Source organism: Balaenoptera musculus, chromosome 13 (genome assembly GCF_009873245.2).
Source record: "Balaenoptera musculus isolate JJ_BM4_2016_0621 chromosome 13, mBalMus1.pri.v3, whole genome shotgun sequence".
Lineage (NCBI taxonomy): Eukaryota > Metazoa > Chordata > Mammalia > Artiodactyla > Balaenopteridae > Balaenoptera > Balaenoptera musculus.
The window spans coordinates 26,754,264-26,826,352 of record NC_045797.1 but is presented as its reverse complement, the minus strand read 5'-3'; the positions used below and the strand labels follow the sequence as shown (position 1 = coordinate 26,826,352).

The following is a 72,089-nucleotide window of genomic DNA, read 5'->3' as shown; positions in this document are numbered from 1 at the left end:
GGGTAGTCTTCTGTGGCTGATGCAGAGGTAATGGAGCCTGGTTCTCTGAGTGTGACAGATGCAGAGTTTCCAGATGTTTTACAGAGAGCTATTATAAGATTTGATTTTTCTTTTTTTCCCTCCCTTTTTGAAGCTCCTCGCACTGAGGACTGATAGTTATGGCTCCCTTGCCCCAGGAGCTGTCTCTTGTCTGGCTGTAGACAACCTCTTCCTCAGGCCCACACATTCACTCTGTTGGGATCTCATGGTCCCACCATGAAATTTTCCTTGGTGGAACCCAAAGCAACCCTAAGCTACTCCCCAAACCCAAGAGAATCCACATCTGGTCCCCTCCAAACATGCATTTTTGCTCCACAGCTACTGAAAATGTAGCCCAGTTCTAAGGTAGCCACCTATCTTCATTCAACCCCCAGGTAGACGGTTCAAAACAGCCTTTTCACCTTCTGCAGACAGAAACAGATGCATCTTTATTTCTAACAGATACCAGGCAACAAGGTCCAGCCCTCTGGAAGACGGACTTAAAGCCCTCTCACTTGGCCAAGCACACTGACAACACTCTCTGAAGAAATCTCTCAGCCTCTACGCCCACTACTCTTATTGGCCAGGAGAGGGTTGCTAATACAGCCAATCCTCTCTCACCGTCTCTCAGCACAACCTACAAAGGCAGTTGACCCAGTGTAAGTATAAAACATCTACAGTACTTTTGCAGGCCTTTAGGCCTCACTCAAAAGGAAGAAACATCTTATTGCATATACATATAACCATGTATAAGCAAAAAAAAAAAAAAAAGTTCTGGAAGGATTATACAAGAAATCATCCACAGTGATAAACTCTGGGGGTTAATTGGGGGACCAGGATGAGAGGGAAATTTACTTTTCATTGTATACCCTTCTATATTTTTAATCATTTTTATAATGGCATGTATTACTTTTAAAACTAAACAAAAATCTAGTTAATACATTTTAAAATACTAGAGAGATTTTTATACCTCAAGAACAAAGAAGACTTCATTGATACAATGGTAAGTAAAACACCAAACAATTACAAAATATATTAGAAAATATGATCTCATTTATAATAGCAACCAAAGAGATAAAATACAAGACAAGGGCAAAATCTGTCAGAAGTAAACTTTAAAATTCTACTGAAGAACATAATAGAATAATTGAATAAATGGAAAAACATATTCTGTTCTTGAAAGACTTAATAGTTTAAAGATGTCAATTCTCCCTAAATTAAACAATAAAAGTATACAATCTCAATAAAATCCCAATGGGTTTTGGAGGGATATAAGGGGGGGAGACTAGGCAAGTTGATTATAAAATTCATATAAAAAATAAAAATTAAAGATGGACTAGGAAAACTCTTTTAGGCCAACCAGAGAGCAGAACATTTTGTATTGTTCTGGTAATTAAAACCATTTGACAAACTTCTGAGCAAACACAACCATTGAAACACCACCAAAAAACAGTGACGTAATAAAAGTGTAAACCAAAAATCCAAAGAGAATGGGAGGAACAGAGGAAGCTATAAACTGGGTGCTTTATGGAGTAGAGGGGGATAAGAATGAGGAAGGGTTTTCCCCTATAGACCCTGGAAAACCTCAGGACACAGAGGAACAAAGTTCTAAGGAAGGTAAAGATGAGGCAAGGGGCTAAAAACATAGACATTATTTGAAATTCTATTTACGGGGAGATCCAAATCTCCTACATCCCTTCCCCAAGCCTGCCAAGGTAAATAATATCCCCCACTATCCCACCAGATACCATTGATTTCTTCTCTGGGAAAACAGAAATTGAAAAGTAAAATGACATTCAACCTAGCATCTAGCCTGTACCAAGCCAAACTATCAAGTCAACATGTGGCTGGAATAAAGACATTTTCAGAGATGTAATGACTCAGAGAACATACTGTTCTGAAGATGTAAGTGCATGTGATGTTGTAATTTATAATAATTTGTATATTTGGTCTTTGTCACCATTCCTGGCACAGAGCTCCTAAAGCCCTTAGAATTTCCTAAGTGTTAAGAACACTAGGAGCAGAGCCTGAACAAAGATTGTAGAGTAGAAGGACGTGCTCTCACTCCCTCTTGCGAGAACACCAGAATCACAACTAGCTGCTGGACAATCATCGACAGGAAGACACTGGAACTCACCAAAAAAGACACTCCACATCCAAAGACAAAGGAGAAGCCACAATGGGATGGTAGGAGGGGTGCAACCACAGTAAAATCAAATCCCATCACTGCTGGGTGGGTGACTCACAGACTGGAGAACACTTATACCACAGAAGTCCACCCACTGCAGTGAAGGTGCTGAGCCCCACGTCAGGCTTCCAAACCTGGGGGTCCGGCAAAGGGGGGAGGAATTCCTTGAGAAACAGACTTTGAAGGCTAGAGGGATTTGATTGCAGGACTTTGACAGGACTGGGGGAAACAGAGACTTCACTCTTGGAGGGCACACACAAAGTAGCGTGCGCATCGGGACCCAGGGGAAGGAGCAGTGACCCAGGGGAGACTGAAGCAGACATACCTGCTAGTGTTGGAGGGTCTCCTGCAGAGGAGGGGGGGGGTGGCTGTGGCTCACCGTGGGGACAAGGACATTGGCAGCAGAAGTTCTGGGAAGTACTCCTTGGCGTGAGCCCTCCCAGAGTCTGTCATTAGCCCAACAAAAGAGCCCAGGTAGGCTTCAGTGTTGGGTTGCCTCAGGCAAACAACCAACAGGGAGGGAACCCAGCCCAACCCATCAGCAGTCAAGCAGATTAAAGTTTTACTGAGCTCTGCCCACCAGAGCAACAGTCAGCTATACCCACCATCAGTCCCTCCCATTAGGAAGCTTGCACAAACCTCTTACATAGCCTCATCCACCAGAGGGCAGACAGCAGAAACAAGAAGAACTACAATCCTGCAGCCTGTGGAACAAAAACCACATTCACAGAAAGATAGACAAGATGAAAAGGCAGAGGGCTATGAACCAGAAGAAGGAACAAGATAAAACCCCAGAAAAACAACTAAATGAAGTGGAGATAGGCAACCTTCCAGAAAAAGAATTCAGAATAATGATAGTGAAGATGATCCAGGACCTCGGAGAAAGAATGGAGGCAAAGATTGAGAAGATGCAAGAAATGTTTAACAAAGAACTAGAAGAATTAAAGAACAAACAAACAGAGAAGAACAATACAATAACTGAAATGAAAACTACACTAGAAGGAATAAATAGCAGAATAACTGATGCAGAAAAATGGATAAGTGACCTGGAAGACAGAATGGTGGAATTCACTGCTGTGGAACAGATAAAGAAAAAAGAATGTAAAGAAATGAAGGCAGCCTAAGAGACCTCTGAGACAACATTAAACACAACAACATTCACATTATAGCGGTCTCAGAAGGAGAAGAGAGAGAGAAAGGACCAGAGAAAATATTTGAAGAGATTATAGTTGAAAACTTCCCTAACATGGGAAAGGAAATAGCCACCCAAGTCCAGGAAGCGCAGCAAGTCCCAAACAGGATAAACCCAAGGAGAAACACACAGAGACACATAGTAATCAAACTGGCAAAAATTAAAGACAAAGAAAAATTATTGAAAGCGGCAAGGTAAAAATGACAAATAACATACAAGGGAACTCCCATAAGGTTAACAGCTGATTTCTCAGCAGAAACTCTACAAGCCAGAAGGGAGTGGCATGATATACTTAAAGTGATGAAAGGGAAGAACGTACAACCAAGATTACTCTACCCTGCAAGGATCTCATTCAGATTCAATGGAGAAATCAGAAGCTTTACAGACAAGAAAAGGCTAAGAGAATTCATCACCACCAAACCAGCTCTACAACAAATTCTAAAGGAACTACTCTAAGTGGGAAACACAAGAGAAGAAAAGGACCTACAAAAACAAACCCAAAACAATTAAGAAAATGGGAATAGGAATATGTATATCGATAATTACCTTAAAGGTGAATGGATCAAATGCTCCAACCAAAACACAGGCTTCCTGAATGGATACAAAAACAAGACCAATGTATATGCTGTCTACAAGAGACCCACTTCAGACCTAGGGACACATACAGACTGAAAGTGAGGGGATGGAAAATGATATTCCATGCAAATGGAAATCAAAAGAAAGCTGGAGTAGCAATACTCATATCAGATAAAATAGACTTTAAAATAAAGACTGTTACAAGAGGCAAGGAAGGACACTACATAATGATCAAGGGATCAATCCAAGGAGAAGATATAACAATTATAAATATATATGCACCCAACATAGGAGCACCTCAATACGTAAGGCAACTGCTAACAGCTATAAAAGAGGAAATCGACAGTAACACAATAATAGTGGGGAACTTTAACACCTCACTTACACCATGGACAGATCATCCAAAATGAAAATAAATAAGGAAACAGAAGCTTTAAATGACACAATAGACCAGGTAGACTTAATTGATATGTATAGGATATTCCATCCAAAAACAGCAGATTACACTATCTTCTCAAGTGTGCACGGAACATTCTCCAGGATAGATCACATCTTGGGTCACAAATCAAGCCTCAGTAAATTTAAGAAAATTGAAATCATATCCAGCATCTTTTCTGACCACAACGCTATGAGATTAAAAATCAATTACAGGGAAAAAAACGTAAAAAACACAAACACATGGAGGCTAAACAATATGTTAATAAATAAGCAAGAGATCACTGAAGAAATCAAAGAGGAAATCAAAAAACACCTAGAGACAAATGACAATGAAAACACGATGATCCAAAACCTATGGGATGCAGCAAAAGCAGTTCTAAGAGGGAAGTTTATAGCTATACAAGCCTACCACAAGAAACAAGAAACATCTCAAGTAAACAATCTAACCTTACACCTAAAGGAACTAGAGAAAGAAGAACAAACAAAACCCAAAGTTAGCAGAAGGAAAGAAATCATAAAGATCAGAGCAGAAATAAATGAAATAGAAACAAAGAAAACAATAGCAAAGATCAATAAAACTAAAAGCTGGTTCTTTGAGAAGATAAACAAAATTGATAAACCATTAGCTAGACTCATCAAGAAAAAGAGGGAAAAGACTAAAATCAATAAAATCAGAAATGAAAAAAGAGAAGTTACAACAGACACCACAGAAATACAAAGCATCCTAAGAGACTACTACAAGCAACACTATGCCAATAAAATGGACAACCTGGAAGAAATGGACAAACTCCAAGACTGAACCAGGAAGAAATAGAAAATATGAACAGACCAATCACAAGTAATGAAATTGAAACTGTGATTAAAAATCTTCCAACAAACAAAAGTCCAGCACCAGATGGCTTCACAGGTGAATTCTATCAAACATTTAGAAAAGAGTTAACACCCATCCTTCTCAAACTCTTCCAAAAATTGCAGAGGAAGGAACACTCCCAAACTCATTCTATGAGGCCACCATCACCCTGATACCAAAACCAGACAAAGAAACTAAAAAAAAAGAAAATTACAGACCAATATCACTGATGAATATAGAGGCAAAAATCCTCAACAAAATACTGGCAAATAGAATCCAACAACACATTGAAAGGATCATACCATGATCAAGTGGGATTTATCCCACGGATGCAAGGATTCTTCAATATACGCAAATCAATCAATGTGAAACACCATATTAACAAACTGAAGACTAAAAACCACATGATCATCTCAATAGATGCAGAAAAAGCTTTTGACAAAATTCAACACTGATTTATGCTCAAAACTCTCCAGAAAGGGGGCAGAGAGGGAACCTACCTCAACATAATAAAGGCCATATATGACTAACCCACAGCAAACATCATTCTCAATGGTGAAAAATTGAAAGCATTTCCTCTAAGATCAGGAACAAGACAAGGATGTCCACTCTCACCACTATTATTCAACATAGTTTTGGAGTCCTAGCCACGGCAATCACAGAAGAAAAAGAAATAAAAGGAATACAAATTGGAAAAGAAGAAGTAAAACTGTCACTGTTTGCAGATGACATGATACTATACATAGAGAATCCTAAAGATGCTACCAGAAAACTACTAGAGCTAAACAATGAATTTGGTAAAGTTGCCAGATACAGAGTTAATGCACAGAAATCTCTGGCAGTCCTATACACTAATGATGAAAAATCTGAAAGAGAAATTAAGGAAACACTCCCATTTACCATTGCAACAAAACGAATAAAATACCTAGGAATAAACCTACCTAGGGAGATAAAAGACCTGTGTGCAGAAAACTATAAGACACTGATGAAAGAAACTAAAGATGATACCAACAGATGGAGAGATATACCATGTTCTTGGATTGGAAGAATCAGTATTGTGAAAATGATTATACTACCCAAAGCAATCTACAGATTCAATGCAATCCCTATTAAATTACCAATGACATTTTTTACAGAACTAGAACAAACAATCTTAAAATTTGTGGGGAGACATAAAAGACCCCGAATAGCCAAAGCTGTCTTGAGGGAAAAAAACGGAGCTGGAGGAATCAGACTCCCTGAATTCAGACCATACTACAAAGCTACAGTAATCAAGACAATATGGTACTGGCACAAAAACAGAAACAGAGATCAATGGTACAAGATAGAAAGCCCAGAGATAAACCCATGCACATATGGTCAACTAATCTATGACAAAGGAGGCAAGGATATACAATGGAGAAAAGACAGTCTCTTCAATAAGTGGTGCTGGGAAAACTGGACAGCTACATGTAAAATAATGAATTTAGAACACACCTTAACACCATACACAAAAATAAACTCAAAATGGATTGAGACCTAAATATAAGACCAGACACTTTTAAACTCTTAGAGGAAAACATAGGAAGAACACACTTTGACATAAATCACAGCAACATCTTTTTTGATCCACCTGCTAGAGAAATGGAAATAAAAACAAAAATAAACAAATGGGACCTAATGAAACTTAAAAGCTTTTGCACAGCAAAGGAAACCATAAACAAGACGAAAAGACAACCCTCAGAATGGGTGAAAATATTTGCAAACGCATCTACAGACAAAGGATTAATCTCCTAAATATATAAACAGTTCATGCAGCTCAATATTAAAGAAACAAACAACCCAATCCAAAAATGGGCAGAAGATCTAAATAGACATTTCTCCAAAGAAGACATACAGATGGCCAAGAAGCACATGAAAAGCTGCTCAACATCACTAATTATTAGAGAAATGCAAATCAAAACTACAATGAGGTATCACCTCACACCAGTTAGAATGGGCATCATCCGAAAATCTACAAACAACAAATGCTGAAGAGGGTGTGGAGAAAAGGGAACCCTCTTGCACTGTTGGTGGGCATGTAAATTGATACAGCCACTATGGAGAACAGTATGGAGGTTCCTTAAAAAACTAAAAGTAGAATTACCATATGATCCAGCAATCCCACTACTGGGCATATACCCAGAGAAAACCATAATTCAAAAAGACACATGCACCTCAATGTTCATTGCAGCACTATTTACAGTAGCCAGGTCATGGAAGCAGCCTAAATGCCCATTGACAGACGAATGAATAAAGAAAATGTGGTATATATATACAATGGAATATTACTCAGCCATAAAAAGGAACGAAATTGGGTCATTTGTTGAGACGTGGATGGATCTAGAGACTGTCATAGAGAGTGAAGTAAGTCAGAAAGAGAAAAGCAAATATCGTATATTAACGCATATATGTGGAACCTAGAAAAATGGTACAGATGAACCGGTTTGCAGGGCAGAAATTGAGACACAGATGTAGAGAACAAACGTATGGACACAAAGGGTGGAAAGCCATGGTGGGGGGGGTGTTGGTGTGATGAATTGGGCGATTGGGATTGACATGTATACACTGATGTGTAGAAAATTGATGACTAATAAGAACCTGCTGTATAAACAATAAATAAAAGAAAATGTAAAATTTTTTTTAAAAAAAAGAGCACTAGGAGCATCTTTTGTTCTAATATTTGGTCTTTCACCACAGTTCCTGAAATAGAGTTCCTAAATCCCTTGGAATTTCCTGGGTGATAGGAAATTTGTTCTAATAAGGTGCCTCTTGGTGTGCTCCTGGATGGGGGCTGGTCACTAGAAAGACCAAGCCATGATTAGATGCTTGGAGTTTTCAGTCCCACCCCTCCATTCTCCAGAGAAGGGAAAGGGGCTGGAAATGGAATTAATAATTGATCATTCCTGTATGAGGAAGCCTCCAAAAAATCCCAATAGTATGGGGTTCCGAGAGCTTCCATATTGGTGAGCACATCCCCAGCTCCACAGGGACAAAACTCCTGTGCTATGGATCCTCCCACACCTCACCCTATGTATCTCTTCATCTGGATGTCCATCTGTATCCTTTATCATACCCATTAATAAACTGGTAAACTTGTTTCCCTGAATTCTGTGAGCCACTCTAGCAAATTAATCGAATCTGAGGAGGGGGAAATGGAAACCTCAGATTTATAGCTGATAGGTCAGAAGCACTGGTAACAACCTGGACTTATGATTGGCATGTGAAGTGGGATGGCATCATGTGGGACTGGGTCCTTAACCTGTGGGATCTGACACTATCTTCAGGTAGATGGTGTCAGAATGGAGTTAAGTTGTAGGACACCCAGCTGGTGTCACAGAGAGTTGCTTGGTCGGGGAAAACCCCCACACATCTGGTGTCAGAAGTGTTGTGAGGGTGGTAAAAAGGAGGAAAGACTGAGGTTTTTCCTTAAACAGTGCCTCTCAAACTTTCCTGAGCAATGCAACCACTTGAGGATCTTATTAAACTGTACATTCTGATTCAGATCCTGGTGATATTGGTGTTGCTGCACCTTACTTTGAGCAGCAAGATACCACAGTAGCAGTTTTCATTATTTCTTTTAGTTTCTATCTTTTCTTTTCTTTTCTTTTTTTATTGGAGTATAGTTGCTTTACAATGTTGTGTTAGCTTCTATTGCACAGCAAAATGAATCAGCCATACATATACATATATCCCCTCCCTTTTGGATTCCCCTCCCATTTAGGACACCACAGTGAATTAAGTAGAGTTCCCTGTGTTATACATTATGTTCCCATCAGTTGTCTATTTTATCCCAGGGATGCAAGGATTTTTCAATATCCACAAATCAATCAGTGTGATACACCACATAACAAACAAGAATAAAAAACATATGATCATCTCAATAGATGCAGAAAAAGCTTTTGACAAAATTCAACACGCATTTATATAAAAACTCTCTGGAGAGTGGGCACAGAGGGAACATACCTCAACATAATAAAGGCCTTATATGACGAAGCTCCAGCTAACAACATACTCAACAATGAAAAACTGAAAGCATTTCCTCTAAGGTAAGGAACAAGATAAAGATGTCCACTCTCATCACTATTATTCAACATAGTTTTGAAAGTCCTAGCCACAGCAAACAGAGAAGGAAAAAAATAAAAGGAATTCAAATTAGGAAAGAAGTAAAATTGTCACTGTTTGCAGATGACATGATATTATACATAGAAAATCCTAAAGATGCCACCAGAAAACTACTAGAGCTCATTAATGAATTCGGTAAAGTTGCAGGATACAAAATTTATACACAGAAATTTGTTGCATTTCTATACACTATCAACAAAAGATCAGAAAGAGATATTCAAGAAACAATCCCATTTACCATTGCATCAATAAATAAATAAATAAAATACCTAAGAATAAACCTACCTAAGGAGACAAAAGACCTGTACTCCAAAAACTATAATACGCTGATGAAAGAATTCAAAGATGACACAAACAGGTGGAAAGATATACCATGATCTTGGATTAGAAGAATCAATATTGTCAAAATGACTATACTATCCAATTCAATCTACAGATTCAATGCAATCGCTATCAAATTACCAATGGCATTTTTTCACAGAACTAGAACAAATATATCTTAAAATTTATTGGAAACACAAAAGACCCTGAATAGCCAAAGCAATCTTGAGAAAGAAAAACAGCTGGAGGAATCAGGCTCCCAGGCTTCAGACTATACCACAAAGCTACAGTCATCAAAATAGTATGGTACTGGCACAAAACATAAATATAGATCAATGGAAGAGCATAGAAAGCCCAGAGATAAACCCATGCACCTATGACCAATTAATCTACAACAAAGTAGGCAAGACTATACAATGGAGGAAAGACAGTCCCTTCAATAAATGGTGCTGGGAAAACTAGACAGATACATGTTAAAAAATGAAATTAGAACACTCTTTAACACCATACACAAAAATAAACTCAAAATGGATTAAAGACCTAAATGTAAGACATAGGCAGAACACACTTTGACATAAATCGCAGAAGTACCTTTATTGATCCACCTCCTACAGTAATGGAAATAAAAACAAAAATAAACAAATGGGACCTAATTAAACTCAAAAGCTTTTGCACAGCCAAGGAAACCATAAACAAAACAAAAAGACAACCCACAGAATGTGAGAAAATATTTGCAAACGATGTGACTAACAAGGGATTAGTCTCCAAAATTTACAAACAGCCCATGTGGCTTAATATCAAAGAAACAAACAACCCAATCAAAAAATGGGCAGAAGAACTAAAGAGACATTTCTCCAAGAAGACATACAGATGGCCAAGAGGCACATGAAAAGATGCTCAACATCACTAATCATTAGAGAGATGCAAATCAAAACTACAATGAGATATCACCTCACACCAGTCAGAATGGCCTTCATCAAAAAATCTGCAAACAATAAATGCTTCAGGGGGTGTGGAGAAAATAGAACCCTCCTACACTGTTGGTGGGAATGTAAATTGGTACCGCCACTATGGAGAACAGTGTGAGGATCCTTAAAAAACTAAAAATAGAGCTACCATATGATCCTGCAATCCCACTCTTGGGCATATATCTGGAGAGAAACATGGTTCAAAAGGATATATGGGGCTTCCCTGGTGGCACAGTGGTTGAGAATCTGCCTGCCAATGCAGGGGACACGGGTTCGAGCCCTGGTCTGGGAAGATCCCACATGCCACGGAGCAACTGGGCCCGTGAGCCACAATTACTGAGCCTGCGCGTCTGGAGCCTGTGCTCCGCAACAAGAGAGGCCGCGATGGTGAGAGGCCCGCGCACCGCGATGAAGAGTGGTCCCCACTTGCCGCAACTAGAGAAAGCCCTCGCACAGAAATGAAGACTCAACACAGTCATAAATAAATAAATAAATAAATAAAAGACCGTGAATTTCTTTAAAAAAAAAAAAAAAAGGATATATGTACCCCATTGTTCATTGCAGCACTGTTTACAATAGCCAAGACATGGAAGTAATGTAAATATCCACTGACAGATGAATGGATAAAGAAGATGTGGTACATATATACAAAGTGTCTATATTGTAAATATAAAAATAAAGAATGAAATAATGCCATTTGCGACAACATGGATGGACCTGGAGATTATCATACTAATTGAAGTAAGTCAGACAGAGAAAGACAAATATCATATGATATCACTTGTTGCAGATTCTAATAAAAAATGATACAAATGAACTTATTTACAAAATGGAAAAAGACTCACAGACTTAGAGAACAAACTTACAGTTACCAGAAGGGAAGGGTGGAGGTGAGGGATAGATTGGGAGTTCTGGATCAACATGTACACACTGCTATATTTAACACAAAATGCCTTTCCCTGAAAAAAAAAAGAAAAAAACTATGGAAGTAAATAGCAAAGAGAAAAACTAGAATAGCTGAACATGGTTGTCTCTGAGGATTATGACTGGGACAGGAGTGGGAAAGGCATGGCTGATTCTCATTATAAGCCTATTAGTACCGTGCCAGTCATTCTCTCTGCTCTACATGCACACTGTCCTTCTCCCATCTGCTTGTTATCCTTCTCTGTCCTACTCTGAGCCCCAGGAGGCTGACCTTGATGTTTCTTTGCCCCTGGGTTCTGGTTGAATCAGCCATTAGGAGGCACTGCAGAGATAAAAGTGTGGAAGGAGGGAGGGATTTCCTGCATTGTGGTAATCTCCCTGAGCTGCGGGGTGTTTCTGGGCAGGGCATTCATTTCCCATCCAAGCTCCAGCTCTCACCAGCTCTTGTGCAATGTCCCCTCCCCTTGCTCCTTCAGGCCCAGGAACGGGAACAGCTTCTCAATGTCCCTTGCTGGGAATCTTAATCCCACCCTCACCTCTGAAAATTGCCCCTTTACTAAAGTCTCTTGAACTTCTTGAGTGCCTTAGTTTTCTGCCAGGACCCTGACAGATATTGATACAAATACTATATTGTGTGACTTTTTAAAATTTTGTACATGCCCAAATTATATTCTAAAAAAAAAGTAATGGCCCATTTTCTTTAAAAATGTCAAAATCATGAATAACAAAACCTAAAGACCTGATACAGATTAAAGAAGACCGAAAAAAAGACATGAAAACTAGATAAAAGGAATGACCCTGGATTGCATCTCAATAAGAAAAAAATTATGAAAATTCAATTATTGAGACAGACAATTGACAGAATTTGAATAAATCCATACATTACATTAGATTGTAACAAGGTTAGATTTCCTGGTTTTTATCACTGTCTCATGGTTAAGTAAGTGAATGCCCTTGTTCTTAGAAAAAAGTTACTGAAGTATTTAGGAGTTAAGGGGCATCATGTCTGCAATTTACTCTTAAAAAGTTCAGAATAAAAATTATATAATAATAATATATATAATAAAAGGTGATAAATAGAGAAAATGAATCTAGGTGAAGGTGATATGGGAGTCTTTTGTATTAGTCTTCCACCTTAAGTTTGAAATTATTTCAAAATGTAAAGTTTAAAAAACATTATATGAGTTATTTTGACAAAAGACTCAAGTAATTTGGTACTGGTACATAATAGGTCAATGGAACAGAACAGAGGATCCATAAATACATATATCCCAGCATGTATGGAATTTAATACATTAAAAGGGTGGCATTTTGGGAATTCCCTGGTGGTCCAGGGGTTAGGACTCAGCGCTTTCACTGCCGGGGTGTGGGTTTGATCCCTGATCAGAGAACTAAGATCCTGGAAGCTGCATGGCACAGCCAAAAAAAGCGGGGGGGGGGGGGTAGCATTTCATACATAAAATAGGTAAACAACAAGGAGGTCCTGTACAGCACAGGGAACTATATTCAATATCCTGTAATAACCATAATGGAAAAGAATATGAAAAAGAATATATATATATATATATATATATATATATGTATAACTCAATCACTTTGCTGTACACAGAAACTAACACAATATTGTAAATCAACTATACCTCAATTTTTTTTAAAAGGGTGGCATTTCAAAACATCATGTGCTGAGGGTAGGGGTGGGGATGAATGTTTTAAATGGCATATGAATAACTAAGTAGCCATCCAGAAAAGAAGTATCATTGGCTCCCTACATCACTCTATAGGCAAAAATAAGTTCCAGATGGATCAAAAGCTTAAGCATTAAAAGAAAACAAAAAAATACTAGAAAAAGAAAAACCATGAGAGGAGGAGACTTAGTAGGGGCCACATCTATAGGAGTCAAAATCTCCAGACAACTGCACATCCAGTCCCTCTGCAGCTGGCTGCCATCTCTTAACCAGCCTTGGCCAATCCTCTGACTGGGCCTTTGTATAGAGAATTAATGGTGCAAAGACAGGAAAGGTGTGGGTGGTGGCAGCATGGCAGCATTTGTTGGCCAGGGGTAGTGGTGGCACCAGCAAGCAGCACTGACAGAGGCTGAGGGAAGGGGGCAACTGAGGAGTCCCTGCTCAGAGGACAGCAGAGGTGTCCTCACTAGACCTATCCTTTGGGGGAATCTAGCTGTGCTTCTGGTTGTCCAGCTTCCCGTTCTTCCCACCCACTTTCCAAGCCTGCTTCTTCAGGCTACTGCTGATCCTATGAGCTACTTGACATTAAATTCCTTTTCTGTTTAAAATCAACCATTGTTCGTTTCTCTTGCTTACCACTTAGAATGTTAACTATACATACACATACACGCATACTCACACACATTCATTTTTACAAAAATGGTATGCGTATGCATAGATAGATAGATACATAGATACACAGATACATAGATAGATACATGGATAGATAGATCAGTCACATATATGCCACTATATGGCTTCTTTTTTCCCTTTTCTGCTTAAAATTATACATCTATAGGGGGATAGCTTCAAGATAGTAGAGGAGTAAGACGTGGAGATCACCCTCCTCCCCACAAATACATCAAAAATACATCTACATGTGGAACAGCTCCTACAGAGCACCTACTCAACGCTGGCAGAAGATCTCAGATTTCCCAAAAGGCAAGAAACTCCCCCACGTACCTGGGCAGGGCAAAAGAAAAAAGAAAAAACAGAGATAAGAGAATAGAGATGGGACCTGCACCTCAGGGAGGGAGCTGTGAAGCAGGAAACGTTTCCACACACTAGGAAGCCCCTTCAAAGGCAGAGATAGGGTGGTGGTGGGGGGGAATCTTTGGAGCCATGGAGGAGAGCACAGCAACAGGGGTGCAGCGGGCAAAGTGGAGAGATTCTCGCACAGAGGATCAGTGGCAACCACCTCTCACCAGCCTGAGAGGCTTGTCTGCTCACCTGCTGGGATGTGTGGGGGATGGGAGCTGAGGCTCAAGCTTCAGAGGTCAGATCCCAGGGAGAGGACTGGGGTTGGCTGCGTGAACACAGCCTGAAGGGGGCTAGTGTGCCACAGCTAGCTAGGAGGGAGTCTGGGAAAATGTCTGGAACTGCCTAAGAGGCAAGAGACCATTGTTTCAGAGTGTGCAAGGACAGGGGATTCAGAGCACTGCCTAAACGAGCTAGAGAGATGGGCGCGAGCCACGGCTATCAGCGAAGACACGAGAGACGGGCATGAGACGCTAAGGCTGCTGCTGCAGCCACCAAGAAGCCTGTGTGCAAGCACAGGTCACTATCCACACCTCTCCTCCCAGGAGCCTGTGCAGCCCACCACTCCCAGGGTCCCGATATCCAGGGACAACATCCCCAGAAGAACACACATCATGCCTCAGGCGGTTACAATGACACGCTGGCCTCTGCTGCTGCAGGGCCACCCCACATTCCATACCCCTCCCTCTCCCTGGCCTGAGTGAGCCAGAGCCCCCTGATCAGCTGCTACTTTAACCCCGTCCTGTCTTGGAGGGGTACAGATGGCCTCAGGTGACCTACACGCAGAGGCGGGGCCAAATCCAAAGCTGAACCCAAGGAGCTGTGCGAACAAAGAAGAGAAAGGGAAATCTCTCCATGCATCCTCAGAAGCAGCACATTAAATCTCCACAATCAAATTGATGTACCCTTCATCTGTGGAATACCTGAATAGACAATGAATCATCCCAAGATTGAGGCAATTGACTTTGGGATCAACTGTAGACTTGGGGTTTGCTTTCTGCATCTAATTTGTTTCTGGTTTTATGTTTATCTTAGTTTAGTATTTAGAGTTTATTATCATTGGTAGATTTGTTTATTGATTTCATTGCTCTCTTCCTTTTTAAAAATATATATATATATTTTTTCCTTTTTCTCCCTTTGTGGGTGTGTATATGCATGCTTCTTTCTGTGATTTTGTCTGTATAGTTTTGCTTTTACCATTTGTCCTACACTTCTGTCTGTCCTTTTTTTTTTTTTTTTTTTTGTATAGTTTTTAGCACTTATTATCATTGTTGGATTTGTTTTTTGGTTTGGTTGCTCTCTTCTTTCTTTTTTACTTTTTTTATTACTTCTTAGTTTTTGTTATTTTTAATAATTTATTTCTTATTTTAATAACTTTATTTTCTTTCTTTCTTTCTTTCTTTCTTTCTTTCTTTCTTTCTTTCTTTCTTTCTTTCTTTCTTTCTTTCTCCATTTCCTTCTGAGCCGTGTGGCTGACAGGGTATTCATGCTCCAGCCAGGTGTCAGGCCTGTACCTCTGAGGTGAGAGAGCCGAGTTCAGGACATTGGTCCACCAGAGACCTCCTGGCTCCACATAATATCAAATGATGAAAGCTCTCACAGAGATCTCCATCTCAACACTAATACCCAGCTCCACTCAACGATCAGCAAGCTACAGTGCTGGACACCCTATGCCAAACAACTAGAAAGACAGGAACACAACCCCACCCATTAGCAGAGAGGCTGCCTCAAAACATAATAAGGTCACAGACACACCAAAACCCACCAACAGACGTGGTCCTGCCCACCAGAAATACAAGATCCAGCCTCATCCACCAGAACACAGGCACCAGTCCACTCCACCAGGAAGCCTACACAACCCATTGAACCAACCTTAGCCACTGGGGCAGACACCATAAACAACGGGAACTATGAACCTGCAGCCTGCAAGAAGCAGACCCCAAACACAGTAAGTTAAGTGAAATGAGAAGACAGAGAAACACACAGCAGATGAAGGAGCAAGGTAAAAATTCACCAGACCAAACAAACAAAGAGGAAATAGGGAGTCTACCTGAAAAGGAATTCAGAGTAATGATAATAAAGATGTTCCAAAATCTTGGAAATAGAATGGAGAAAATACAAGAAACGTTTAACAAGGACCTAGAAGAACTAAAGAGCAAACAAACAATGATCAACATCACAATAAATGAAATTAAATATTCTCTAGAAGGAATCAATAGCAGAATAACTGAGGTAGAAGAAGGGATAAGTGACCTGGAAGATAAAATAGTGGAAAAAACTATTGCAGAGAAGAATAAAGAAAAATGAATGAAAAGAATTGAGGACAGTCTCAGAGACGGCTGGGACAACATGAAATGCACCAACATTCAAATTATAGGGGTCCCAGAAGAAGAAGAGAAAAAGAAAGGGACTGAGAAAATATTAGAAGAGATTATAGTTGAAAACTTCCCTAATACGGGAAAGGAAAGAGTCAATCAAGTCCAGGAAGCACAGAGAGTCCCATACAGGATAAATCCTAGGAGAAACACGCCAAGACACATATTAATCAAACTATGAAAAATTAAATACAAAGAAAAAATATTAAAAGTAGTAAGGGAAAAACAAAAGATAACATACAAGGGAATCCCCATAAGATTAACAACTAATCTTTCAGCAGAAACACTGCAAGCCAGGAGGGAGTGGCAGGACATATTTAAAGTGATGAAAGGGAAAAAGCTACAAACATGATTACTCTATCTAACAAGGATCTCATTCAGATTCAACAGATATTAAACCCTTTACAGACAAGCAAAAGCTAAGAGAATTCAACACCACCAAACTAGCTTTACAATAAATCCTTAAGGAACGTCTCGAGGCAGGAAACACAGGGAAGTAAATGACCTACAATAACAAACCCAAAACAATTAAGAAAATGGTAATAGGAACATACACATCGATAACTACCTTAAATGTAAATGGATTAAATGTTCCAGCTGAAAGACATAGACTGGCTAAATGGATACAAAAACAAGATTCATATATATGCTGTCTACAAGAGACCCACTTTGGACCTAGGGACACATAGAGACGGAAACTGAGGGAATGGAAAAAGATATTCCATGCAAATGGAAATCAAAAGAAACCTGGAGTAGCAATTCTCATATCAGACCAAACAGACTTTAAAATACAGACTATTACAAGAGACAAAGAAGGACACTACATAATGATCAAGGGATCAATCCAAGAAGAAGATATAACAATTGTAAATATTTATGCACTCAACATAGGAGCACCTCAATACATAAGGCAAATGCTAACAGCCATAAAAGGGGAAATTGACAGTAACACAATCAGAGTAGGGGACTTTAACACCCCACTTTCACCAATGGACAGATCATCCAAACTGAAAATAAATAAGGAAACACAAGCTTTAAAAGATACATTAAACAAGATGACTTAATTGATATTTATAGGACATTCCATCCAAAAACAACAGAATACACTTTCTTCTCAAGTGCTCATGGAACATTCTCCAGGATAGTTCATATCTTGGGTCACGAATCAAGCCTTGGTAAATTTAAGAAATTTGAAATCTTATCAGGTATCTTTTCTGACCACAATGCTATGAGACTAGATATCAATTACAGGAAAAAATCTGTAAAAAGCACAAATACATGGAGGCTAAACAATACACTACTAAATAACCAAGAGATCACTGAGGAAATCAAAAGATACGTAGAAACAAATGATAATAAAAACACGACGACCCAAAACCTATGGGATGCAGCAAAAGCAGTTCTAAGAGGGCAGTTTATAGCAATACAATCCTACCTCAAGAAACAAGAAACTTCTCAAATAAACAATCTAACCATACACCTCAAGCATTTAGAGAAAGAAGAACAAACAAAAATCCCAAAGTTAGCAGAAGGAAAGAAATCATAGGGATCAGATCAGAAAGAAATGAAAAGAAATGAAGGAAACAATAGTAAAGATCAACAAAACTAAAAGCTGGTTCTTTTTTTTTTTTTTTTAAAGGTTAGGGATCCTTTTTTTTTTATTAACTAATTTATTTATTTTTGGCTGCATTGGGTCTTCGTTTCTGTGCGAGGGCTTTCTCTAGTTGCAGCAAGCGGGGGCCACTCTTCATCACACTGCGCAGGCCTCTCACTATCGCAGCCTCTCTTGTTGTGGAGCATGGGCTCCAGACGTGCAGGCTCAGTAGTTTTGGCTCACAGGCCTAGTTGCTCCACGGCATGTGGGATCTTCCCAGACCAGGGCTCGAACCCGTGTCTCCTGCATTGGCAGGCAGATTCTCAACCACTGCGCCACCAGGGAAGCCCCCAAAAAGCTGGTTCTTTGAGAAGATAAACAAAATTGATAAACCATTGGCCAAACTCATCAAGAAAAATTGGGAGAAGACTCAAAGCAATAGAATTAGAAATGAAAAAGGAGAAGTAACAATGACACTGCAGAAATACAAAGGATCATGAGAGATTACTACTAGCAACTATATGCCAATAAAATGGACAACCTGGAAGAAATGGACATATTCTTCAAAAAGCACAACCTCCCAAGACTGAACCAGGAAAAAGTAGAAAATATAAACCGACCAATCACAAGCACTGAAATTGAAGCTGTGATTAAAAATCTTCCAACAAACAAAAGCCCAGGACCAGATGGATTCACAGGCGAATTCTATCAAACATTTAGAGAAGAGCTAACACCTATCCTTCTCAAACTCTTCCAAAATATAGCAGAGGGAGGAGCACTCCCAAACTCATTCTATGAGGCTACGATCACCCTGATACAAAAGCAGACAAAGATGTCACAGAAAAAAAGAAAACTACAAACAAATATCATTGATGAACATAGATGCAAAAATCCTTAACAAAATACTAGCAAGCAGAATCCAACAGCACATTAAAAGGATTATACACCATGATCAAGTGGGGTTTATCCCAGGAATGCAAGGATTCTTCAATATACACAAATCAATCAATGTGATAAACCATATTAACAAATTGAAGTAGAAAAACCATATGATCATCTCAATAGATGCAGAACAACCTTTTGACAATATTCAACTCCCATTTATGATAAAAAGCCTCCAGAAAGTAGGCATAGAGGGAATTTACCTCAACATAATAAAGGCCATATATGACAAACCCACAGCCAACCTCGTTCTCAATGGTGAAAAACTGAAACCATTTCCTCTAAGATGAGGAACAAGACAAGGTTGTCCACTCTCACCAATATTATTCAACAGAGTTTTGGAAGTTTTAGCCACAACAATCAGAGAAGAAAAAGAAATAAAAGGAATCCAAATCAGAAAAGAAGAAGTAAAACTATCACTGTTTGCAGATGATATGACATTACACTTAGAGAATCCCAACGATGCTACCAGAAAACTACTAGAGCTAACCAATGAATCTGGTAAAGTTGCAGGATACAAAATTAATGCACAGAATCTCTTGCATTCCTATACACTAATGATGAAAAATCTGAAAGAGAAATTCAGGAAACACTCCCATTTACCATTACAACCAAAAGAATAAAATACCTAGCAATAAACCTACCTAAGGAGACAAAAGACCTGTATGCAGAAAAATATAAGACACTGATGAAAGAAATTAAAGATGATACAAACAGATGAAAAGATATATCATGTTCTTGGATTGGAACAATCAACATTGTGAAAATGACTCTACTACCCAAAGCAATCTACATTCAATGCAATCCCTATCAAACTACCAATGGCATTTTTCACAGAACTAGAACAAAAAATTTCACAATTTGTATAGAAACACAAAAGACACTGAATAGCCAAAGCAATCTTGAGAAAGAAAAACAGAGCTGGAGGAATCAGGCTCCCTGACTTCAGACTGTACTACAAAGCTACAGTAATCAAGCAGTATGGTACTGGCACAAAAACAGAAACATAGATCAATGGAACAAGATAAAAGCCCAGAGATAAACCCACACACTTATGGTCACCTTATCTTTGATAAAGAAGGCAAGAATATACAATGGAGAAAAGACAGCCTCTTCAATAAGTGGTGCTGGGAAAACTGGACAGCTACATGTAAAAGAATGTAATTAGAACACTCCCTAACACCATACATAAAAATAAACTCAAAATGGATTAAACACCTAAATGTAAGGCCAAACACTATAAAACTCTTAAAGGAAAACATAGGCAGAACACTCTATGACATAAATCACAGCAAGATTGTTTTTGACCCACCTTCTAGAGAAATGGAAATAAAAACAAATAAATGGGACCTAACGAAACTTAAAAGTTTTTGCACAGCAAAGGAAACCATAAACAGGATGAAAAGACTACCCTCAGAATGGGAGAAAATATTTGTAAACGAAGCAACTAACAAAGGATTAATCTCCAAAATATACAAACAGCTCATGCAGCTCACTATCAAAGAAACAAGCAATCCAATCCAAAAATGGGCAGATCTAAATAGACATTTCTCCAAAGAAGATATACAGACTGCTAACAAACACATGAAAGAATTCTCAACATCAGTAATCATTAGAGAAATGCAAATCAAAACTACAATGAGGTATCACCTCACACCAGTCTGAATGGCCATCATTTAAAAAGCTACAAACAATAAGTTCTGGAGAGGTTGTGGAGAAAAGGGAACACTCTTGCACTGTTGGTGGGAATGTAAAGTGATCCAGCCACTCTGGAGAACAGTATGGAGGTTCCTTAAAAAACTAAAAATACGACCCAGCAATCCCACTACTGGGCTGGGCACATACCCTGAGAAAACCATAATTCAAAAAGTCATGTACCACAATGGTCATTGCAGCACTCTTTACAATAGCCAGGACATGGAAGCAACCTAAATGTCCATCGACAGATGAATGGATAAAGAAGATGTGGCACATATACACAATGTAATATTACTCAGCCATAAAAAGAAATGAAATTGAGTTATTTGTAGTGAGGTGGATCGACGTAGAGACTGTCATACAGAGCGAAGTAAGTCAGAAATAGAAAAACAAATACCGCTTGCTAACGCATGTATATGGAATCTAAAAAAAAAAAAGAAAAAAAGAAAAAATTGGTTCTGAAGAACATAGGGGCAGGAACAGGTATAAAGACATAGACGTAGAGAATGGACTTGAGGACACGGAGAGGGGGAAGGGTAAACTGGGGCGAAGTGAGAGAGTGGCATGGACATATATACACTACCAAATGTAAAATAGATAGCTAGCGGGAAGCAGCTACATAGCACAGGGAGATCAGCTCGGTGCTTTGTGTCCACCTAGAGGGGTGGGATAGAGGATGGGAGGGAGATGCAAGAGGGAGGAGATATGGGGATATATGTATATGTATAGCTGATTCACTTTGTTTTAAAGCAGAAACTAACACACCATTGTAAAGCAATTATAGTCCAATAAAGATGTTAAAAAAAATTATACATATATAAATCTGAAAAACGCATACAAAATGTCGGAAGGCTAACACAGCAAACTGCTAACAGTGGTTACTATGGGGACGGAGAGCTTAATGAAGGACCTTGACTCTAGGGAACTTCTACATTTTAATCTATCTTCTGTGTTATTTTAATTTTTTAAGTTATCATATATTCATGGACTACTTTTTAAAAATATAAATATTTTAACACAGTTTTTTTCAAACAAGTCTTTTACTTGTTTTACACCAGAGCCCAACTGGGGGTACCATGAAGCAGGCAGACCCTGTCCCCAGCCTCATGAAGCTGGCAGTCTCCTGGGAGACAGGGACAGGGAAACAAGCACTGGTTCAAGAGTGTGGTAAGCCCTGTGATGAGGAGAGAAAGGGCATGTGGGAGCACAGAGCGAGGGCACCTACCCTCACCTAGCAGATGGCCTGGAAATTTTCTCAAGCCTTAGACTTAAAAAAAGATTAGAAGTCAGGAGGCAAATGGGGGAGAGGAGAATGAGCAGAAAAGTACAACAGGCAGAGGGAACAGCATCTGCAAAGCCAGAGACCATGGCTCCCTAAGGAAATCCAGAGTGGCTAGAGTTCAAGGAGAGTGGGGAGGAGAAACAAGCATAGAGAGGCAGGCAAGGTCCCATCAGAAACCTTGTAAAGAAAGACCTTGTAAGGTCTTATTAAGCAGGTTGGACTTTATCCTAGAAGCAAATATGTATTCAGAGAGGGCCTGAAGCAGAAAGGCTGATGGACCCACCCTTTAGCATGATCAGTTAATCAGCATCTCCTCCTCCAGACTATATCAGCTGTGATGCATGGCATTCTTACTCTCATTGTCTTACAACTGCAAAGTTTTCTCATCTTTTAGAACACTGGGTGGTGTTTTCCTAGTGTCAACTGAAGGAAGACCATCCATCCATCTGTCCCCAGCTTATAACTCCTGGCTCTTATTGCCAACTTTAACAGACACTTTTCCCTAGGGCCAAATACACCATCATTCCTAAACTACTAGCTATATAATACGATGAAAATCAAACCCAGAAAAAAAAAAAGCCCTTTCTACAAGTTTAGTGTGGAAGAATCTCCTGGTGAAATCCATGGGCAGGTCTGTTTAGCCATTCTAGGCCCTGCGGGGCCCAGGCTGTGTTCTCGAACATTGGCACATACCACAATTAACACCTCAACCCGTCCTTGCCACAGACACTAATCTGTTGGCACCTGCTGGCACTGTCACTCTCCCCTTCCTGCCTCCCACTGCCACCTTCGCTTAAGGTTTCCTCTTATCTTGTGCCCAAACATCTGCTTTAAGGCCACAGTCTATCTCTTAAGCTCGGAGCTTGAGTGTTTCCCATGACAATGAGCTCTGTTGGGAATTTTCTCTCTGTTTCTGTAATGTCTGATATTTTTCTCTATTAGGACACATATTCTGACTTATCGACATTTTCACTTTTACAAACTGCGTTGTGAAATCACTGTTATTCATGTCACTCGTAATTAGGAACGAAAATTAGGAGAAAACCAATTTAGCTTCTTGCTTTTAGCATGACAAGAGAATAATCCAGAAATTATCCCTAAGATTTTCATTCAGCATTCACCTGGTATTTTACTATCTCAAAGCACCAAAGGCAAATAAGAAATGCTATCACCCACTGTTTTGAAATATAGTTTCACAGTTGTTTATTCAGAAATCACACATTTCTTTAAAACAAATTGAGGGTCTTCAGTAAATTCACTATCTTTGTGTAATTTTAGAAGCCAAACATTGATCTTTGCTTCATGACAATCTGGTGTGACATTCCTGAGATAGGACAGATGACTTCTACAACTCTCACTGCCCTGCTGCTCCCTGGTCAGTCTCTATTTTTTTGAAGTATAGTCGATTTAAATATTATATTAGTTTCAGGTATACAGCATAGTGATTCAGTATTTTTACAGATTATATACTCCATTAAAAGTTATTACAAAATAATGGCTATAATTCCCTGTGCTATACAATATACCCTTGTTGTTTACCTATTTTATACATAGTGGTTTGTATATGTTAGTCCCATATCCCTAATTTGCCCCTCCCCCTTCCCTATCCCCTCTGGTAACCACTAGTTTGTTTTCTATATCTGTGAGTCTGTTTCTATTTTGCATATACATTCATTTGTATTATTTTTTAGATTCCACATATAAGTAAAATCATACAGTATTTGTCTTTCTCTGTCTGACTTATTTCACTAAGCATAATATTCTATAAATGGCAGAATTTCATTCTTTTTCTATGGCTCAGTACACTGTTGGCGGGAATGTTCATTGGTGCAGCCACTATAGAAAACGGTATGGAGGTTCCTCAGAAACCTAAAAATAGAACTATCATATGACACAGAAATTCCACTTCTGGGTATATATCCAGAAAAAAACCCAAAAACAATAATTAGAAAACATACATGTACCCCAACGTTCATAGCAACACTATTTACAATTGCCAAGATATGGAAGCAACCCAAGTTGCTTCATTCAACAGGTGAATGGTCAGTCTCTATTTACCTTCTTCAGTAAGGTAGAGATGTGCTCATTATCAGCTCATCAAGAAAACACTGTGAACTGACAGGCATAGACATCTTTTTAAAAGCATGTCTTTCTCTGTTCACTGTACTAGACTCTATTTGGCAGTGGGGAGCAAAAGGAACATGTTGTCTGTCTTGGGTAAAAGCTCTCTAGCATCCCCAAAGAGGTCCTTCACAGTGACATTAATAATCTCAGTATGTCTCAGACTAAGAAACCTGGGGTTGTCAGCACATCAAAATGAACTTTTTCTCAGAAGCAAACTCTCATTAACCAAGCCCAATGTCTGATGTGCAGACATGTCTCCATTTATGTTGTTTCCCTTATGTGTGTTTGGCAGAGCCCTCATTTCTTATTTAGAGCTTTTATTATCATAGACAAGCCACATTCAGAATAGAAAGGGTTTCAATGCTCAGTAAGTATTACTGAAGGCTGACACTGAAGTTGACAAAAGCTGTAGTAGCAGTACCCAGTGTTGATTCAACACTGTTCCCAGCATGGTACTGAGGGCTTTACTAGTATTATCTCATTGTGACCCTCACAATAACCTTATGGAGTAGTGATTGTTATTATCACCGAGGCTTAGAAATGTTAATATACCCACAATCCCACACGTAAGAGTTGCTACAAAAATGAGATGCTGTGGATGAGACTTCTAGATGTCCACCAAAATCTGTCCATCACTTGACCATAACAATAGAGTTGTGGCTGGGCACATGGCCCCCTAGGCAGAAACTATTTCCTCACTGTCCTTGCAACTAGATGTGGCTACTTGACTAAGTATGGATAAATGAGATTTGAACTGAAGTAATGTATACAACTTCTTAGTCCTCTCCAACTTAAAAGATGAGTCCCTTGTCCTGCTAACACTTTCTTTCCCTTCCTGTGAATTGGAACTGGACTTGGAGATCACCCAGCTTTGATTTAGAGTTACTCTGTCAAATACAGTAACCACTAGACACCTGTGGCCATTTAAATTTAAATTAATTAAAATTAAGCAAAATTAAAAATTTAGTTCCTCAGCCACATTTCAACTGCTAGCCACATATGGCTGGTGACTGTCACTGTACACCACAGATGTAGAACATTTCCATCATCACAGAAAGTTCTACTGGGCAGTACTATACAGTTGGTAACCACAAAGCAATGAGATGGAAGGATCCTGGATTCCAAATGACCCCACAGAACAGAGCTGCCCTGCTAGTCTACACCAGTTGAATTGTAACATGGAGGAGAAATAAACTTCTACTTGATTTAAGCCAGTGTATTTTGGGGGATATTTGTTACAGCAAATTAGTTTTTACCCTAATACAGAAAACTAGGGGTGTCACTGCCAGGTAGTTCAGCACAACAGCCAGTGAGTGGTGGGTCTTTCTCACCCGCCCCATGGTTTCCACTGCCTAAAGACTGGACATTTGTGTTTTGGTTATTTTAGATCTGGTCCATGATGTCCCACAATTTTGACCTGTGCAGATCACCTTCTTCTCATTCTACAGCATCTCCTCTCTCTTCCTCTACCTGTTGGATGTTGTTACCATCTGATACATTGAAATATTTATAGAGCTCTATAAATATGGGCATAATGCAGCCTGCAGATTCTCCCAAATGTGACCAAAACACCTCAATTCTCTCCTGTATCATTTCCTATAGGAAGTTTACTTCTAATATGTGTGTATTCTGACTGTATGCAATTTTCCAATACATCCCTTGCTTGGCAAGTCAGTAATCTACAATGCAGAACAACTCTTACAAGTAGTGAAATACTCCCTATGAATAAGGCCGCCAATCCTCTTGTTTCCCTGTAATGACGCAACATGGACAGACAACTCATAGTTGGAAATGGCCCTATTCATTCATAAAGAGAAATCACTGTCACGGTGAATGGAAATAGAACACATTCCCATGATCAGCGCCTTCTCTCCCTGGGGCAGAGCTACCTGTGAAGCCAGGTCAGCACCAAATTGTTGCTTGGGGAATGTGGGCTCAGAACAAATGGAGCTCAATATACAATTCCAGTGGTTGAAGGCACCTGAATAGGACAGGCTGTCATGCCTGGTCAATGGGACCACAATACTCAGAGGCACTGCCTCAAGCTACCCTACCTAGTGGAGGATGGGGCCCACCAACATTTCTCTGGGACTCCTTCCTCACTTTCACGACTGAACAGTGCCCCCTACTGATTGACACATTCTTCTAGATATATTTGATCAGGCCTAGCTGAATCTGGGAGCAACTCAGCGTCTGAACTCAGCTTGACTTTGAGGTTCTACTTTCAGAGGGCAATCTTCCTACCCCTTATTTCCAAATTCTTGGGAAAAACACACCATAGCTCATACACTAGAGCATATTATCATAAGCAAAGGGCTTTGATCATGGGATTCTGAGCAGAGCCTCACACTTGTTTCCTCTGGACTGTATGAAATCTTAACAGCAGGCATAATACATTTCTGAGGTTCAGATAGCCTACAGTGAAACAGAAGTAAAAACTCTGGATAGTGCACTCGATATACCGCTTGGAGAGAGTTTGGGAGGCTTCCGGGCCAGAATCCATAGAAAAAATATAATTGTCATTTCTCAGAAAACACAGAGGAAATTCCTAAAATTGCCACAGCCTTAACCTGATTTGGCAGAAGAAATCACCTCCATCAAGGGGTGGTCTAAGTGTGGCCACCTTCACCAAAGGCTTGGGGATCCAGTCTCCCTCTGCTGGTTATGGCCCAGGAATGTAGGAGTCTCTAAATTCCTAGGCCACCTGCCAGCTTTATGCTAGCATTTCAGGACCACTTCTTACTATGAGAGTGACTGCTTTATTAATTATGAATCAGTTCAACAGACATGATGAAGGACCCATGCCCTGTCCTTAGGATTTACATTTTCCTGTAGACCAGAAGTCTGTGGATCAGTGCCAGGGAAAAAATTACTTGGAGAATTTGTTTTTAAAAAAGAGAGAGAGCAAGAGAGATTCTTGGAGCTCCAACCTTGAGGTTCTGATTCATTAGGTCTGGGGGGTGGTATGGTCCAGAAATTGGCATTTTTAACAAATGCTGCAGAAGAATCTGATACATAGTCAAGTTTTGGAACTAGTCTTCAGAACAGTAATTTCCAAACTGAATTCCCATCACTCTTGTGACACTCTGAAGGATACAGCCTTGGTTATGTGCAAGTCTTACCATGCCAGCACTAACTGTACCCATAAGCTCCCATTGAGAGAATACATTACAGTGTACATGAGAATGGTTTTAACTAGGAAGGGCCTTAAATTGACTCTAATAAATTTATTTTAAAGTCAACTATTGTTAGTAACAAGTCACTTGTGAATGTGTTGATAGCAACACATCTATATCATAGCTGTTCCACAGTGGGGTTTGAAGACACAGCATCAGTCACCTCTTCTGGAAGCAATGGGAGTTTTCGGGGTAGAAATCCTCAAGGTCTGGGAGATGACTGTCCTTGTCTTGGGTAGGGAGGTAGTTTATCTTAATTTCTTCTGGTTGGGATGTAACTTTCCTTTCTCACACTCATCACTTTTGAGTCTCTATTAATGCATCACTAAAATATTCATTTGGATTACAGAAATTTACTCCCGAGTGGTTCTCCTTCCACATTCCCATGTCCTGCAGGACCAGAATGGATCTATTCATCTCAGCACCTGTGCTGCACAAAAAAAATGTTTGGTGGACTGGACTTTTGGATGCCTTCTGTCTCTTTCATTTTCACTTAGTCTCTCATGGGATTGCAATGGTCTTTATTTTCCCAACATTTTATTTTGAAAAATTTTAAAAGGAAAAGTTGACTCACCACCAGATTATCTAATTGTTATATATAATCTGTTTTATCACATAATTCTTCATCTATCAATCCATCTTATTTCTGATCCATTTCAAAGTAAGTTGTAGATACCATTACATACTGCCTCTAAACACTTCAGTATGCACATCAACTAGAATACAAAATTTGTCTATGGGAATTTTTTAAGGTAAAATTTACATACAGTGAACTGCAATAATCTTAAATGTACCATTTGCTGAATGTTGACAAACACAAACCTCCATATGATCCACACACCTACAGAGATATAGAACATAGAAAATTCCCTCAAGCCTCTTCCCAGGCAATTCCCACCTCCATCCCTCAGAAACAACAATGCTCTTATTTTTTTCCACCATAGTTAATTTGACCTGTTCTAGAGCTTTATATAAATGGAATTATACAGTATTACTTTTTTGTGCAACACAGATAACACAAAATGTAATCTGGCTTCCAGAAAATTGGGATATTTTATCACTCTTAGGAAACCATTAGGCAGTACTGGGCCAAGCAACCTCAAGCCCAGCTCAGAGATTTTAATGGTTAGTTCCAACCCAGTATCAAAAAGCTCCTAGTTCTGGTCCCTCCTTACATCAATCTCCTCCTAGTTCTGGTCCCTCCTCACATCATAACAACATGCATCGCATAATATGCGATGCAGAGAAGAACAGAGATGAAAGCTTTAAAAAAATTTTTCCACCACCTAGAAATAACCATTAACATTAGGTAGAAAATCACCCTAGGCATATTTCCATGAGAGAAAGATGGGTAGGATGAGGGACACATACGTGATACAATCAAATCCCACACACACCAGGTGGGTGACCCACAAAGTGGAAAATAGTTATATCATAGTTTCTCCCATAGGCGTGAGAGTTCTGAGCCTCATGTCAGCCTTCCCAGTCTGGGGGTCTGGCACTGGGAGGAGGAGCCCCCAGAGCATTTGGCTTTGAGGGCCAGCGGGGCTTGATCACAGGAACTCCACTGGACTGGGGGAAACAGAAACACCACTCTTGGAGGGCATACTCAAGGTCTAGTGCCCACCAGGACGCAGGGGGAAAAGCAGTGACTTCATAGGAGCCTGGGCCAGACCTACCTGCTCGTCTTGGAGGGTCACCTGAGGAGGTGGGGGGCAACTGTGGTTCACTGCAGGGACAAGGACACTCGTGGCAGAGGTACTGGGGAGTACTCATGGGCATGAGCTGTCCTGGAGGCTGCCATTTTGACAAGGTCAAATGCACAAACATTTGCGTTATAGGAGTCCCAGAAGAAGAGGGAAAAAAAGGGCCTGAGAAAATATTTGAAGAGATAATAGCTGAAAACTTCCCTAATGTGGGAAAGGAAACAGTCACCAAAGTTCAGGAAGCACAGAGCCTCGTACAGGGTAAACCCAAGGAGGAACACACCAAGACAAATATTAATCAAATTGACAAAAATTAAAGACAAAGAGAAAATATTAAAAGCAACTAGGGAAAAGCAACAAATAGCATACAAGGGAATTCCCAGAAGCTTATCAGCTGATTTTTCAGCAGAAACTCTGCAGGCCAGAAGGGAGTGACACGATAAATTCAAAGTGATGAAAGGGAAAAACCTACAACCAAGAATACTCTACCCAGCAAGGCTCTCATTCAGATTCGAAGGAGAAATCAAAAGCTTTAGAGACAAGCAAAAGGTAAGAGAATTTAGCACCACCAAACCAGCTTTACAACAAATGCTAAAGGAACTTCTCTAAGTAAAGGGGTGGGGGGGAGAGGCCACAACTAGAAATAAGAAAATCACAAATGGGAAAGCCCACTGGTAAAGGCAAACATACAATAAAAGCAGGAAATCATCCACACACAAATATGATATCAAAACCAGCAACCATGATGAGAGGAGAGTACACAGGTAAGAAATGGGAATTGCATTTGAAATTAAGAGACTAGCAACTTAAACAACCTTGTACATATATAGACTGCTTTATCAAAACCTCATGGGAAATGCAAACCAAAAAACTACAATAGCTACACACACAAAAAAGAAAAAGCAACCCAAACACAACATTAAACATGGTCATCAAACCACAAGAAAAGAGAACAAAAGAGGAAGGGAAGAAAAAAGACCTACAAAAACAAACCCAAAACAATTAATAAAATGGCAATAAGAATATAAATATCAGTAATTACCTTAAATGTAAATGGATTAAATGCTCCAACCAAAAGACACAGATTGGCTGAATGGATACAAAAACAAGACCTGTATATATGCTATCTACCAGAGACCCACTTCAAATCTAGGCACACGTATAGAATGAAAGTGATAGGATGGAAAAAGTTATTCCATGCAAATGGAAATCAAAAGAAAGCTAGAGTAGCAATACTTGTATCAGAAAAAATAGACTTTAAAATAAAGAACGATACAAGAGACAAGGAAGGACACTACATAATGATCAAGGGATCAATCCAAGAAGAAGATATAACAATTATAAATATATATGCACTCAACATAGGAGCACCTCAGTACATAAGGCAAATGCTAACAGCTATAAAAGAGGAAATTGACAGTAACACAATAATTGTGGGGGACTATAACAACCTACTTTCATCCATGGACAGATCACCCAGAGAGAAAATCAATAAGGAAACAAAGGCCTTAAATGACACATTAGACCAGATGAACTTAATTGATATCCATAGAACATTCCATCCGAAAGCAGCAGAATACACTTTCTTTTCAAATGCACATGGAACATTCTCCAGGATAGATCATATCTTGGGCCATAAATCAAGCCTCGGTAAATTTAAGAAAATTGAAATCACATCAAGCATCTTTTCTGACCACAACGTATGAGATTGAAATCAACTACAAGAAAAAACTGCAAAAAATACAAACAAGGGAGGCTAAACAACATACTATTAAACAACTAATGGATCACTGAAGAAATCAAAGAGGAAATCAAAAAAATACCTAGAGACAAATGAAAAGAAAAACACGACTATCCAAAACCTATGAGATGCAGCAAAAGCAGTTCTAAGAGGGAAGTTTATAGCAATGCACGTGCTAGCAAGGATGCAGAACAACTGAAATTCTAAAACACTGCTGGTATAAATGCAAAATGGTACTGGTACTTTGGAAAACAGTTGGGCAGATTCTTTAAAAAGTAAACATATGTTTACAAGATCCAGCATTCCCACTCCTATGTATTTACCCAAGAGACATGAAAAGTTAATGTTCACACAAAAACCTACATGCAAATATTTACAGCACCTTTATTCATAATCACCAAAAACTGGCAAATATCCCTCAACTGGGGAATGGATAAACAAAATGTGGTACGTACATTCCATACAATGGAATACTACACAGAAATAAAAAGAAACAAACTACTGATACACACAACATAAATGAATCTCAAATGCATTATTAAGGAAGCCAGGCTCAAAAGTCTACAAACTGTATGATTCCATTTATGAAGGCAAACTATGTGGGCAATAAACAGATCAGTGGTTGCCAGGAGCTGGCACACTGGTTGGGTGGGAGAGGACTATAAAGAGGCAGCACGAGGGAATTTTTGTGGTGATGTAACTTTTCTAATCTTTGATTGAGATGGTCATTAAATGCATTTATCAAAACTCATAAAACTATATACTAAAAGGGGTGAATTTTGCTGAAAAAAAAAGGGCAGTTCATAAAAGAAAAACATGTCATATGGAAGAAACTTTAGAATAATCCACTCAACTGATAAGAGGGAAAACTCAGGAAGGGTAAGTGATTAACACAGTTTTATCTAAGGTAGTAGGAGTAGTGAGATGATAACCAAAGTCTCCTGACCCGTCCATGATCCCTTCTACTACAGCAATATTTTCCAATGCTGTTTTACCTTGACCCCCAGTAAGAAATACACCATTACCACAAAGTTGGCAGCTTAAACCAACACTCATTTATTATCTTACAGTTCTGCAGCTTAGAAGTCTGGCACAGTGTGACCATATTATCTGCTCAGGGTCTCACCAGGCCAAAGTGAAGGTGTCAGCTGGCCTGGGCTTTTTCTGGAGGCTCTAAGGGACAACCCATTTCCAAGACCAGGCAAGTTACCAGCAGAATTCAGTTCAATGCAGTTGTGGGACTGAGGTCATTTCCTTGCTGGCTGTCAGCCAGCAGTTGTTCTCATCTTCTAAAGGCTGCCACATTCCTTGGCTCATGACCCTCTCCATCTTCAAAGCCAGCAACAATAGATCATGTCCTTTTCATGCTTTGAATCTTTCTGATGTCCTCTTCTGCCACATCTCTATAACTTCTACCCTCAGCCAGGAGAAAGCTCTGCTTTTAAGAGTCCATGTGATTACTTTGGGGCTGGCCAGATAATCCAGGATAATCTATTTTAAAGTCTACTGATTAGTAACCTTAATTACATATGCAACATTCCCTCTTGCCATGTAACATATTCACAAGCATGACACCAGGGGCAAAGGTCATGGGGGCCAAAACTGTGCCCACCACATAGATTTCCCACAATGATGTAGTATACACACATATAAATGAAACAAAAATACTTACCTTTCACTCAGTTCAACACTCCACTGCTTTTAATATTTTATTTTAAAATGACAGTGGCAACAGTACATTGATTTCATGTCCTATTAATGGGCTGCAACCTCTAAGTTTTATCTTGAAAAAAGGCCTGCATTCCCTTTTAAATTGCAATCTGCAATAATAATACGAGGCCCATGGAAGGGCCTCAGGGGCCTGTGTAACCCCTGAAATTATATGCAAAGTTCTGGTACTAACTAATCATAAGAAAAGCAGACAAACCCATGTCGGGGACAGTCTGCTGGATACCTCCCCAGTGCTACTGAAGGCTATCATGGTCATGAAAAGAGAAAACAGACCAGAGGAGACTGGGAGACATGACAAGTAAATGCAATGTACTGGGTTGGATCTTAGAACAGAAAAAGGATATTAATGGGAAAACTGGAGAAATCCAAAAAGTCTGGAGTTTAGTAGTGATATAAACGTCAGTTTCTTAGGTTTGACAAATGTACCTGGCAACGTAAGATGTTAACAATGGGAAACTAGGTGAGGAGTATACAAGAACTCTGTACTATCTTTGCAGCTTTTCTGTAAATCAGTATTATTCTAAAAAAAAATTTACTTATAAAACATTACAAGATTGAGCATCTGCACATCCTTCTAGGGAGACTTATATACTTTATACCTTCTATTCATGATCCAAAAATATTTAAGTTCCACTGTCCAAGGCTTCCTGCTGCTTTCCTTAACCACTACTTTCTAAGTACTCTGCCTCCTTCCTCCTATGTCACCCACACCTTCTCTCAAAAAACAAGATTTAACTAGGACCTGGGGAAGGGAAGAATGGGGAATTATTTTCTAATGGGTTCAGTTTCAGTGTGGGAAGATGAAAAACGTTCTGGAGATGGATGATGGTGATAACAATGGGAATAAATGCCACAGAACTGTACACTTAAAAGTGGTTAAAATGGTTAAAGTGGTTAAAAAGTGGTTAAAATTTTATGTTATGTATATTTTACAATTTTAAAAATAAAGGAATGGGTACTGATACATGCTATAACATAGATAAACCTTACAAAACATTATCTTAAGCGAAAGAAGGCAGACACGAAATACCACCTATTATGTAATTCCCTTAACAATGCTCTAAAATTGACTATAGCAACAGTTTTACATAACTGTGCATATATTAAAAACTACTGAAATGTATACTTTAAGTGGGTAAATTGTATGGTAGGTGAAATATATCTCAATAAAGCTACTGAAATATTTTAACTGGTTTTAAATCTAGGATCACATTTATTTGACATCTGAAGACCTTAAGTGACATCCTATAAATTCTGGAGCCACACTCTGCTGATGTGCTAAAAAAATGAACAAATAAATGAAAGACTGGGGTTTACAATGGCTAGCAGGGAAGATCAGAAAAATCTGTGGCTAGGCATGGTGGCTCTCCAGTCATGAGGCAAAAACAAAGGCAAGGTTATAAAACACACTAGGTTGAGGTTGATCAGAAACTTTTATTTGGTCCTTATCATTTATTAAGCAACCTACAAAATCATTTTCTATATCTCTACCACAAGCAGCAGCAGCTGCATCCGGGCCAGAAATGGAAGACACAAGTAGTGGAAGACCTTATAAAGAAAAGCTAAGAGGTGAGATCTCTGCTTATCCAGGCTTAGGTGAAGGTAGAACAGGAAAAGTGTGTAAGTCCAGTATTCCAAAGACTCTTCGTCAAAGCTGAGACTTGCAGAGGCCCTAGCTGAAGGATGCAGGTACAGGCTCACAAAACTGCCCAGCTCAGCAATCAATCCAAAGTACCTAAAAACACAAAGAGCAATGTTGAAAGCAAGGTGTCTCAAGAGCTAGATGAATGTAGCAAACTGGGCAAAGTTAAGTGGCAGCTGCTTTGGTACTGGCAGTTCTTCTAAGACCAAAATACTCATTTTGGGGAATATCTATCAAAAGATCCTTTGGGAAGAACATGTCATTACAGAGGCTGGGCAGTTAAGTCTGGAGAGTTCAATTTAGAGGTGGGAAAAGGGCTAAGAAATTGTGTTGGTTAATGAGCATCTGTGGAGACTACAACAAAATAAATAAGTTCTCTAAGCAGAGTTTATAATCTTTGAAAAAGTTCCAGGTCAAGATGGGAAACTGGGGACTTCCCTGGTGGCGCAGTGGTTAAGAATCCTCCTGCCATTTTAAGGGACATGGGGTCGATCCTTGGTCTGGGAAGATCCCACGTGCCACAGAGCAAATAAGCCCGTGTGCCACAACTACTGAGCCTGCACTCTAGAACCTGCGAGCCACAACTACTGAGCCCACATGCCGCAACTACTGAAGCCCACATGCCTAGAGCCCGTGCTCCGCAACAAGAGAAGCCACCACCATGAGAAGCCTGAGCACCACAACGAAGAGCAGCCTCCACTCGCCGCAACTAGAGAAAGCCCGCACGCAGCAATGAAGACCCAATGCAGTCAAAAATAAAAAATTTTTTTTAATTTTAAAAAAAGATGGAAACTGAACCCTCAAGTTTGTATGCCCTCCCATGCAAGATTCCACTTGAAAGGAAAAAAATCTTTTAACAGGTATATAAATCTACAACAAAGAGATTTGGTTGAAACAAAAAACTGACAAAGAAATCTGACTGAAGTGTGTTTATAAATAGGGCAGAGGAAAATAAGCCTACAATAAACACAGAGGGGGGTGCAGCAGAGGTGGGAACCCATCTAACTAGAAAACTCATGGGGAGGATCTAGACTGACACCAAAAACGACAGAAAGAGATGCAAGGCTAACATGGGTAATGACTCGAGGGTCTACATGATAAACAGTTGACCCCATCTCCCCACAACCCTCCCTGTGTGCAGCACTACCAGAAAACAAGCATTGAAACTAAATCTAACTTGAAAACAAAATCAGCAGGCTCTCTTCTAAAGAACTAAATGAATTATCTGGAGAACTAGAGCAGCTTCTGAAAATTCCAGCTTCCCACAGTCAAGTTTTCTGCAATTCTGGCCTTTGGAGGCCCCCAACATAACATCTGGTCCCACCCGCTACTCACACTAAAGTAAAACTGCAAGGCAAAAACCACCCTCCATACACATACATACACAGGTTCCAAACAGCCTTCTTATTCCCTCATTCTAAAATAGAATAAAAATTACAAGGCATTTGAAGAAAGCCTATCCAGTAAAAGGAAAGATTAGAAAGAATAATTCAGGGAAAAGAACACATAAGAGGGGCTTCTTTGGTGGCGCAGTGGTTGAGAATCTGCCTGCCCATGCAGGGGACATGGGTTTGAGCCCTGGTCTGGGAGGATCCCACATGCCGCGGAGCAGCTAGGCCCGTGAGCCACAATTGCTGAGCCTGCACGTCTGGAGCCTGTGCCCCACAACAAGAGAGGCCACGATAGTGAGAGGCCCATGCACCGTGACGAAGAGTGGCCCCCACTTGCCGCAACTGGAGAAAGCCCTCGCACAGAAACGAAGACCCAACACAGCCATAAATAAATAAATAAATAATTAAAAATATATATCATAAAAAAAAAAGAACACATAAGAACAAAACAAAGCAAAAAACCTCAAAATTTTTTTAATAGCCTCTGCTTTTGATAATGGCAAATTTCTGCTGATACCAACTGATACAGCTGATTGAACTATTTTTAAAAAGAAAATCCTTCAGGCATTAAACAGGCCTCAAGAAAAGGCAAACCCAAAATCTAGAGAAGGCAAAAACACAAAGAAAACCCAGCCTCCAAAACTGCTTTTACCTCAGGGGAATCTGCCAATCCAAAAGAGAGCTGAGAAACTGTTGTGATTTGGGCTGAGCAAATGAAGGGTCAAATCTGAGAACCTGCCCAAGTGGAAAGGTTTGATAATTGCCCCCTTTCTAAAAGCTGGATTCCCAAAAGGCTACACCCTCAGAGTCAGGCTGAACTAGAATTAAATCAGTCCCCTCACAGACCTGCCATCACAGTTTATATCACCACAGTGATCAAGTAATCCTCAAGTCTTGGATTCAAAAAGGAGGTTCTGCACTGATACATGTCCATAGATGTCTTGCAGAAGCAAATGAAAATCTTTGAAGAAAAGTCTCATTATACTGGCCTCAAATAATTATCCAACAAATAATTTTTTCAAATATTAATACAATGACAAATATACCAAGATAACTAGGCAAATAAAAAAAGACCATGAGACAGTACCAACAGAAACAATAGACAGAAAAGTAAATAAATAAGCCAGGCTTAAAAGGCTTTGGATATTAGATTGGACACAGACTATAAACAATTGTACATACTATGTTTAGTGAAATAAAAGACAAGCTTCAAAACATCTGCAGCAAATACAAAGTGACAAAATAGATTTGAAAAATAACTAAATGGAATTTGCAGAAACTGAAAAATAAAACAAGAACTGAAACTAATAAATCAACAGGAAAGTTTAAAGGAGACAAGACCACTGAACAGAGAATTAATAAACTGGAAGGTCAGAAAAATTACATAGAATACATCATGGAGAGGCAAAATGATGGTTGACTTTTAGCATACATTTAATGTGAATCCCAGAGAGAAAGGAGAAAGAACAAGAGAAAGGAGAGAGAAAGAGACTTCTCCAGGACAGATGAAAGACATCAATCCATAGATTTAAAAAGCCTAAGCAGACTACATAAAAGGAAATTATACCTAGACAATGAGTGAAACTACAGAAAAAATAAAGAGAAAATCTTCAAAGCAGACAGAAAAAAGGGACAAATTTGCTTCAAAAGAGAGAAGAATGACTGTTTCAAGGTGCTAAAACAAAGTTCCACCTAGAATTCTATATTCAGCAAAATATCTTTCAATAAAGAAAGTAAATCAGCAAGCCAGAACAGGTAGAGAAAAAAAGTAAAATAAAGGCTTTTTTATACCAAAAAAGAAAAGCAGAGTTTGCTACCATCAGACCCCTTAGGATTTACTTCAGAAAGAAAGAAATGATCACAAACGGAGGAGCAGAAATATGAAAAGGAAAGATGACCAAAGACAGTATAAATATGTGGATAAATTTATATATCATTGCCTGTATAATATAGCAATAATATAATATAGCCTTATGTGGATTGACAAAGACAACACAAAATAGGTGACAATACCAGCATAAGTGGGGGATGAGGGACTTGTAAATTGAGCTAATGGATTCTAAGATCCCATTTTGTTGAGGATAAAGGGAAAGGTACTAACACTAGGCTCTGATAAATTAAGGATGCATGTAGTAACTGGTAGGGTAGCAAAAAAAAAGAGTATACAACTTCCAAATTGATAGAGGGAAAACTGAATAAATTATACTCAAAAAAAGGTAAAAAATGGAAAGAAAAAAATAAAACATAAAATAAGAAAGACAGATAGTAAGCACAAAATAAGACGGTACTTCTAACCCATATATATCATTAACTACATTAAATTAAATGCCCCACTTAAAGACAAAGAATATAAGCCTTAAAATAATTCACATCACACACATCAAAAATACATCCACATGTGGAGGAATTCTCACTGAAAACTACCTGGAGTCTGGCAGAACTCCTGTACAATCAAAGCTGTAAGAAAGATCCACACAGAGTCAGGTAGGAAGGGAAGAGAAGTGGTCAGGTCAGGACAGGCTTGGAGATCCTCCCTGGGTAGTGAGCAGTTTGAATCACAACATGGGCACCCCAGATCTGGGGTCCAACACAAGGAGGATGAGTCCTCTTAGCTGGTTTGAAATCCAGTGGGACTGACAGTGTGGCTGTAAGAAACCGAGTCTCCACTCGTGAAGAGTGCACACACGCTTGCTTACTCCCAAAATAAGGCAGAGGAAGCAGACTGAAACTGTGACCAACCAGTGCATGCCCCCAGCCCACACCAAGCACCCCCTCCAGCCCCCCTTAATCCACAGCACAGCTCCACACTAGGGCAAAGGCTGCCACAGCTGAGGAGAACACACAGTTGTGAGGGACGGAGCTGGCTTGAATCTGGCACAGCATCTGAATAGAGCAAGGGAACCCATGACTGGTGGTCACAGGGCAGCAAATCAGGAGTGGTCTGGAGTTCTGACTGGTGCTGGGACCACCCCAGCGCATACCCCAGTCCACGCCAAATGCCCACTCTGGCCCCTCTTGCTCCACAACAGTTCCCCACTAGGGCAAAGGCTGCCACTGCAGAGGAAAGTACAAACTGTGGAGGACAGAGTAGGCTCAAACTTGGCACAGCACCCAGACAGGGAAAGGGCACCATTACTAGCATTCACAGGGGCAGCAGATCACAAGCAGTCTGTAGCTCTGACTGGTGCCAGAACCATCCAAGTGCAGGCCCCAGCCTCCACTGGGTGCCCAATCCAGCCCCTCTGGTTCCAGCACTGCTCCCCTCGGAGCAAAGGTGCTGATGTGGGGAGGGGGGGAACAGCACACACTCAAAGTGAACAGAACCAACTCGGACCCTACTCTCAGGGTTTCTGCTCCAGCAATTTGGGACCTGACACCATTCCTGATAGGGCAGTGTTGGCAACTGAGGAGTGGAGAAGACCCAGCTTGCATCTGCCTCTGGCTCCAGCCCCTCCATGTCCAGCCCCACCTTCTACCAAGGTGATAGCTTCCAGCACACTCTGGGGTAAGCTGTGACTTGTGTTCACTTCAGATCCAGCTCTCCCATCAAAGCCACTGAGCACACACAGACTATATAGAGATGCTCCCACACAAGCACACCCCTTCAAGACCAGGATGGGTAACTGTTTCACCTAATTTCACAGAGACAGAGAAAGTTAAGCAAAATGAGAAGACAAAGGAATTTCTTTAAAATGAAAGAACAAGGAAAAAACCCTGAAAAAACAACTAATGAAACAGAAATAAGTAATTTACCAGATAAAAAGTTCAAAGCATTAGTAACAAGAATGCTAACTGAACTAGGGAAAAGAATAGATGAACTAGGGAAAAGAATAGATGAACAGTGAAAATTTTTACAAGGAACTAGAAAGTATAAGAAAGAACTAGTCAGAACTGAAATGAAAAACACCCCAGAAGGAATTAACAGAAGATTAGGTGATACAGAAGAATGCAAAAATGATCTGAAGATAGAATAATGGAAATCACCCAATCAGAACAGCAAAAAGAAAAACATTAAAAAATGAATATAGTATAAGGGACCTCTGGGACAACATCCAGCATACCAACATTCAAACTATAGGGGTCCCAGAAGAAGAGAGAGAGAGAGAGAGAGAGGGATCAAAAATGTATTTGATGAAATTATGGCTGAATACTTCCTGATCCTGAAGAAGGAAACAGATATCCAGATAAATAAAGCAGAAATGCTCAAGAGTCTTCTTTATGTGGAAAATAAAAGGCTACAACAGGAAGAAAGAATCTATAGGAAAGGAAAAATCTCACTTGTATAGGCAAATATATATTAAAAGGCTGTGGATCAACCTCTGAAATAAGCTAGTAAGAAGATTAAAAGACAAAAACCAGAGAATTCCCTGGTGGTCCAGTGGTTAGGACTCAGCGCTTTCAGTTCCGTGGGCCCAGGTTTAATCCCTGGTCAGAGAACTAAGTTCCCACAAGCCACATAGCACAGCCACAAAAAAAAAAAAAAAAAAAAAAAGGATAAAAAATTGTAAAATCAACTATAACTACAATAACAGTTAAGGAATAAACATAAAGATGTAAAATATGACATCAAAACAATAAAACATAGGGGAAAGGAGTGAAAAAATGTACATCTTTTAGAATGTGTTTGAACTTAAATGACTACCAGTTTAAAACTTGTAGTTATATATAGGTCAACATATATGAACCCCATGGTAACCACAAATCAAAATCCTATAACAGATAAACAAAAACTAGAGAGAAAGGAACACAAGCATAGCACTAAATAGAATCATCAAAGCACAAGGGAAGAAACTAAAAGCAGAAGAACAGGAAAGAACTACAAAAACCAGAAAACGATGAACAAAATGGCAGTAAGTACGTACCTATCAATAATGATCTTAAATGTCAATGGACTAAATGCTCCAATCATAAGCATAGGGTGGCTGACTGGATGAAAAAACAATACCTATCTATTATGCTGCTTACAAGAGACCCACCTCAAAGCTTCAGACATACACAGACTCAAAGTGTGGGGATGGAAAAAGATATATCATGCAAATGGAAATGACAAGAAAGCTGGGGTAGAAATAGTCCTCTCAGACAAAATAGCCTTTAAAACAAAGTCTATAACAAAAGACAAAGAAGGGCATTATATAATGATAAAGGGATCAATACAAAGACAGGTTGTAACATTCAATAACATATGCACCTAATATAGGAGCACCTAGTACATAAAGCAAACAGTAACAGACATAAAGGGAGAAACTGAGAGTAATACAATAGTAGTAGGGGACTTTGACACCCCACTTACATCAATGGACAGATCATCCAGATACAAAGTCAATAAGGAAACTGTGGTCTTAAATGACATATTAGACCAGTTAACTTAAAAGATACCTACAGGATATTCCACCCAAAAACAACAGAATACACATTCTTTTCAAATGCACAAAGAATGTTCTCCAGGACAGATCACATGCCAGGTCACTAAACAAGTCTCAACAAATTTAACAGGTTAGAAATTATATCAAGCATTTTTTCCCAGCACAATGGTGTGAACAGAAATCAGTCACAGGAAGAAAAATGGGGAAAACACAACCATGCGGAGACTAAACATATGCTACTCAAAAACCAATGGGTCACTGAAGAAATCCAAGAGAAAATCAGAAACTACCTCAAGACAAATAAAAATGGAAACACAACTTTCCAAAATCTTTGGGATGCAGCAAAAGCAGTTCTAAGAGAAAAGTTTGGAGCAACAGAGGCCTACCTCGAGAAATGAGAAAAATCTCAAACAACATAACCTACCACCTAAAAGAATTAGAAAAAAAAGGTCAAAGCCAAAAGTCAGCAGGACAAAGGTAACAATAAAGATCAAAGAGGAAAAAAATGAAACAGAGAAACATACAACAATAGAAAAGATCAGTGAAACCAAGAGCTGGTTTTTTGAAAAGATAAACAAAATTGAAAAGTCTTTAGTCAACTCATCAAGAAAAAAAGAGGATCCAAATAAACAAAATAAGAGATACAAAAAAATCATAAGAGAATACTACCAACAGTTATATGCCAACAAATTGGGCAATCAAGAAGAAATGGATACATGTCTAGAAACAGACAACATTCCAAGACTGAATGAGAAAGAAATAGATAATCTGAACAGTTGGACCACCAGTAGTGAAACTGAACTATTAATCAAAACACGCCCAGCAAACAAAACTCCAGGACCAGACGGCTTCACAGAGAAATTCTACCAAACGTATAAAGAAGAGCTAGTACCTATCCTTCTCAAACTATTCCAAAAACCTGGAAGATGAAACACTCACAAATTCATTCTACAGTAAGACCACCATTACCCTGATACCAAAACCAGACAAAGAAACTACAAAAAAAAAATTACAGGCCAATTATCACTGATGAATATAAATGCAAACACCCTCAACAAAATACTAGCAAACCAAATCCAACAATATATTTTAAAAGGATCATACACCATGATCAAGTAGAATTTATTCCAGGGATGCAAGGATAGTTCAATATTCACAAATCAATCAATGTGATACACCACATTAACAAAAGGAAAAACAAAAACCACATGACCATCTTAACAGATGGAGAAAAAGCATTTAACAAAATCCTACGCCCTTTTATGATAAAAACTCTCATCAATGTTGTTCCTACCAGACTGGCAAAAATCAAACCCTGATAATACCAAGTGTTGGTGAGAATGAGGAACAATGGGAACTGTCATACACTGCTGATAGAGATGTGAATCAGATATACAGGATGTTTGGCAGTATCCACAAAAGATATACATATTCTATACCATATTCATTTCATAAGGAAAGGCTTAGAAAAGAATATATATATATACACATATATAACCATATTTGCATTAAAATACCCAGAAGATTAGATAAGAGACTAATAACCGCTACCTAAAGGCAGGGGACCTATATAAGGGATTAAAGGACAGACAGGGTAGAGGAAGACTGTTCACAATACCGTTTTTCAACTTCTACACTCAACCTATATAGCATGGAAGATCTAATTATGATAAGGAGGTATGTTTTCAGCCTTGACACAAAGTGAGAGCTAGAAGTGAGCTAAAAATGGGAAAGGAAGCAATAAGAGAACTAACAGTCATACCTTACAAAGTGAGGAGTCAACAACAAAAAATACATATTTTAGTATGTTATATAAATTGTAAAGGTAACAGAGAAACTAAAAATAATGATAAAACTACCAAAAATCAGAAAGGAGGGAAGGGACTGATGGGGTACTATAGGTTAGCCAAACCTTCATTTATCATAGCAAGAAGTCAAAAGATAAGATCTACAGTTGATAAATCAACAACAAAGCATATTATTCAAAAATGTAAGAAGCCATCTGAAAAGCTAAAAACAGAAATAATAAAAGGATGAGGGCCATTTCATTATAAGTCATTAGGTAACTATTTCACTTTTAAACAGGAATATATACTGACTCAACTAAAAAGAAAAAAAATTTCACTTAGAACATACACATCTAAGGACATAAGAACATTTATTTTACCAGGTACAAAATAATATAATACTGACTAAATCCAAGGGGGCTAAAATGACCAAAATTCAGATCTACTAATGTAGGATAGAGCAGAGGGATTCAACTACTGAGATTATTGAATCCAAAGATGAAAATGAACACATCCACCACTCATTAAATGGCCATTTATTAAAAATCCAAGCCAAGCACTATGCATGGTATAGGCTAAAGTGGAAAACCTTGTTAAGTTCTCTCCACTTCTATTCCTAGCACCCTCCAATTTATCATCCTGGCACCAGAGGTTGGCAGTTTTATGTCTTTAAATAGAACTTTGATCACATCGCTCATCTCTTTGAAAAGATGGTAATTAAAAATAAACAGGTAGAAGTGCTCACTTCAGCACTACACTTACTAAAATTGTAACGATACAGGGAAAGTTAGCATGGTCCCTGTGCAAGGATGACACAAATTCATGAAGTGTTCCATACTTAAAAATAAAATAAAATAAAAATAAACAGGTAGAGTTAGGCTCCAAACATTTTTGATTGAGGAACTGACAGGATGTCAGTCACAAGAAATTGTCCGCCTTAGGTAGGCAGCTAACAAGTTATTTTTAAGAAAAATGAGTAATCAGAAAAGAGGCTTAAAAAAGATCTACAAATTAAGAGAATACTCAATAATCTAGGCTCAAAGCTAGCCATGGGAATATATCTTAAAAGACATTTAAAAGAATATATCAAGAGGGCCAGGGGCCTAGGTTGATTACAGATGCAGAACAAAGGAGTAAAAATAGTGAAATAAATAATTCAAGAAAAGATTTCTGAAAGTAATGAGGCTTCAGGGAGGTAGCTGAGAACATCCTGGTGTGATAAAGGTGAGAATGAACTGAAGGTGCATGGCTTTTGCAAAGCTCTTCAATCAGAATATATGTAGGGAATAGTAAGCTGATCAGATTTAGGAATTAAGTAGGAGAGAGAGCTCTAAGAGAAGTTAGTTAAAATGAGGTATCTCAAATATTTTCTATTTCAATGACAAGATTTAGTTAGTATACAAGAGTTAATCTAAAATTCCTAAGAACAAATAGATACAGGCCAGAACAGAATCTCACTGAGGCAAAATAATCACTTTACACAGACTGCTGAAGAAGAAAAAAGAAGAAGCAACCCTTTAAATGATGGCAATCATTTCTGATCTCTAGCATTATGATGAGGGGTAAGATTTATACCTAAGAATGGAGATCAAAGTAAGAATCAAACTTCTGAATCCACCTAACTACACTGGGGTCTTTATAGTCCCTCCCATTTTTTTATGGTTAAGCAGTTTTCAGGAAGAAGTTCTAACTACCCAAGGGAACTTGAATTAGAATTTGTTTTTCCTATCTTAATAGGAAATAGGGAGAAAGAATTATTCCTACATGAACAAGGAAGAACCAGGCCATCAGTTTTATAAGGTTTTGAACTCAGATCGTTAGCATGGGAAAGACAGGTGGAAATGATTATCCCGTGATAGAGAACTCACCTTCCAGGAAAGCAAATTCATCCACAGCTTCTATTGCATTATCTGAAACACAAGGTAAAGGGACACCTGACTAACTCTGGTCATCAGGGCATCAACCGCTTACAAAAGCACAACCCACACAGTGAAGGGCATGAGGCTTTATGCAAATTAGGGCATTTATAAAATTTGTCCCTTGCTATCTTGAAATCCATATCTACTCCACCACCAAATTTTACGTATCAGCTGTCTCTCTGAGAGTAAGAAAATAAGAAAAGCCTGGTTAAATACTGCTGAGGGGAACATCTTTACTCTGAAAGTCATCAGAGAAGAGCTGCCTATACAGCAGGGAAAGCGATATTATGGTATATGAAAGCTTACAGATGTTTTAGGGTTACCAGCTAAAAAGTAGAGTCAGAAATCAAACCTCTACTTTCTAGGTGAATAAAAAACAGTCAAGCCTGGTACAATATGGCATAAGGTATAAAGGGGTCTAGTTAGCTTTGGCAACATCTAGACTCCTTCGGTTCTCTGTCCCAGCACCTCTCCAGCCACCCAAAGCAGATTTTCAAAAGATAGGGTTTTCTGGCACTGTGGCAGCCCAAGAGAAAACATCGTAGGAAGAGACCTGTGGCACTGCTCATCTTACAGTGATGCCGTCTTAACCAGTGTAAGGGAAAACCTTGCCCAGCCCTCTCTTGTCTGCCCCCAGATCCAAGATACCACAGTGACACTTTACCCAAATCTCTCCTCTGAAGGGTTTTCCTCTTCCCCTGTTGAGCACAACAGTAGGCATCTTTTGCAATGGTTTCCACAAACAGTTCCTGTGAAGAAAAGAAGCAGAAATAAAAAAAAAAAAAAAAACAGTAAAAGTTATAATACAAACCAAAATTGAAAAAACCAAACAAACAAGCAGAGTTGTATGGATGAATTCTAGTACAATTCTTGTGCGTGCTTCTGTTGGCGGTGGGGGAACGGACAGGGGTGAAAGAGAGGTTCTCAGGGAAGCTGAAGGCTCTCCTGGACTTCATAAAAGTCTAGTCCCCTTCCCCATCCCGCAGTCGCCCATGACACATCCGTCCCTCCCTCACTTGTAGATCCACCACACTCATTTACTTAAGGCTCCTACAAGTTCAGTGTTAGACTGGAGATGCAAATTAATGTCGCGTCCAGGCCCTCATGAAGAGGTAGGTATGTTAGCAAACCAGTACAACTACTTTATGTGACCCTTTTTCCGTCCTCCCTTCCTATACTCACACCTCAGAATCCGGCCCCAGCACCTCTCTCACCTCCCGGTGCTCAGCACACCCCGCCCCAAAACCTCTTCTCGCTCCCCACGTTCCCCAAACCTGGCCCAAAAGCTCGCTAAGCCCCGCCCTTCGGAAAGGCCCCGAGCCCCGCCCCTCGCCACGCACCCCCGCCACCCCCTTGTGCCTCTGCCGCACCGCGGCTCGTGCCAGAATGAAGATGGCTTCCTGTCCTGCGAGCGTCACGTCGGGGTCCGCCTTCACCAAGGCCTTCACTCGCGCCAGAGGCAGCCTTGAGAGACGAGCCCCGGGCGCACTCGTCGGGGCATGGAGCTGCGGAGCCGCTGCGTCCCCACCGGTGCCCTCCTCCTCCCGGAAAGCCCCCTTCCCAGCCGCCAGAGCCGCCATCCGGGCCCAGAGTGCTGCGCGCGGCCGCCGACTGTGTGCACACAGGCGGTGCCGGCCCCCTTCTCGCGCGCGCTGGAAGCCACGCCCCCTACGGGCGCGTGACTCCGCCCATCACGCGGCGGGGCGCCAGACGGGCCTTTTTGCGCCACTCGCAGCGCCTTTGGGGGCCTGGTAGCCTGTCTTGCCGTCACAGATGACTCTCACGCGACATCATGCCTAGTTGAGCCCTCTTTTGAGAAATTTGATTGTAAAAGTAAACACAGCAGTAATAGAAATATATACAGGAGAAACTTGAACAAGTTTATGTGCTACTGGAAGAGACAGTAAAATAAGAGCAATAAAAATGTAGGAGGGGGCTTCCCTGGTGGCGCAGTGGTTGAGAATCTGCCTGCCAATGCAGGGGACACGGGTTCGAGCCCTGGTCTGGGAAGATCCCACATGCCGCAGAGCAACTGGGCCCGTGAGCCACAACTACTGAGCCTGTGTCTGGAGCCTGTGCTCTGCAACAAGAGAGGCCGCGACAGTGAGAGGCCCGCGCACCGCGATGAAGAGTGGCCTCTGCTTGCCGCAACTGGAGAAAGCCCTCGCACAGAAACGAAGACCCAACACAGCCAAAAATAAATTAATTAATTAATTAATTTTAAAAAAATATGTAGGAGGGAAAAGAAACAAGTTATGGACATCATTTCAACAATTCTTCCCTCTTTCTCGTGACAAAATGTCATCTATATCAGTTAGGGTACAATTAGGAGAAAGAAACCGCACAGGGTTTGAGCAGGGAAAGTAACTTGAACAGGAAAGTTTAATATAAAAATTCCTAACTTTAACAGGGAATTGACTATTAAGGGGCAAAGAAAAGTCTAAAGAATAGAGGAGTTGCATGTATGTTCCCAGGACTGGGGTAGAAAACCCAAGGATGGAACGAACATGGGAGAGCACCCCCTCCCACCAGAGCTGAGATCAAGATCTTGTTGCAGAGGGCCAGCCACGACTCACTGAAGTGCCTGCTGGCAGGACTCATGGGCAGTTCACTTCTCTGGGGTGCTTTGGAGAGGTGCTGCACACTTCTGGCCACTGTGCACTACAAAAACCTGCTCCCAAAACACACTGGGACCAGGAAATGCCCCTTTTGTCCTCCAGTGCACTCTACTGATACAGCATAACATCGTAATCATCTGGCTGAGGAGAAACGTTTTGACATCACCAGCAAGCAATGAAGATGGACCTGGAGCTAAGAGACAATAGGCTGATAGCAGCACACCACACCAGGTTAAATCGAATCCTATGCCTATGCTACAGTGACACCCACGCAGCTGTATGTGGATAGAGAGAACAACAAGAAACGTCAACAACAAAAACCAAACTGACTGGTCTTACCAGTCTTGTCCTCAGTCTCAAGTGAAAATGAAGGCAGCCAACAATCCCACCACATTCTGCTCACTTGCCTACTCACCAGATGATTATCTGACACCTTCTCCTCAATCCACCTGGCTCTCTCTGCTGGTGATATCGGTTGCTATTTCACAGAGAAAATAGAAGTACTGAGAATGGAGCTTCCGCCGACTCTCATCGCTGCGCCTATACACCTAACAGTACCTACACCCAGGTGCTCTGCCTTCCCACCTGCCACTGGACTGAAATGTCAGTGCTCCTCTCCAAGGCCATGCCCTCCACGTTTGTCCATTAGATTCCTAACCCTTCTTACCTTCTCAAGGAAATCACTCTGGCATCTCTTTTCTCTCTCTTGCTCTTGCTCCCTTGCTGTCTTTCTCTCCCTCTGCTGAACCATCCCTATCAGCATACATCTTTTTTTTTTTTTTTTTTTAGAACTTGGTATATACCCCTTTATTAGCTTCTGGCAATGGATGTTGCTGGGGAGAACTGTTAAATGAGCTTGATGATTTTTTTTGCCTTATAGAAGAAAAAATGTAGAAAGTACATTACATGTATTACATAACATTACATGTAATGTTATGTAATATATATTTTACATAATATTGTACATATATGCATATACACATATACATTAACACGTGGGTTTTGATATGTATGCATCAATTTTTGTTTTACTATTGTGTGTTTTTTCAGTATACAGACTTACTTCATCATTTAAGGAATAATTTTTGTTTTTATGGTGGGGTTTTTTTGTGGGTTTTTTGGGGATTTTTTAAAATTTATTTTATTTATTTATTTATTTTATTGATTTGGTTGGGCCAGGTCTTAGTTGTGGCATGTGAACCCTTAGTTGCAACATGTATGCAGGATCTAGTTCCCCGAACAGGGATCAAACCCAGGCCCCCTGCATTGGGAGCATGGAGTCCTAACCACTGCGCCACCAGGGAAGTCCCTATGGTGTTTTTAATGGTTGTATATCTTTTCAGGGATACTAGTTATCCCCAAGTTAGATCATCTTTGTCCTCCATGTTGATTGCCTTATAATTGTTTTGATTTTGTTCTTTTTTCATTCATTGTGGTTACGTTAAGCCTTTGTTTCATGTCAGTAATTCATTTCATAGCTGTGTTTATCTGCTTTCTTTTGTTTCTATTTACTTATCAGTTTTATAATAATGGCATCTCGGCTCTTAATTTGTTTCCATAGCTATATAAACAGCCATTTAGTCTCATTCTGTTTTTTCATCATTTGCCATGTGAGTTCTTGTTTTAAGTCTTATTAAAATTTTAAATCACATGAAGCACTTGTGGGCAATTTTCCTGTTTCATAGAGCATGTTTTCTTCCAGATGGGGTTCTTCAACTGTCTTTTGTATACCACCTTCCATTCTTTCAATATTTTACTGTAGCATATTTGTACATTTGCCATACTCTTTTGTTATTTTTAAAAATGTTGCCTGTACTTAATGGGAGAAGTTCTAGTTAGTCTTCTACTTGCTTGATATAACATGAATGAATTTTCCATGACTCCCTATAATCTATTTATCCTTTTTGAGTAGTGGTGGGTCCAGTATTTTTTTTAATTTACATCTTTATTTGAGTATAATTGCTTTACATTGTTGTGTTAGTTGCTGCTGTATAACAAAGTGAATCAGCTATATGTATACATATATCCCCATATCCCCTCCCTCTTGCGTCTCCCTCCCACCCTCCCTATCCCACCCCTCTAGGTGGTCACAAAGCATCAAGCTGATCTCCCTGTGCTATGAGGCTGCTTCCCACTAGCTATCTATTTTACATTTGGTAGTGTATATATGTCCATGCCACTCTCTCATTTCTTCCCAGCTTACCCTTCCCCCTCCCCATGTCCTCAAGTCCATTCTCTATGTCTGCGTCTTTATTCCTGTCCTGCCCCTAGGTTCTTCAGTACCATTTTTTTTTAAGATTCCATATATATGTGTTAGCATACGGTATTTGTTTTTCACTTTGTGACTTACTTCACTCTATATGACAGACTCTAGGTCCATCCACCTCACTACAAATAACTCAATTTCGTTTTTTTATGACTGAGTAATATTCCATTGTATATATGTGCCACATCTTCTTTATCTGTTCATCTGTCAATGGACACTTAGATTGTTTCCATGTCCTGGCTATTGTAAATAAAGCTGCAATGAACATTGTGGTACATGACTCTTTTCGAATTATGGTTTTCTCAGGGTATATGCCCAGAAGTGGGATTGCTGGGTCGTATGGTAGTTCTATTTATAGTTTTTTAAGGAACATCCATACTGTTCTCCATAGTGGCTGTATCAGTTTACATTCCCACCAACAGTGCAAGAGGGTTCCCTTTTCTCCACACCCTCAACAGCATTTATTGTTTGTAGATTTTTTGATGATGGCCATTCTGACCGGTGTGAGGTGATACCTCATTGTACTTTTGATTTGCATTTCTCTAATGATTAGTGACGTTGAGCATTCTTTCATATGTTTGTTGGCAATCTGTATATCTTCTTTGGAGAAATGTCTATTTAGGTCTTCTGCCCATTTTTGGATTGGATTATTTGTTTTTTTGATACTAAGCTGCATGAGCTGTTTGTATATTTTGGAGATTAATTCTTTGTCAGTTGCTTCATTTGCAAATATTTTCTCCCATTCTGAGGGTTGTCTTTTCATCTTGTTTATGGTTTCCTTTGCTGTGCAAGAGCTTTTAAGTTTCATTAGGTCCCATTTGTTTATTTCTGTTTTTATTTCCATTTCTCTAGGAGGTGGGTCAGAAAGGATCTTGCTGTGATTTATGTCATAGAGTGTTCTGCCTATGTTTTCCTCCAAGAGTTTTGTAGTGTCTGGCTTTACATTTAAGTCTTTAATCCATTTTGAGTTTATTTTTGTGTATGGTGTTAGGGCAGCATACATCTTTACAAAAAATTTACTCTTGACTCCACACACTCCTGCAACTTCTACCTCATTTCTTTTTTTTTTTTTTTTTTGAAAACATTTTTTAAATTTTTATTTATTTATTTTTATTTTTGGCTGCATTGGGTCTTTTTGCTGCATGCAGGCTTTCTCTAATTGTGGCAAGCGTGGGTTACTCTTCATTGTGGTGTGTGGGCTTCTCATTGCGGTGGCTTCTCTTGTTGTGGAGCATGGGCTCTAGGCGTGTGGGCTTCAGTAGTTGTGGCACGTGGGCTCAGTAGTTGTGGTGCACAGGCTTAGTTGCTCTGCGGCATGTGGGATCTTCCTGGACCAGGGCTTGAACCTGTGTCCCCTGCATTGGCAGGTGGATTCTTAACCACTGCGCCACCAGAGAAGTCCCTTCTGCCTCACTTCTTTGCTCTTATTTGCAACAAAAGTCTTTTGCAAGCTTATCTATATTCATTGTCTCCAATTTTTCCCTTTTCGCTCACTCTTGCTCTTACTCCAGTGAGGTATTTATCACCACCAGTCCACTGAGGCTGCATTTTCAAGATCACCAATGACCAGGGCCACCCCTGATGTGCAGGAACCTGGAAAGATATTTTTTAAGGGCTCTTGTCTATCTAAACAATTTGATTTTAAAATGTATTTCAAAATTTATGGGCCCATGTGAAGTGTTGATATTTAATCAATGAAGATTTAGAATCATCAATAGAGGTATTTACATATTTGTTCATTGTATCAAGACTGCACATGAAGACTCTTCATAGAGTCCAGGCACCAATTATTCCTGTTCAGGTGCAGGAAACATCTTTTTATGCTCTTTTGGCTTATGTTACATCTCTCACTGTGAGAATAAGGCAGCAACACAATAGCGATAACAATTGCTCACAATGCCAGGGCTCTTTGAAACCTGTTTGTATTGAAACAGTATGGTTTTGGGTTTGGGTTTTTTGTTTGTTTTTTGTGCCTCTTCAGTCCTCTAATCCCATTTATTTAATTCTGGTTGCATCATTACTCATGACACTGCAACATGGATCATGGCACCTGTGCATACTCTCTCAAAGGGTGTCTCTGTGCTTCATTGATGATGACCAAAAAATGCAAGCCTTACCAAGCCTTGTATGCATGAAAGTATGAATGATAATCAATTTTCTGAATATGTTAAATTTTCTGCTTGAAATTTTGTAATGTTAACATAGAACAACACATCTTCAAACCACATATTCTCTTGAATTCTTTAGGCTGTAATCACTGCATTTTTAGAATGTAATCATTTTAAGTGTGGCCTGCAGTCCTGCTTCCAAACACTACCATCAACAGGGAGGAGAGGTAAGGAGACATGAATGGAGCAAGAAAAACAGTCCTGGTAACACAAGAAATGTTTATTCCTTGTTGGGCATAGCTTAAGACTGACCTGGGAAAGCACACTATCACCATATCATCTGGAGGCAAGAGAGGACATTGGTTGGAAGAGCCTGTTGGCATTGCAAAGCAATAGTCTTAAAAGCCCTCAGAGGAGGTATGCACAGCCACCCCAGGAGGACTTTCTGATGTATGGTACAAAGCCTGAGGAGGGCATGGGATGACAACCCCCAGTGGCAAGGGGATATACACGATAAAGAATGCCTGCCACTGTCCCACACCTTTGAGTGCTATATATCAGAGATGACACTCTGGTTGGAACACAGATGGGTGAGAGCTGAAGTATGGGTCCACACATGCAGCTCAAGTCTGAGTATTGGCAGTGGATCATTAGTAGCCCAGTGCCCTGTGTCTGATGTGAGAGTCACCCTAAATCAGTGTGTCAGTTCCATTCTGGTGACCCAATCTCACACAATTCCATATCAGCCAGTAGGAACAATTTAGTTGCCAGGCTGCCCTCCCAGACCAGGACCCAGCCAAGAGTCCTCAGAGGAACCTATTGGCACAAATCTTGGGGTTCCTCAAGATAACAGGTCAACCCTACAAGTGGAGTAGAGGTTCAGAGTGTGCCCCCACAGTGAGAGAAAACAAGGATTGGGGTCCACACATGTTCCTGTCTAAAGACAGGGGCCGTCATTTGTCCCCAACCCCTGGGGTCTACCATGACTAAGTGAGTCCTACTAGAAGAGGAGATCAGATAACCCCATTTATATTTTTCCACTTGCATTGTTGCCCAAGCTTCTCTCCAGGGATCCTCATTTTTGTTCTAGACTTGACCTTACCCTTGATCACTTTAAGGCCCAGATATAAAATTCCTCATTGTGAAGAATTAATTTTTATAGTCTTTGGAGATACCCAATGATTCATCAGGAAGTTTGTTTTTCCAAAGATGCTATATAGAGTCACAGAATTTCCAAGCTTGAAGGGATTTGAGACATTCATAAAATCATAGACATTCAGATCTGGAGGAGCTTTAGGGTCATTCAGATCAATTCTTTATTTCTGAATTCCCTCTTTCTAAGACTCCTTTCTTGGTTTCCATAACATCCAATACCCTAGTTTCCCTCCTATCTTTCTAGTCACTCTTTCTCAGTCTCCTTTGCAGGCTACTTTTTCCAGAGCTAAACCTTCATACTCTTTTGCTCACTCTAGATCCCTAGGTGAGCTCATCCAGGCGCATGGCTTTAAATACCATCTATATGCTAATGATTCCCAAATTTATATTTCCAGCCCCACACTCTCCAAGGAGTTTCAAGCTCATATATCCAGCTGTCTATTCCTTGCCACTAGTATATCTCTCAAAAGTCTCAAACTTGAAATGCTTAAAAATGGACTCTAGATTTTACCTTTCACACATATCAATGAGTTCTTCCCTTAGTATTCCAGTCAAAGGAAATGGCTCCACAATCCATACAGATGCCAAAGCCTGAAACCCCAGAATCCTTATTCTTACTTACTTTCTTTCCCTCAGTCTCACATCCAGTCTGTTAATAAATTCTTTCCATTCTTCCCACCTTTTTTCAAGTGCATCTACTTCTGTTAATTTCCAATGCCAACATTCTTATCCAAGCCATCATCATCTATATCTCCTCTGGACCACTCCAGTAGTGTCCTAACTGGCTTTCCCTATTCCAATACCACCTCAATCCATGCTCTGTGTAGCAACTGGAGGATTCTTTCAAGGTGTGAATTTAAATCTTAAATCATCCAATGACTCCCACTGTACCCACAATAAATTCCAAACTCATATTACTGCTTCAAATGGCTCTGTCACCTCTAACCTCATCTCATACATCCCCTCTTGCTCACTGTGCTCCAGTATTGCTGGCCTTTCATTGCCTTGACCACACCAAGCTTTTTCCACCCTCAGGGACTTCACATACTAGGACCTCTTCCTGGAATATTCTTCTACTAATTTCTTTTTTAGGTCATAGCTTGTCATGGTTTTAAACACATCTACAAATTCTTGGGCTTTAACCTATCAAAAGGTGGAATCTGAGTTTCCCTCCCCTTGCTTCCAATGAATAAAATGCTGCAGAAGTGACCCTGTTTAAAGTGACTCTGACTTCTAAAACTAGGTCAAAAAAGGTGATACAGCTTCCAACTTGGTTCTCTCTCGGGAGGCTCACCCTTGGAACCCAGCCACCATGAAAGGAGCCACATGGAGAGGCCACATGCAGGTGTCTTAGCTGACTGCCCAGTTCAGGTCCCTAGCAACAGCCAGCATCAACCACTAGACATGTAAATGAGGAAGATTTCAGATGAGTCCAATCCCCATCCTCCAAGCTGCCCCAGTTGATGCTAGGTAGAACAGAGACATGCTCTACCAAGCCCCACCTAAATTACAGATTTGTGAGCAAAATAACAGCTACCATTGTTTTAAGCTGCTAAGTTTTGGGGTCATTTGTTGCATAACAATAGATGTCTGGAATACAGCCGATATGTCCCCTCCTCAGAACTGCCCTCCCTGACCATCCTATCTAAGTGTCTGCTGGTTCCATCCACCACTAATAAATGATTAATCATTATTATTAACTTCAATGCCCAGCCTAGTGCCTGGTACATAGGAGGTGCTCAGTGAATATTTGTGGAATGATCGATTAAGTGAGTGAATACTCTTGTCACATTTGAAGTTATCAGTCATTAATAAGATGGAAGTTTGTTTAATCATTTGCAGGGTGATAACATCAAACATCAACTCAGATAGAGGGAAGGGGAGTTACAGAGCATGCTCTCCTGGTGCTGCTGCATGGTCAGGGTGGGCAGACTTGATGGCCACCACTCAGGGGCCTAGATAACTAGAAGTCACTAGGACCTGGGAAAGTAGAGAGGGAGCCCCAAAGACACTAGTCCTGGTGTCAATGTAGCAGAGAGTCTGCCTTATCTGTTACTGAGGAAACAAGTGACTCTCCTTGTTATCTGTTATGCCTGCCAGCACATGTCTTTCTCAGAGGTGGCATATTCCCAATTTGGAAAACAGAAGACATGTGGACTGAGGCAGAAGAATTTCAGAGAATCATTCTTGCAAGAGATGCTTGACTTTGGCAGAGTTGATAATGACAAACATGTCAGATGATTGAGTTTCAGGCTGGTTCCTGGGGGCCCTGTTCATTGCTTTCCACTCCAACTTGTGGTTTCCTTGGTGACAGGACAGCTGCTGGGCAGATGGCGGCTTTGGGACCACCTGACTAGCTTTGAAGCTAACTGACTCTGACAGCTTTGATTGGAATGAAAAGATTTAGGGTTCCTACTGGCTTTCTTAAATTAAACCCTCCCTCCTGGACTGAGTTTGTTTATGAATGTTCTATTAGATTAGGGGATTTTCCTGTGACAACAGAGTTCCTTTACCATAGATGTTGACTAGTTGGGGTTGCTGGCAGGTTTTCTGAGGTTGGTTTCCTCAAAGCAGCCCAGCCAGGCAAGGCTACACCCTCATCTGTTCCCCCAAACAATGCCTCTCAGTGGTGTGTACCAATCAGGTCTCAATAGGAAAACAGAAACCACACCAGTTATTTTGACAGAAAGAATTTAACCTAGGCAATAGGTGATACAAGTACTGGAGGCTGAAAAGGTAAAAAAGGAATTTCAAGATAAACACAGAGGCAGTAGCTGCAGCAGGCAGCTCCATCTCTGGGACTGGAGAGCAAAGGGAAGAGATTGGGGTCCTAATCCTTTAGAAGTTTGGCAGAGGGACCCTGCAGAGCTGGAACCCAGACCTCCAAGGAGTGGCAACTGCCTAGTATCTGTGAGGCTGGTGCTGGGAGTGTAGAAAAAACTGGAAAATGGAACACATTGCTATTAGAAAGAACAGTCATTGCTAGAGTTATGCTCATGGGAGCAAGAAGCAGTGAGGAAGGAGCGAGTCTCTGCTCCCTCCTCCAGCCTCATAACCCACTTTGTTGACAGAGCCTAACCCGGAGCTAGCTGGCCACAGAGAATTGTGGTTTTCAAAAAGTCACAGCCCCAGTGTCACAGAGTAGAGTGTAAAAGGGTGGGTCTGAGCTGAGAGACATTAGCTTCATAACCAGCACAGGATTCTGAACAAAAGGATCACAGTAGATGATGAGATAGAACACCCAGGCCACGAATACCCACACCTTCTCTTTCACGGGTGGAAATCACCCATGTTTACTTAGTTCTTTGCACATTACAGAGAACTTCTTACATTGTCTTACTTAAAGGCAGATAATGATAACATGGGAGAAACTGCCTATGTGTTCTGGCCCTGAGGAGAATGGGAGACTGTCCTGTGTCCAACATTGGTCCACTTTGCCCCCACTTTGTCCCTGAGCTCCTGCCCTCAGGGCCTAGAACGGCCAGGTGCAGACTGATCTGTGCTTCTCTCATCTAGTACATTTCCAACAGATCTGGATGTTTCCAACTTGTTCCTCAGGAGCAGGTGGGAGGGTCACCAAGCAGGACAGTCACCCTGCCCTCCAACCCTGTTTCAGCCAGAATAGCTCCACAGCATTTATTTATCATATTTGGTTTCCAAGTCAGTTTACATTTGAAGAGGAAGTTGTGCAGGGAACAATAGCTGGCAGACCCTTACCCTAGAGGGAGAGCCTTCAAACTGCCACTGCCAAGTGTGCCAACAAGCCTGACTTCCAATGGTCTCCTCCTCTGAGATGTCCTCTCTCCCTACCAATCTGAGGCAAGTATCAGTCCCTGTTTGTCCCCTTCAGAGGCTAACCCTCCCCAAAACCTCTTAAGAGTGTCCCTTCAAAGGCATGTTGCTGGGTGGTGTACTCAGTGTTCAATGTCTGGGTGCATGGGTTGTGCCCATTTGTATGTAGGTATAATTTGAGGTATTGTTTTTTGTTCATATGTTGGTTGATGTGTTTTTCTGCAAGAAGTCTTTTAATCCAGCCTAGAGGAAGAGAAGGGTAGGAAAGGGGTGACTCAGCAGGAAGGAAGGAATAATATTTTTCCTTTCCCAAATACACCCCAGACTTACACCTGCCCCTAACATTTGTCAGAGTATACATGGAGGCAGTGGGCCCATACTCCCACCTTCTCTTCCCACTCCCAACCCCACCCAGCAGGCATTAAACACACACCTCAACCCACATGTCTAAATCCTATCCAAAACCCGTCTACAAACAGCTGCCCTTAGCTACCCCTGAGACCTAGGTGAGCTCACCATAGGCAGGACAGATGGGGAAGAGGCTCATGAAGCCCTGGAAGAGAATGGGGTATTTGGGCAGGGAATTTTGAATCCCAGGTACCCAAATGCGGCCTAAAGGGAGGGACTGACCTTGGTTGGCACAGACTTCTTGGCCTGTGGACTTCTTATCCTGTGGGGAGGGGTCAGCCCCCACCAGGACCAGGACAAGGGTCCTGAAATCAAGGCTCAGATTGTAGCCTGAGAGGACAAGAGGCTTCCTGGGCAAAGCAGAGCCCAGAAGGAGTCACTAGGCAGCCAGCCTCCTTCTGAAGTCCCCACCCAAGCAGGTACCCCCTACGCCCTGGCAAGAAGCAAGAGAAGTCAAGGTAAGGGGCCAGTGCTCAACAGCAGTGTCCTGTGGCAATGAGGGCAGGGGTAGCCACAGCTATGCAGGCTGGCCAGGGGGCCACTTCCTTAGCAGAAGCCTGAAAGAGCTCCATTAAGGCCTCCAGGATCCCATCATGACATGTGAAGGAGGTGGGCTCTCCAAAGATGGACACTGGGCCACACCCTGGCTGATGGTGGGGGCAGGGGGAAGGTGAAGTGATAGCTGCTTACAAATTAACTCTAGAAAAGCAGAAATATGATGTTTCTTCACTTTGTTGCGCTTGTCAATTTTAGGTCTTTTCCCAGTTCTGCCCACCACCACCATACTCTCTTAAGGTTCAGAGTTCTTGCGTTTACAACCCTTCATTTTAGTGCCTAATATATCTTTTTTAAACTTTTCATATGGAGAAATTCAGTGAAAGGTAAAAGTAGATAGAAGACTACAATGAACCCATATGTACCCATCACCCCAATCTTGTTCTATCCAAAATCCCATCTATTTCTCCCCTCCTGTGTTATTTTGAGGCAATCCCAAGTATCATTTGGTTTCATCATTTAATATTTCAGTGTATATCTCTTTAAATTGATTCTTTTAAAAAATTACCTCAATGCCCCTATTAAGGAAGATAAAAATTCCTTAATATCATCAAATATCGACTCAGTGTTCTCATTTCCTTGTCTCCTAAATATCGCTCATGGTGCTTTGGGAGGGACCCTGGCAGGAGCACAATGTGAGACAGGACAACAGTGGACCTCGCTGTGGCCCAGACCAGGTGAGTGCTAAAGGTTCAAATGGGGGAAGAAATGGTAGGAGATGCCCAGGGAGCATGGGACCATGAACCAGCACTGAGCAGACGGGACAGAATCCTCTCCCGTTCCTTCCCAACCAGAGGGAAAGGGGAGGTTTGAATAAGAAGGCACTGTCAGAGAACAGCCAAGTTCATTTTCCTCCCTTCTCTCCTGGGCACCTTCTTGGCATACTCACTCCCAACACTTTCATCTCCCTTCACAGCCTGGAGGCTCCTGAAAGGGAGACACTTTCTCCTTCACCTGCTCATCTGCAATGCAAACAAGGTACTTGGTACATAGTAGGTGCTTGAGAAATGGTTTGCTGGGCACTACCTGGCTAGACAGCTGGATGGCCATTGTTGGAGTACAGGGCAGGCTACTGTAAAATGTGCCTCAATGGCCTATTGATTATTTTGAATTAAAGTTACTTAAGAAATGCCCAATGCAAGAGGGACACTCTGTCCCTCCCTTCTGCCTCCCTGAGAGCAGGAAATAAAGGTGCACTCCTGCCTCTGAAGGTAAAGTCCCTTATCTCCAGAGACAGGGAATTTAGGCCCAGAAGCCTATATAAACAAACCTTGTATGAGTGAAAAAGTGTTGCCTGCCATATCAGTAGACAAAGGATATTGCAGCCATTGAGCCATGACCTTACAGTCACCCTGATGGTGAACTCTGAGGGAACTCAGAATAGAAACAGGATGCCCGCCATCAAGCCATCAGCCACTGCAGCCACCCCACAAGTGTGCATCCTGAGGAGACTCAAGATGAGAAACACAGGATACCGGCCCCAGATACCTGAGGTCCATATCAAAGGAATGATTTCAGTGAGCCCAGATTCTTGCATCTTCCCATACATAGAAAATTGCTAAATTCCTTAACTTGAGATGTCTGATTTTCTTTAATTAACAGTAATCTTTTGATGTTCTGACTACCTGGTCTTTGTTGCAGATCTCCTGGGTATCCTGGCTCCTCCCGCTCCTCTTCAGAGCAGTCCCTCAGAGCCATCTGAGAGGCTGAGTTCCAGGCCTAAGTCCTCAGTTTTGCCCACCAAATAAAACATAGTTCTTAAATTTTAGGTTGTGCACTTTTTCAGTTGACACTTATTACTTCTTTAATTTACTACTCCAAGCGCAAACTCTGTTTAGAGATTCTTCACTAATTGGGCACCAAAACCTAACTTTTTTTGTTTTGTCAATTCCTCACAAATGTATTCTTTTTTTGTCTAAAAGTATTAAAGCTGCCCGCTTTGGCCACTTCTTAGGGCCCATTTCAGTGAGACCTCCATGAACATTAATTAAACTTATTTATTTTTCTCCTGTTAATCTGTCTTGTGTCAATGTTATTATTGGTCCAGCCACAAGGGCTCAGGAGGGGCGGAGGGATAAATTTCCCCCTCCCCCACACTGCTCAGCTCAACAGAGGGAAACAGGGTTGCAGAGTTGGGAGCCTGCAGATGCTGGTGCCAGACTGCCTGGGTTCTAGCCATACCTCTGCTACTTTCTAAATGAGCAATCTTGGACAAATTATTTAACTTCTGTACCTGAGTTTCTTCACTATAAAACAGAAATTTATATTTTAAAAATTATTTTATTATGTACCTTTGAGTAATTTGTATAAAGTACTTAGAACAATGCTTGACACCTAGTAAGTGTGCTGGAAAAGCCACGCACTTGCTGTTATTGTTATTATGATAGATGTCAACTGAAAAAAAAATGCACAACCTAAAAGTTGAGAGCTGTGTTTTATCTGGCAGACTTTCTGAGGACTCAAGCCCAGGAGGCAGCCTTTCAGCTCTGAAGGACTGCTCCAAAGAGGTAAGGGCGGAGCCAGGTTATCTAAGGGTTTTTGAAACAAAGACCAGGGAGTCAGAACATCAAAAGATTACTGTTAATTAAAGAAAACCAGACATCTCAAGTTAAGGAATTTAGTGCTTTCTATGTATGGGAAAATACTAGAGTCTGGGCTCATTGAATTCATTCCTTTGATATGCACCTTAGCTATCCGGGGCCAACATCCTGTGCTTTCCCAATCTGAGTCCCCTCGCATGCACCACTGGGGGTGGCTGCACTGTGTGACCACTGGGCAGCCTGTCTGTTTCCATCCTGAGTTCCCTCAGGGCTCACCATCAGGGGTGGCTACAGTGTTGATGGCTGCAACATCCTTTACTTACTGATATGGTAGGCGGCATTCTTAGTCCACACAGATAAATAACATTTTGTGTGTGGGCGTGTTGCAACTGTCAGCCATCAGCAGAGGTGTGACTCCTTCACCTGCTGGCATGAGAGGCTTAGATATCACCCAAGAGGCACCGCAAGGCGGCAGTCCCCTTCTCCCTCCCCAAATAACATTCCAGAGCTATCTGCAAGGAGGCCCAAGAGCTCAGGGAGGTGAAGCCCCCCTGCCACAGCTATGTTTTGGCCCAGAGAAGGCAGTGTGTCCACTGGGGCCCAGGCTGCTCTCTTGCCAGGGACCTGCCTGACGCAGGCTGTGCGCCCCGCCGGTGCAACCGGGACTACTGCCCAGGGGCACCTGTGAGCAGCGGGCGCCATCTGGAGGCCACCTCAGAATCTGCGGGGATGCCACGTGCACTTGGGGTGGTGGCAAGGTCCTTTCATTCTATTTCATCCTTTAAATCATTTATTAAGCCACTGCTGTGTGTTAAGCTCTGGCAATGTAGGCAGAAGTAAAGATAACGTCTCTTCTCCCATGGCATTCATGGCATGATGGAGAAGACAAACCCTCAACAAATGTGTAATACCAAGGGCTGGAAAAGAGATGGATACAAAGGAAGGAATAACTAACACGGTCATTCCCCGAGAAGTTTATTGGTGCCAGAGACAGTCCAAGGCAATAAAAATAAAGAAAGGAACAAAACAGTGCTCCTACTCCCAGGGAGCTCATTGTGTGGAGGACAAGCAAGCAAATTTAGAGGTAAGGTGTAATAGGAAATAACAAATCTGACTCCATATCAGACCTTTTTTTTTTTTTTTACTTTAATCTTTGTTTTCTGATGTTTTTGCTACAAGTTAATCACTAAAGGGATGTTGCCTATACCTTAAAGTATACATATGGCCTATCTCTGGAATCCTGCCCCCATGCCTGAATGTTAAACTAAAATATCTTTGTTCAGCTTACAGGAAACTTCCTGACCCTTCCCACCTGTGAATGGCTGCAGGGAAGAAGAAATTAATACATCCCCTCCTGGAGTCTGGCCAAAACCAGGAAATATTTGCAACAATTTATGGCCTTTTCACTGTACCCCCTCATCTCCCCACTTTGTTCTATAAAAGAAACTAGAATCGAGACCCTGGCAAGATGGTTCTTTAGTAATGTCACAGTCCACCATCTTCTTGGACTCCTGGCTTTCCGAATAAAGTCATTATTCCTTGCCCCAACACCTTGTCTCTCAATTTATTGGCCTGTTGTGTAGTGAGCAGTAGGAGCTTGGACTTGGTTGCAAGGGACAGAGCTAAGAAGGAATTAGAGGTATCCAGAGGGAGGTCAGGGAAATTTTCCAATTTTCCAGTCTTAAAGAATGGGCAGGATTTTGCCAGGTTGGGAGGTGGGGGAGGAGTATCTTCTGTAAAATTGTGGAAGCAAAAAGAAAGGATATGGGTTGGAGAGTGGCAAGTTTCTGTGTCTGAAGCAAAGAGACACAGAAGAGAAGTGCTGGACCCGGGACTGGAAAAGGAGGTGTGGTCAAATCCTGAAGGGCTTGGTTTGACAGGTGAAAGAGTTCAAACCTGATCCAAAGGGCAGCAGAGAGCATCAGAGGTTCTAAAGCAGAGCTCTGTGCAATAGAAAGCTCACTCCGAAATGTAGAAGTGAAGATGGGAGAGAAAGCTAACAGCTCAAACCTATATGTGCCAGGGACATGCAGAGAAAGCGCTTGATATCCAGTTTTATTTTTAATCCTCTAAATTGGTCTATTGGTTAAGAACTATAATTATTCCAATTTACCAATGGATAAAACAGGCAGCCATCAAATGCCCACTAGATTCAAGCTAAGTTCAAACCCACCAGATTCAAGCTAAATTCAAAGTCAGCCAGCTGTGGAGCCTGAGCTCTTCAGCAGGATGAGGAAAGCCAGTGGTGCTGGTGAAAGGGGCAGCATTGCAGTGGGTAAGAGTAGAGTCAAGGCCTGCGTGGTAGGTGGAACCAACAGTATTTAATGATTGTCAGATCTGCAAGATGAAGACTAGGAAAGAACTGACAATGAGACTCTAATAAAAAGTTTGTTTTTGAGATAAATTTTAGACCTGAAAAAACTAATTGGTCATCCAGAACAACCCCCTGTTCTTCCCATGCTCCTGGCACTGCATCAACCCCCATGCATCTGTACCTATATTTCTGCCTGCCCCCACCCTGCGCAGGAAGGATGAGGCTGCAGTTCCCAAATGCAGGCCTCCATTGGATCCCAACCTCGTGCCTACTCACGGCCACCACTTCATCCATTGGCTCATCTAAGACCACCTGAATAATTTTTTATCTTTCTACTGGATCATACCTCAAAACATACGCCCACTATAATTTCCCCCATCCTAAAACAAACAAACTCCCTGACCCCAAAATCTCTCCCCACCATCACCACTCTATTTTACTCAGACTCCACTTTCTCTCCTCTTATTTTTTCTTGAAGCCATTTCAATCAATTTCATTCCCACAACTCCACCAAAATTGTTTTTCTTGTGATTAATAATCACTCCACATTGAGTGTTTTCATCTTAGGTGACCTGTCAGCAGCATTCAACACACTTGAGTCAGTTCACTCTCCAAAATGAGCTCAACCTGGGCTGTCACAGAACCTCACAAAGGCACCCTCTGCTGATCCATGAGCCCTAACACCAAATGCATCGTAATTAACCTGATCATGAACCTGTTTTGGGCTCACATGGAAGATCCAGAACCCCCAGCTAGCAATTTCCCTTCTCTCCCCCATCATTATTTATTCTCTCTCTCTCTCTACTGGGTCAGTCTCATCATATTAAAAACATGATACAGCTCTATTTACAATAGCCAGGACATGGAAGCAACCTAAGTGTCCATCGACAGATGAATGGATAAAGAAGATGTGGCACATATATACAATGAAATGTTACTCAGCCATAAAAAGAAACGAAATTGAGTTATTTGTAGTGAAGTGGTTGGACCTAGAGTCTGTCATACAGAGTGAAGTAAGTCAGAAAGAGAAAAACAAATACCATATGCTAACACAGATATATGGAATCTTAAAAAAAAAAAGTTCTGAAGAACTAGGGGCAGGACAGGAATAAAGACACAGATGTAGAGAATGGACTTGAGGACACGGGGAGGGGGAAATGTAAGCTGGGATGAAGTGAGAGAGTGGCAAGGACATATATACACTACCAAATGTAAAATAGATAGCTAGTGGGAAACAGCCTCATAGCACAGGGAGATCAGCTCGGTGCTTTGCGACCACATAGAGGGGTGGGATAGGGAGGGTGAGAGGGAGACACAAGAGGGAGGAGATATGAGGATATATGTATATGTATATCTGATTCACTTTTTTATAAAGCAGAAACTAACACACCATTGTAAAGCAATTATACTCCAATAAAGATGTTAAAAATAAATAAATAAAAACATGCTGCAATTCTTCCCATCTTGAAAAATAACCTGTCAGCCCTATATCCCACTCACTTCTCTGTCTCATTTCCCTGCTGCTGTATTACAGAACTCTTCTAAAGACTCAACTATGCTCACTGCCTCTGGTCTCCTCCTCTGCCTTCTGGAAAACACCTCACCCTCCCTCAAACTGCTGTGGTCCATCCAGGTCAGCAATGACCTCTCTCTGCCAAATGCAATGGTCAACAGTGCAGCTCCTTTCCTACCTCATCTTCCAGGCCTCTCAACTTTGGAAATTCTTAAGATTTAGTCTGTAACATCTTTTTTCTCTCACGTTTTACTCATTTTTAAGGTGATCTCATCAAGTCCCATGATTTTCATATATTTATTAATTTAGGACTTCTTAACTGTTGTCCCTTGCCTTAACCGTCTCCAGAACTTCAGTCCCACATACTCAACTACTGACTCAACATCTCTGTCTGGATATCAAATTAGCAGCTCAAACTCCACATGCCCAAAACAAAACTTATCTCCTTTCTTTCCTTTCTTCCTTACCTCTTCCCTTCTTCTCTACCTTCTTCTCTTTCTTTCTTATCTTTTCTTTCTTTACTTATAATAATAGGGAGTTTTAAACAAACATCCACAAAAGTAGGTAGACGGACTGGTATAACAAATCCCCATGCACCCATCACAGAGGTTCAACCATTACTAACTTGTGGCCAATCTTGTTTCTCTTCCCTCCAGCCCTGTATTATTTTGAAGCCAATCCCAGACATAGACATTGCATCATTTCAACTGTGCCTATTTCAGTGTTTATCTCTAAAAGATAAGGCCTCATTTTTCAACACGATCATCTTACCAATAGGCAGTCATAGGAAATAACAATTTCTTAATGTCATAGCCAGTCAGTATTCACATTTCCAATACACTCATAATTTTTTCCGTAAGATTGTTTGAATCAGGATCCAAATAAAACCTACACAGTGTGATTTTTTTAAACATCTTTATTAGAGTATAATTGCTTTACAATGGTGTGAGAGTTTCTGCTTTATAACAAAGTGAATCAGCTATGCATAAACATATATCCCCATATATCCTCCCTCTTGCGTCTCCCTCCCACCCTCTCTATCCCACCCCTCTAGGTGGTCGCAAAGCACCGAGCTGATCTCCCTGTGCTATGCGGCTGCTTCCCACTAGCTATTTTACATTTAGTAGTATATATAAGTCCATGCCACTCTCTCACTTTGTCCCAGCTTACACTTCCCTCTCCCCGTGTCCTCAAGTCCATTCTCTACATCTGCATCTTTATTTCTGTCCTGCCCCTAGGTTCTTCAGAACCAATTTTTTTTATTCTACATATATGTGTTACAATACGGTATTTGTTTTTCTCTTTCTGACTTACTTCACTCTGTATGACAGTCTCTAGGTCCATCCAACTCATTACAAATAACTCAATTTCGTTTCTTTTTATGGCTGAGCAAAGTTCTATTGTATATATGTGCCACATCTTCTTTATCCATTCATCTGTTGATGGACACTTAAGTTGCTTCCATGTCCTGGCTATTGTAAATGGAGCTGCAATGAACATTGTGGTACATGACTCTTTTTGAATTATGGTTTTCTCAGGGTATATGCCCAGTAGTGGGATTGCTGGGTAGTATGGTAGTTCTATTTTTAGTTTTTTAAGGAAACTCCATACTGTTCTCCAGAGTGGCTGTATCAACTTACATTCCCACCAACAGTGCAAGAGGGTTCCCTTTTCTCCACACCCTCTCCACCGCATTTATTGTTTGTAGATTTTTTGATGATGGCCATTCTGACTGGGGTGAGGTGCTCCCTCATTGTAGTTTTGATTTGCACTACTCTAATGATTAGTAATGTTGAGCATTCTTTTATGTCTTTGCTGGCTATCTGAATATCTTCTTTGGAGAAATGTCTATTAGGGCCTCTGCCCATATTTCGATTGGGTTGTTTGTATTTTTGATATTGAGCTGCATGAGCTGCTTGTAAATTTTGGAGATTAATCCTTTGTCAGTTGCTTCATTTGCAAATATTTTCTCCCATTCTGAGGGTTGTCTTTTCATCTTCTTTATGGTGTCCTTTGCTGTGCAAAAGCTTTTAAGTATCATTAGGTCCCATTTGTTTATTTTTGGTTTTATTTCCATTTCTCTAGGAGGTGGGTCAAAAAGGATCTTGCTGTGATTTATGTCATAGAGTGTTCTGCCTATGTTTTCCTCTAAGAGTTTTATACTGTCTGGACATACATTTAGGTCTTTAATCCATTTTGAGTTTATTTTTGTGTATGGTGTTAGGGAGTGTTCTAATTTCATTCTTTTACATGTAGTTGTCCAGTTTTCCCAGCACCACCTATTGAAGAGGCTGTCTTTTCTCCATTGTATATCCTTGCCTCCTTTGTCATTGATTAGTTAACCATAGGTGCGTGGGTTTATCTCTGGGCTTTCTATCCTGTTCCATTGATCTATATTCCTGTTTTGGGGTCAGTACCATACTATTTTGATGACTGTAGCTTTGTAGTATAGTCTGATGTCTGGGAGCCTGATTCCTCCAGCTCTGTTTTTCTTTCTCAAGATTACTTTGGTTATTCAGGGTCTTTTGTGTTTCCAATAAATTTTAAAATTTTTAGTTCTACTTCTGTAAAAATTGCCATTGGTAGTTTGATAGGGATTGCATTGAATCTGTAGATTGCTTTGGGTATGGGTAGTATAGTCATTTTCACAATATTGATTCTTCCAATCCAAGATCATGGTATATCTCTCCATCTGTTTGTATCATCTTTAATTTCTTTCATCAGTGTCTTATAGATTTCTCAATGAAGGTCTTTTGTCTCCCTAGGTAGGTTTATTTCTAGGTATTTTGTTGTTGTTGTTGCATTGGTAAATGGGAGTGTTTCCTTAATTTCTCTTTCAGATTTTTCATCATTAGTGTATAGGAATGCAAGAGATTTCTGTGTAATAAATTTGTATTCTGCAACTTAACCAAATTTATTGATCAGCTCTAGTAATTTTCTGGTGGCATCTTTAGGATACTCTAAGTATAGTATCATGTCATATGCAAACAGTGACAGTTTTACTACTTCTTTTCCAATTTGTATTCCTTTTATTTCTTTTTCTTCTCTGATTGCTGTGGCTAGGACTTCCAAAACTATGTTGAATAATAGTGGCAAGAGTGGACATCCTTGTCTTGTTCCTGATCTTAGAGGAAATGCTTTCAGCTTTCAATCATTAAGAATGATGTTTGCTGTGGATTTATCATATATGGCCTCTATTATGTTGAGGTAGGTTCCCTCTATGCCCACTTTTTGTAGAGTATTTATCATAAATCGGTGTTGAATTTTGTCAAAAGCTTTTTCTGCATCAATTGAGTTGATCATATGGTTTTTATTCTTCAATGTGTTAATATGGTGAATCACATTGATTGATTTGCATATATTGAAGAATTCTTGCATCCCTGGGTTAAATCCCACTTGATCACTGTGTATGATCTTTTTAATGTGTTGTTGGGTTCTGTGTGCTAGTATTTTGTTGAGGATTTTTGCATCTATGTTCATCAGTGGTATAGGCCTGTAGTTTTCTTTCTTTTTGACATCTTTGTCTGGTTTTGGTATCAGGGTGATGGTAGCCTCGTAGAATGAGTTTGGGAGTGTTCCTCCATCTGCTATATTTTGGAAGAGTTTGAGAAGGAAAGGTGTTAGCTGTTCTCTAAATGTTTGATAGAATTCGTCTGTGAATCCATCTGGTCCTGGGTTTTTGTTTGTTGGAAGATTTTTAATCACAGTCTCAATTTCAGTGCTCATGATTGGTCTGTTTATATTTTCTATTTCTTCCTGGTTCAGTCTCGGAGGGTTGTGCTTTTCTACGAATTTGTCCATTTCTTCCAGGTTGTCCATTTTATTGGCATAGTGTTACTTGTAGTAATCTCTCATGATCCTTTGTATTTCTGCAGTTTCAGTTGTTACTTCTCCATTTTCATTTCTGTTTCTATGGATTTCAGTCTTCTCCCTTTTTTTCTTGATGAGTCTGGCTAATGCTTTATCAATTTTGTTTATCTTCTCAAAGAACCAGCTTTTAGTTTTGTTGATCTTTGCTATTATTTCCTTCATTACTTTTTCATTTATTTCTGATCTGATCTTTATGATTTCTTTCCTTCTGCTAACTTTGGGGGTTTTTTGTTCTTCTTTCTCTAATTGCTTTACGTGTAAGGTTAGGTTTTTTATTTGAGATGTTTCTTGTTTCTTGAGGTAGGATTGTATTGCTATAAACTTCCCTCTTAGACCTGCTTTTGCTGCATCCCATAGATTTTGGGTCGTCGTGTTTTCATTGTCATTTGTCTCTAGGTATTTTTTGATTTCCTCTTTGATTTATTCAGTGATCTCCTGGTTATTAAGTAGTGTATTGTTTAGCCTCCATGTGTTTGTATTTTTTACAGATTTTTTCCTGTAATTGATGTCTAGTATCATAGCGTCATGGTCAGAAAAGATACTTGATATGATTTCAGTTTTCTTAAATTTACCAAGGCTTGATTTGTGACCCAAGATATGATCTATCCTGGAGAATGTTCCATGAGCACTTGAGAAGAAAGTGTATTCTGTTGTTTTTGGATGGAGTGTCCTATAAACACCAATTAAGTCCATCTTGTTTAATGTATCATTTAAAGCTTATGATTCCTTATTTATTTTCATTTTGGATGCTCTGTCCATTGGTGAAAGTGGGGTGTTAAAGTCCCCTACTCTGATTGTGTTACTGTCGATTTCCCCTTTTATGGCTGTTAGCATTTGCCTTATGTATTGGAGTGCTCCTATGCTGGGTGCATAAATATTTACAATTGTTATATCTTCTTCTTGGATTGATCCCTTGATCATTAAGTAGTGTCCTTCTTTGTCTCCTTTAATAGTCATTGTTTTAAAATCTATTTTGTCTGATATGAGAATTGCTACTCCAGGTTTCTTTTGATTTCCATTTGCATGGAATATGTTTTCCCATTCCCTCACTTTCCGTCTGTATGTGTCCCTAGGTCTGAAGTGGGTCCCTTGTACACAGCATATATATGGGTCATGCTTTTGTATCCATTCAGCCAGTCTATGTCTTTTGGTTGGAGCATTTAATCCATTTACATTTCAGGTAATTATTGATATGTATGTTCCTATTACCATTTTCTTAATTGTTTTGGGTTTGTTATTGTAGGTCTTTTCTTTCTCTTGTGTTTCCTGCCTAGAGAATTTCCTTTAGCATTTGTTGTAAAGCTGGTTTGGTGGTGCTGAATTCTCTTAGCTTTTGCTTGTCTGTTAAGGTTTTAATTTCTCTGTTGAATTTGAATGAGATCTTTGCTGGGTAGTGTAATCTTGGTTGTAGGTTTTTCTCTTTCATCACTTTAAATATGTCCTGCCACTCCCTTCTGGCTTGCAGAGTTTCTGCTGAAAGATCAGCTGTTAACCTTATGGGGATTCCCTTGTATGTATTTTGTTGTTTTTCCCTTGCTGCTTTTAATACTTTTTTCCTTGTATTTAATTTTTGTTAGATTGATTAATATGTGTCTTGTCATGTTTCTCCTTGTATGTATCCTGTATGGGACTCTCTGTGCTTCCTGGACTTGATTGACTATTTCCTTTCCCATATTAGGGAAGTTTTCAACTATAATCTCTTCAAATATTTTCTGAGTCCCTTTCTTTTTCTCTTCTTCTTCTGGGACCCCTATCATTCAAATGTTTGTGCATTTAATGTTGTCCCAGAGGTCTCTGAGACTGTCCTCAATTCTTTTCATTCTTTATTCTTTATTATGCTCTGCAGTAGTTATTTGCACTATTTTATCTTCCAGGTCACTTATCCGTTCTTCTGCCTCAGTTATTCTGCTATTGATTCCTTCTAGAGAATTTTTAGTTTCATTGATTGTGTTGTTCATCATTGGTTGTTTGCTCTTTAGTTCTTCTAGGTCCTTGTTAAAAGTTTCTTATATTTTCTCCATTCTATTTCCAAGATTTTGGATCATCTTTACTATCATTACTCTGAATTCTTTTTCAGGTAGCCTGCCTATTCCTTCTTTGTTTGTTTGTTCTGGTGAGTTTTTACCTTGCTCCTTCATCTGCTGTGTGTTTCTCTGTCTTCTCATTTTGCTTAACTTACTGTGTTTGGGGTCTGCTTCTTGCAGGCTGCAGGTTCATAGTTCCCGTTTTTTTTTTGGTGTCTGCCTGCAGTGGCTAATGTTGCCTTAGTGGGTTGTGTAGGTTTCCAGGTGGAGTGGACTGGTGCCTGTGTTCTGGTGGATGAAGGTGGATCTTGTGTTTCTGGTGGGCAGGACAGCCTCTGGTGGTGCGTTTCGGGGTTTCTGTGACCTTATTATGATTTTAGCAGCCTGTCTGCTAATGGGTGGAGTTGTGTTCTTGTCTTTCTAGATGTTTGGCATAGGGTGTCCAGCACTGTAGCTTGCTGGTCGTTGAGTGGAGCTGGGTCTTCGTTTTGAGATGGAGATCTCTGGGATAGCTTCACCATTTGATATTCCATGAAGCCAGGAGGTCTCTGGTGGACCAATGCCCTGATGTCGGCTCTCCCACCTCAGAGGCACAGTTCTGACACCCGGCCAGAGCACCAAGACCCTGTCAGCCACACAACTCAGAAGAAAAGGGAGAAAAAAAGAAAGAAAGAAGGAAAGAAAAAAATAAAATAAATAGAAATAAAGTCCTTAAAATAAAAAATAATTATTAAAAATAAAAAAAATTTAGAAGAAAAAAAAGAAAAAAAGACGAAAGAAAGAAAGAAGAGAGCAACCAAACCAAAAAACAAATCCACCAATGGTAACAAGGTCTAAAAACTATACTAAAAAAAAAAAAAAAAAAAAAATGGACAGACAGAACCCTAGGACAAATGGTAAAAGCAAAGCTGTACAGACAAAATCACACAAAGAAGCATACACATACACACTCACAAAAAGAGAAAAAGGAAAAATATATATGTATGGTTGCTCCCAAAGTCCACCGTCTCAATTTTGGGATGATTCGTTGTCTATTCAGGTATTCCACACATGTAGGGTACATCAAGTTGATTGTGGAGATTTAATCCACTGCTCCTGAGGCTGCTGGGAGAGATTTCCCTTTCTCTTCTTTGTTCGCACAGCTCCCGGGGTTCAGCTTTGGATCTGGTCCAGCCTCTGCGTGTAAGTCGCCTGAGGGTGTCTGTTTTTCGCTCAGACAGGACGGGGTTAAAGCAGCAGCTGATTAGGGGTTCTGGCTCACTCAGTTGGGGGAGAGAGAGGGGTACGGAATGTGGGGCGAGCCTGCAGAGGCAGAGGCTGGCCTGACGTTGCAACAGCCTAAGGTGTGCTGTGTGTTCTCCCGGGGAAGTTGTCCCTGGATCACAGGACCCTGGCAGTGGCGGGCTGCACAGGCTCCCAGGAGGGGAGATGTGGATAGTGACCTGTGCTTGCACACAGGCTTCTTGGTGGCTGCAGCAGCAGTCTTAGCGTCTCATGCCCGTCTCTGGTGTCCGCGCTGATAGTCGCAGCTCGCACCCGTCTCTGGAGCTCGTTTAGGCGGTGCTCTGAATCCCCTCTCCTCGTGCACCCCGAAACAATGGTCTCTTGCCTCTTAGTCAGTTCCAGACTTTTTCCTGAACTCCCTCCCAGCTAGCTGTGGTGCACTAGCCCCCTTCAGGCTGTGTTCACACAGCCAACCCCAGTCCTCTCCCTGGGATCTGACCTCCGAAGCCAGAGCCTCAGCTCCCAGCCCCCGCCCGCCCCGGCGCGTGAGCAAACAACCCTCTCAGGCTGGTGAGTGCTGTCGGCACTGATCCTCTGTGTGGGAATCTCTCCGCTTTACCCTCTGCACCCTTGTTTCTGTGCTCTCCTCCGTGGCTCCGAAGCTTCCACCCCCCACCCGGTCTCCGCCTGCGAAGGGGCTTCCTAGTGTGTGGAAACCTTTCCTCCTTCACAGCTCCCTCCCAGAGGTGCCGGTCCCCTCCCTGTTCTTTTGTCTCTGTTTTCTCTTTTTTCTTTTGCCCTACCCAGGTACGTGGGGAGTTTCTTGCCTTTTGGGATGTCTGAGGTCTTCT

At 40.6% G+C, this 72,089-nt stretch overlaps 1 protein-coding gene and 1 non-coding gene across 2 annotated transcripts; one reads left to right on the top strand and one right to left on the bottom strand.

Annotated features, from left to right (window-relative positions):
• Positions 1-34,163: 34,163 nt before the first annotated feature.
• POLE4 (DNA polymerase epsilon 4, accessory subunit) lies at positions 34,164-46,481 on the bottom strand. The gene is made up of 4 exons (XM_036872285.1): positions 46,222-46,481; positions 45,516-45,600; positions 44,801-44,842; positions 34,164-34,484 (listed from the first exon to the last, which is right to left on the bottom strand). Exons 1-4 carry the CDS (start codon positions 46,429-46,431, stop codon positions 34,471-34,473), a joined length of 351 nt encoding a protein of 116 aa, XP_036728180.1. The 5' UTR covers positions 46,432-46,481; the 3' UTR covers positions 34,164-34,470.
• On the top strand, positions 43,670-43,774 carry LOC118906556. Its single transcript, XR_005022536.1, has one exon. It is a non-coding gene; the product is annotated as a U6 spliceosomal RNA (small nuclear RNA).
• Positions 46,482-72,089: the final 25,608 nt, after the last annotated feature.

Coding starts and splice junctions, on each gene's coding strand:
- POLE4 (XM_036872285.1), bottom strand. CDS start 46,431: ATGGCGGCTCTGGCGGCTGGGAAGGGGGCTTTCCGGGAGGAGGAGGGC. Junction 45,601..46,221: donor TCATTCTGGCACGAGCCGCG/GTGCGGCAGAGG, acceptor TTTTCTTCACAG/GAACTGTTTGTGGAAACCAT. Junction 44,843..45,515: donor CCTTCAGAGGAGAGATTTGG/GTAAAGTGTCAC, acceptor CTTGTGTTTCAG/ATAATGCAATAGAAGCTGTG.